Here is a 64674-nt window from a genome sequence, read left to right on the forward strand (position 1 = left end):
GCACCAGGAACTAGTTCCAGGGAGAGAGGTTTTTCCATGGACTGGAGGGGCCGTGGTTTCATGTTCTGCCTGCATCCTGCAGATGTAGCTTTGCTTTTTTGATGGCCCAGTTGCTGGCATGCCGCCTACTGGTGCAAATCCACAGCCTGGGGGTTGGGGACCCCTGCTGTATTTAGTATCTGTTCACAATTTTCCATTTTCTATCTTTCTACAGGTATTTAGTGTTGTTGTATTATTACTAAGCATATTCACTCTTCACTGAACTGTTTGGGACATCCTCCACCTTTGGGGTCCCTCTGACAGAGACACATACATACACAGCCACACAGAGACAGATACTCACAGAGACATTTTATACAGTTCTTGAGATTCAGCATGCTTCAGGCTGGGAATTTGAATTCTCTTCTATAAGAGGTTGAAGCTTCATTTTCAAGATAATTTCTTTCAGTAATGTGCATATTATTGCAACAAATAGTAGAACCAAGTTTATGATAAATGATATTATATAAAATATGCAAATAAAACAATATGCAAATATAATATTATATAGGATTTAGAGAAGGGCTGTAGAAAAGCAAATAATTTGCAAACTAAATAATTAAACATTATTAGGAAACTAAGAAAGTTGTCTTCTGTATATAGCATCAAGTCACTTTGCTTGCGAAATATATTATCCATTGCACCAATTCAGTGAGAAGCAGCATTTAAGAATTTCTCCGTGAGGACAGTCAATCATGATAGTGATGGAAATAGAAGAGGTGGCAGGCAATCCCTTCAATGCAAGAAAACATCCTCACACATGTAGATTTATTTGAATGTGAACTTAACCTGGCACTGGGATAAGCAGAAGGAAAAACTAAGATTTGCAGAGATGGCAAAAAAGCCAACTACTTTGAAAGTTTGGGAAATGATTTGCCCTCACACTGTATGATGACAATCAAGGCCACATATTATTCTAGATACATATAAAATTCAGCATCTGCTGGATCTCAATGTAGGAATTGGCTTTTTGGTTTTGTTTATTGCTCCTTTGATTATAAACTTCTTGAGAGGTTGGATTCACAGAAATTCTAAAAGACCCATTACATAAAAACAAATGCTGTACATCCTGCTTAAACACCGACACTGAAGCAAAGTCAATCTTCATTTTGCATTGCAGGCTTCACTTTTGGATAATTTCCTGTCTTACATTTTACGAACTGGAATAATTCCAGCAGCCAATTGTAAGCACAGCTTCATCTTTCTTTCTCTCAATTTCTCTTTCTTTAATGACTTTTGTTTCTAAGCCAGCTTCAAATATACTAAAGACTTTTAAACAGTCCTGTAAGTTCCAGCCAACATGTCCATAAATAAAGTTAAATAAAGTGGAGAGGCTAATAAAGAACTTCTAAGACTGGTGGTTAAAATGTATCAGTTGTATGCTTAGATTTTTATTCCTGCTTAATAGTTACTCAGATTTATATCCATTCATATGATCAGTATTATACTATCTATCACTACTATTGCCATGCTGTATTCACAATCAAAGTCAGTGGAATACGAATATAGCATAACAGCTGCAAAAAAAATGTGTATTTCAGTGCCTCCCTTTTCTATCTTTAAAGTGAGATATAATATCTTCTTTAAGATATTATAAACTACTTTCTGCTGAATAAAAAATAAAATGAATGTTAAAATGTTCATATCTGAGCAATAATATACAACACATTCAGCTTTTAGATTAAAGAATGCGTTTGCAAAAGCTATTCTAGTCATAGTTACTCTAAATCTTTTTCTTTCTCTCTTTTTTCCTGTTTTGTTAAGTTCAACTAAAGGATGGATTTCCTCTGCCTGTCTTGGACACAATTTTTCTTATGAAGCCCAGTATTAGAATTTATGAGGTAAGATTTGGTAATGTCTGTTCTTAGTTGATTAGGATGCTGTATTAAGATCAGATGATATTTGTTAGAAAATTGTCATGTGCTTCCAAACAGAGTCATTCTGTGAAGAAGATAGGTGGTCTCCAAATTTTAGATAGATAGATAGATAGATAGATAGATAGATAGATAGATAGATAGATAGATAGATAGATAGATAGATAGATAGATAGATAGTTTTCAGTATCTCCTATTCAGACCCCCTTTATGACCGAACGTACATGTGACACATATCCACAAATATTTGTTTCTGTAACTACAATATTTATATTATTTATTAAACAAATGTATATAGCTACCGAACCCATACACAGTGACTCCATAATACAATGACATGACAATTTTATTTTTTTGTCAATCATAAGCTACTTATTTCTAGAGTTCAATTCACAAAATAGCTGAAGTGAAATTTCTAATAATCAAGCTGTTATAAACCTGCAATAAAATATATTTTTGTATATGTTCTTAGGGTTTCTTGCTGATTTCCACTGATGTTCAAAGCCTACGATAATGAGGAAGACTTTGATCTCCAAGCAAACATTGACTATTTTTTTTTTACTATAGATGCATAAAATGCATAAGAGCCAATAGGCATTTGTGGGTGAGCAAATAGGTGAATGAAATTTTTAATAGTTCAACCAGAAGTTCACAAATGCATAACACATTGGTTTAAGATAGCAACAAACTGAAGCTGAAAATATTGGCCCAACATTGTCACAACTATATATCGGGAGTGGATAATGAATTTCCCCAGTGCCCAAAATGGAGCTGCTCAGCTTTGGAGGCAAAATTAGTGGATTTCACCAGTGTGGTTTTAGCAGAGAGTGGTATTAAGTGCATAGATAGTAGTCTCCTGTTTCTAAGTATATACCTTAACCTCCCCAATTTCCCCCCACCCAGGCCTTTCAGGGACATAACAGTATCACTTGATAGCCTCTTGTGGCCATGTGGAAGGTCAAGAAGCTGAGTTGTAATTCCCAGTCCTACTCCTATGTATTGCCTATCCCTGTTATATATGACCAAAAGATTTATAATTCTAGTATATTATATGAAATAACAATTTAATTAGGAAAGTTGAAGAATTTGAGAGTTTTGCACTGCTGTTAGAAACTTTGTATTAGAAATACCATTATTTATTCATGTTCCGTCCTTCCTGAATTGGAGAAGATCATGTAAGCATATGTAGTATTTTATTGAATTTGCTATCTGGGTTCAAACAAGCCATAGTTTTTTTTAATATGGTCACAACACACAAGATTAAAAAGAAATCACATTATAATTTTGTATGATCAGTGAATCTAATTTCTGTGTAAGAGAAATCTTTGATAACGGTAACTATACAGCTACCAGACCTGGCTGCAAAAATTTAGGTGTCAGCAAAGAGATACACAACTTTTTCTTTTCTTTTCTTTTCTTTGTTTTTTAGCCAAATCTAGAAGCTAGAGCAAAACTCAAATCTGAGTTTTTTGAGGCTAGAAACAAGAAGACTCTGAGTTCTAGTCCCACCTTAGGCAAGACAGCTGACTGGATGACTTTGTGCCAGTCACACTCTCAGCCCAACTCACCTCACAGGGTTGTTGTGTGGAAAAGAGGAGGAAAAATTATTAGATGTGTTCACTGCCTTAAGTTATTTATAAAAATATAAAAATAATATAGGCGGGATAAAAATATGTAAAAAAAATATTATAACCCATTTGGAGATTTGACAACCATTATGTATAACATTAGACCTGGTTCAAAACCAGATTCTGTAAATAGAGTCTACACTGGAGTCCTCTAGATCCCCTGGATATGATTCCCATAATTCCAAGTGAGTGCAATCTAGCTGGCTGTGGATTATGGGACAAAAATGGACCACTACAAACCTAAATAAGTGGCTTCAATTGTCTGCACTATCTATTTGGGATAAAACAATATATAACTGCAGAATGAATTTTGCTACTTATTTTTTCACTTACACTATGAGTGGATTCATGCAATTTAGTTTGTTTGGTTCCGGCTTACAATGCTACATCTAATTATTGTTGCATGTGTTGTATAAATCAACCTAATTGTAACTTATTGAATAAGCCATGGTTAAACAAATAATGGTTTAGCCCAATGTGTCCAACTTATACAGGAAAAAAACATTTCTCTAATTACTATTTTCATCATCATATTATTACTGCAATATTACAGATCTTGCCCAACTAAAAATTATTACATAAAAATAGACAACACTTTGCATATAAGACTCCTCATTCTTTGAAGAGCCACTGAACTTTCACAAAGATTCTGTCAATTCAATGTCAATTTTTCCTGGCAAGTCTTATTGTATTCAATGAACACTGTAATACAGGTAGTCCTTGACTTACAACTTAGCGATCAAAGTTACAACCTACCTGAAAAAGGGGACTTACAATCCAGATCTGAAGTTCTGACAATCACCCTCTTAACTCATGAGGCCGTACTTTGGGAACTTGGCAAGACAGCCATTTTTATATCCATTTGCAGTGTCTGGTAGTCACATGATTGGATTTTTATGAGTGTTGCTGAAAACCAGTTCTCACTTCCAGCAAAACTGTGCCATAGTGAACAATGGGTTCACTGCTTAATGACTGCTTAAAGGCAGTAATGTTCATTTAATAACCATCGTAAAAAATATTTTAAAATTGGATTGGTCATGTCTTACATGTAGCTTTTGGTAATGACATTTACCAAATGAGCAGAGAATTCTGGTTTTAAATTTGGGAGCTGCAATTTCAGATCAGCACCTCTATCCTGTCTTCCTTCATATGGATTCACAACAACATACAGAAGAGTCAAGATGGACGGTCATGAACCAGATGTGGACCAGAAACAGAACAGCCTAACATCAGCAAAGATTCTACTGCATATCTTCAAAATATGCCTTGGAATTAACACACAAACTTAATTACATGATTTAGTAAAACTGCTTAGTTTCTCTTGTTTTTCTTGAATTATGGCATGAAAATGGACACTTTACCTTAAGGAAAAGAGGACATGTTCCTTAAAAAAAAAAATCCCCAAAATTGAGCCAACTTTATCATGAAATAGTGATTTGTATTGCAGACCCAAACCACTCTTTAATTTTCAAATATCAAAGGAGAGCTAATGCGGGTATCTCATGTTTTCATTCACATTCACCCCAATATCTGGGAATGATAAGAGGTATAGTCCAGGGGGTATAAGAACACAGGCAAGCCGCATCTTCTAAAATAGTTTCCACTGCTGGACCTATGAGCGTCAACCAGAAAATCCTTGATTCTGAGGGGCTCCTTTATTTTGATAGAATTAATTACCACAAATTCAGCAAATATCTCGGTGGCTGATATTCATCCCCTATTAAAAATATTCAATTTGTACTACACTGCAGCAAAAACCTGGAGCATCGTGACACCTTAAAGACTAATAAATGTTTTATATGAATTCCTGGATTATCACGTTTATATATTCCATGAAATATTATATGGTTAAATGCCATTCTCCAGCAACTAATGTGTATCTCTAGATAGCCATCTCTTAGTGAAAGTACGCATAGAGTCGTGGCTTGGCTGTTTCTCCTTATTCAAAAGTGTATTCCCCCATTTGACTCTTGTGAGCGTGTCCGCCTTTGTTCCATTTGATATGAGACAGCACGCAAACACACCAACTTTTAGCTGTTTCTAAAGAGAGCGAGAAAGAGGCAGAAAAGAAGAATCTTAGCTGACTCCTGTTTCAAAACTAGTTTCAAAACTACAGACGACCACTACACGTAAGCGAAGACTCAGTATCCCTTTATTTCCGTCCAACAGTCGTCCGACTTTTTGCAGCGTTGCTCCACTAACCCTAAATTGAGCCTTTTCGGCTTCCGTAGTATCTCCTCTCGGTCTGATAGAGAATTGGGGCGGAGCCGTCTCGGCTTCCGTACTGGCGTAAGTGGACGTGGCCGCGCCTTGCCGGGAAGCACCTGAGAAAAACGTTCTTCTGTTAGTTACTTCGGAGCGTTTGCTGTGCTTTTCGCCATGAGCCGAAACTACAACGATGAATTGCAATATTTGGATAAACTGGATAAGCACTGCTGGCGCATCAAGAAAGGATTTGTGCCCAACATGAACGTGAGTTGGTTAGAGGCGACGGGGCGAGCAATGAATTCTTGCTGTTTTCATCGCTAGACTTCGTTCTGGACGCAATGTTTCTCAACCTTGACCATTTTAAGGCATGTGGACTTCAACTCCCAGAATTCCACAGCCAGCAATGCTGGCTGTGGAATTCTGGGAGTTGAAGTCCACATGCCTTAAAATGGTCAAGGTTGAGAAACACTGTAATCTGGAGCATGATAATTAATAGCTAAAAGCTCCCCCGAGTGCCTTTCATTCCTTTGGGCGATCATTCTGTCAGTGCGACGAACAGAAAATGTCCAGGGTTCACTTGCTTGGTTCTGCTCAATTTTTAACCTACTGCAGTGCCTACGATTGCATTTTATCATTTTGTATAATTGTCAAATGATATTGGCTCAAATGATAAAGGCGATTTATAATGATAAATAATGCATCTAGAATTGCCAGTTTCTTGGTGGAGAGAAATTTGATCTGTAAGTGTAGCTAATCAGAGTACCAATTGTGATATTGATAATTTCTCTTGCAAGTGGACTATTTGCTTCGTTCAAACTATTGGTTATTTAGGAAGCTACCTCTAAGTCAGCAGTCACTAAGCTCTTTGGCAACAGGGACAGGTTTTGTGGAAGACAGTTTTTCCACAGACATGGAGGGGGGGGAATGGTTCACATGCAACATAGATCCCATACATGCGCAGACAAAGCTTTTTCCCAACAGGCCTGGACAAATACTGCTCCACAGCCCAGAGGTTGGGGACCCCTGCTTTAAACTATTTACAAGAAATCTAAATCTTTACTGGAAGAATATATATTTAAAATAACTCTCATTATGGAAGCATTCTAGTTTTCAATTATTTGTTTGAATGGTGCGTCCTACTTTTGAATATGTGGTCCTTTTTTCTAATTTTCTTCTTTTTGTCTCTAGGTGGAGGGTGTGTTTTATGTGAATGATCCATTGGAGAAGTTGATGTTTGAAGAATTAAGAAATGCATGCCGAGGTGGAGGTATGTATGAGCTTTCAATTGTCTGTTTGAATCTCCTTGTTTCCTAATGCCTCCAATATTTTTTTCCTTTAAATCTGTCACATATTCAATAAATATATCTAGAAGTCCAATACAGCATCTTCTATGTTTAATTATCATAAATATGTTGTGGTTAATAGGCTGCTTGGATAAACACATTTTTAAAAAGGTCTTGATTTATGAAGAATTGTTGGTTGGGCATGAGAAAATAACCATTTGCTCTTTAGTTCTGCTTGCTTAAATGTAAAGACATGTACCCTTTAAATTCCAATTTTGAATTGATATGTTTTATACCCAATTTACCTCATGTTTCACAATATTTTCATTTTCTATAGGCCTAGCACAGGGGTGTCAAACTCGCAACATCACATGACGTGTCGCAATGTATCATGACTTTTTTGCCATTGCCAGTAATGGGGTGGGCGCGGTTTCACTATGATGCATCCGGCCCATGGGCCGGCAGTTTGACACCCCTGGCCTAGCATATGAAATATGCAAGTGGTTATAGTTATAGTCCTCTACATGCTTATCTAGGAATAAGCCTTATTTAATTCCATCATTTGTACTTCTGAGTAAATGTTAAGAGAATAGCACTGTTCTTTATCCTTAAAATGTTAATTCTGAGTTACATGTTCATAGGAAATAGGAAATTAATTCCTACCTTTTTTTAAGGTGCTGGTGGCTTTCTTCCAGCCATGAAACAAATTGGAAATGTAGCTGCATTACCTGGTATTGTTCATGTGAGTCCTTGTTATTTTAAATCCAGAATAAAATCATTATAGGAGGACTTTGCTATGGATTCTTCTATGTAGTAAAGTGTTAGAAGAATAGTAGAACTATTGCTTCAAATAGAAATAAGAATGCTTTCCAATAGAAAAGAATATGTATAGCTCAGAGTTGAACTGTGAAGTCCTTAGAGCTTCTGAAATTTGTGATTTGCTTGCAGATATTTTCTTACCCAAGTAGGTACTATTATCAGTGCAAGGATGGATGATGCTGCCTAGTTGGATAATGAAACATCTACAAGCAAACAACCAAGTTCAGAATTACCAAGAACTTCGCAATAAGAATACTGTCAGACTTTCTTATCCTAACAATTTCTTGAAGTAAATTCAGATATTCAAGGATATGATGGAAGTAGAGTATTTGCCGTTAATTTTTGAAATGAAATGATTTCTTTATTTCCAGTTGTCATTTTGAGTATGGTACACCCCTTGATATAAATGTTGAAACCTCTGCTTTTGGATGCTTTGCAATGGGAATATGACTGGGCTAGGACTACTATTTAGCATAGGAATATCATTCATAATTGTTATATTGATTGCCTTTCTTTTCTTTTTTTCTTTTTTTGTTTTTTTACAAAAAATGTATTTCAGCGATCTATTGGACTTCCTGATGTTCATTCAGGGTATGGCTTTGCTATTGGCAATATGGCAGCCTTTGATATGAATGACCCAGAAGCAGTAGTTTCACCAGGTATGGACAGCTATTGTCTGTGTGGAAAGAGAACTTAGGTACCTCCAGATATGTTTTAGATGTGTCAGGCTCCAATTCAGACAATTGTACAGAGATATTGTTAACCATTCTATGTAAGTAACAGTTGAATAATGATATGTTCTGTAGTATGTTACATTTTCAACTGTAAGGAAGTTTTTAGTTCTAAGGCCAAAAAGTCTTAATTATCCAAATAATTTATAGTACTGATGCCATATTTTTAATCTGGACTGATTTGAAGAAACAGGTGGATATTTTTCCAGTATATGTATGCTGGCCAAAGCAAAATGCTCTCATTGACCTTTTGAGGACAGTGTCTATTTATTAGATTTATCTTAAAATAACAAGTGCTTATACTGCAGAATTCAATGTTAAGCTGAAATAACTTTAATGAAGTGTGATTATGGAGGATAAATAAATAGATGATCTATGATAAAGTATGACATTTCAGTATGTTTACCCTTGAACTAGCACAGAATAGTTCTGTTCTTTCCATGTAATACAAATATATTTATTAGAATATCTAGCTATATAAAGTTTACTGAATGTAATTATAGCTGCGACAAAAATGCAGTTGATTGCAGTGATGAGTTCTGAGTTTTTTAAGTTCATATTCTGATAATTGAGTATTTTAAGTTCATAATAGCAATTGCATAAAGTGACTTGTTGAGCTGAGTTTTAAAAGGTATGTTCTGATTACTCATACAGGAGGTGTAGGGTTTGACATTAACTGTGGTGTTAGATTATTGCGGACCAACCTTGATGAGTGTGATGTCCAGCCAGTGAAGGAGCAGCTTGCACAATCCATGTTTGACCACATTCCTGTAGGGGTGGGATCCAAGGGTGTCATCCCCATGAATGCCAAGTAAGAACTATTTTTTTATTTTCTCAAATGTCTGTATTTTTGCTTCATTTCTGAAGAAGGTGGCAGAAAGAAAATGAAATGTAACATCACATGCATTGCAAATCTGTTGAGTAGCAAACAAGTAAAAATGTCAGAATATTGTACAGTTTTTGATACAGAGCTGTTTGAAAGCTTTGCATAGGTTAGTCATATATCTAGAGGACTTTTATTTCCAGAATTCCATTCTGACTGGGAATTGTGGCAGTTTATGTCTATGCATCTGGAGGGCATCCAGATAGGTAAAAGTTATCTTAGTGTAAACTCACTTGTAATTTGGTAGTAATAGTTGCTAAGAGGCTCTATGTTTTAACCAACCACTCATACTGATAATTGTACTTATTTAAGAACCATGTTTCTTAGTCCTCAAATATTTTGGGGTATCAAGAAAAGATTTGGGATTATAACAATTGCCACAATATATTTCTCTGCCTTCTTAATTGTCAAGAGTGACTCTGTAGTATGCATGCAATGGTCGGAACTCTCATAGGATGTCAGATCTATCATCTTCAACTTCTACACTTTGCTGGCATCCTGCCATAAAATGCAAGGAGGGAGGAGAGAAAAGACATGGGAATGTGGAGACAAACGATGGGAGGGAGAGACAGCCTTGACAGAAACCAGAGATGCCAAGCCAAAGTAAACCAGTTACCAAGAACACCTGGTCTGGGAACAGAATGTAAAACTGCATCAAGTGTCGCCAAACAACCAAGTGGTTCCCAAAACATCTAAACGGCATGCTATTGGACACTGATAGACTGGTCAAAGGGGAGAGGGCGATGCAAGGGGAAAAAGTAACCTTTCCATGGGACTATTCAGATCTACCCTTACTTTCGCTATAACCACTTAACTTTAGTAAAAGAATCTATCACTTCAACCAAATGGAGTCGGGGGTCTTTCTTTCCTAAAGATCTGAGTTTGGGCAGACCTGACATAGGTAAACATCAGGGAAACTTTTTTATAGGTGGGGACTGGGACCAATTAGAACAGCCTAGTCTAATGCCACCAAAACATGCCATCATGTTTAAATTGAGACATCCCTGTTGTTTTTTCTTGATGTTCATTATTTTCTCCTATGCTGGCCAAATCTTTAAACATTTTCTGCATTGAAGTTCTTTTGCCTCTATAAGGTGAGGAGAAAGGAAACTTTCCAACCTATCTAGCTGTATTTTATTTTGTTTGCAGTGTGAGAACAATAACTGGGTTTAGTCACTGTTTTCTTTATAGAGGAAAAGGAAAATGAACCTCACTTATTTGAAAGAGCATTTTACATAGTTGTCCATGTTCTAAGTGCAAATGTTTGCTAATAAATGCTTGATTTAAAAGATTTGCATGGCCACCCACCTTACAGAACACAATTATGGGTGGGTCACAATGATAAAACAAAAACAAAAAACAGAACATTAAGCACTTAATCCATCATATCAGTGCATCAAACTATGCATCCTCAGGCTCCAACTTTACCCTATCCCAGGGTCCGGGAGAAAAGCCAGCCTTTTTCAACTTTCGGGAAAGTTAAAAGTTGGGGATGAGGAGCTGCCAGATCCCAAGGGAAAGGTTCTTCCACAGGGCAGGATTTTTTATGGAAAAGGGACACTTTCTACTTCCCACTAGACAACACTTGAGCAATGAAGCAATGGAACTTGGAGAGTATTTATACTCGGAGTAATCTGATAATTGTGAACTAAGATGTAGGAGTGAGTCTGTGCTAACTTTCATTCTGTAATTGTCTGTGGTCTCCTAATTGGAGTGTCTTTCATACTCCAGGGACCTGGAGGAAGCTTTAGAGATGGGGGTAGACTGGTCCTTACGAGAGGGCTATGCCTGGGCTGAGGATAAAGAACATTGTGAAGAATATGGGAGGATGTTGCAGGCGGATCCAAATAAAGTGTCGGCAAGAGCTAAGAAAAGGGGTTTACCTCAGGTAATCAGACTGTAGATATAATTTTGGGTGGTCATTTAATGCTGATTTTAATTTATTTAATTTAATTTTAATTTAATCAGGTTGATTTTAATAGCATTATAGGACATCAGAACAATGACCAGAGATTTGATTAGCTGATGTCATGATTCAAAAGGTTACCCATTCACTTTTGGTTTTCATGTGTCATACTCTGGGTGACTCACTCAGTAAGTTTCCATGGCTGAGTGTGGAATTAGACTTGGCTCTCTGCGGCTGTAGTCTAGCAGTCTGTAACTATAGCACAGTGGTTCTCAACCTGTGGGTCGGGACCCCATTTGGGGTCGATCGACCATTTCATGGGGGTCGCCAAGCAAGGCTGTCCGCCATTTTTTTTGTCCGCCATTTTTTTCCCCCTTTTCCGGCGGGTGTCTTACCTCCCTTGGGCTGGGCCAGCTGGTGGTCGGCCTGCTCCGTCTCTGCAGCTTGCCAGCTATGCCTCGGCCGGCGCAGGGGGCGGAACCACGCATGCGCGGCGCTCGACTTACGACCGGTTTAGTCCTCGACTTACGACCGGTTTAGTCCTCGACTTACGACCGGTTGGGGTCGCGGCATTAAAAAGGTTGAGAACCACTGCTATAGCACCACACTGGCTCTTGCATTGATTAAGGAGGACTTCACTTTGTTGTAATGAAATTTCACCTTTTGATTGATTAGCCTTAAATATTATCTTTTATATATGTTTGATTTAGTGATTCAGTATTATTGATTTTTCAATTTACATCTTACCTAATGTTTTGATTTTAGTCTAATACTTTTTAGGAAACATGCAATTTAAAAGAAGCTTAACAGTTCAGAAAATAAAGAGAATCTTTTCCCTTAACATCTGGAATGTGGAAAAACTCAGTGTCCATCAATAAGACTAATGGATGTTAAATTGCATTAATTTTCCAGGGTTTCTAGTAAAAATCACAAATATTTCATTTTTCATGTTGGGAAAAGCTAAGTTCTCCTCTTTGGTTTAACAGCTGGGGACTCTGGGAGCAGGAAACCACTATGCTGAGATACAAGTTGTGGATGACATTTATAATGAATATGCAGCCCGAAAGATGGGTATAGACCATAAGGGACAAATATGTGTGATGATCCACAGTGGAAGCAGAGGCCTTGGCCACCAAGTAGCTACAGGTATTTGGCTAATGTTCTTTTTTGTTCTGGAAATGAAATGTGACTATCTAATATAATATTAGAGCTAGTTTCTACGGCACAGTCTTTATGTGGAAAAAATATACCATCTTTATGCAATTAGCTTATATGTATGGAATCTAAAACTATATTTTAAATTCTAGGCCTGCTGGTCCAGATCACAATTTCTGAATTTATTTGGTCCTATTTTTCAGATGCCTTAGTAGCTATGGAAAAAGCAATGAAACGGGACAAGATTATAGTGAATGACCGCCAGTTGGCATGTGCTAGGATAGCTTCTCAGGAGGGCCAAGATTATTTGAAAGGGATGGCAGCAGCTGGAAACTATGCATGGGTCAATCGTTCCTCCATGACTTTTCTTACTAGACAGGTAAGAGGGGACAGCAATAGCTCATCGCTTCTCACTCTTTAAAAATAATCAGGTATAACTGGCTAAGATGGGGAAATTGAGCTCTAGCTAAGATATTCTTCCCAATCTGGTGTTCTCCAGATATGTTTTGATGGTGAATGACATGGACTTCAGTCCCAGAATAACTGGAAAGCATGGATTCGTGAAGTTGGTCTGTGATATATCTATCTTGAAAGAAGTACAGGTAGTCCTTACTGACTGCCTTGTTTAGTGACCATTCAAAGTTATAATGGTGCCAAAAATAGTTTTGCAATCAATTCTTGCATTCACAACAATCACTGGCTTGTTCCAAGCAGAATACAGAAGGTAGAAGTAAAATCATAACTCACAGTTGATTCATTGCTTAGCAAACCATGTTGCTGATCCCAATTTGGGGCTGGTGCTACTTGTATATCAGTGTATACAAACTCAGTTGTATGAATACATTTGGCTTTCTTTTCTAAACATGAAGTGTCAACTGAGTTTTTATTTAATTATAGCCCTTTTCTCCAAAACTGACTTGCCCTAAATTTGGATCATACTGTCTAGATATTTAGGGTTGAAAGCCAATTCACTTTAGTTCATTAAGATTTTAGATTTAGATCATGCCTATTTTGTGCATGGATGGAACAATACTTCAAATGTTTGCTCACAGTGTATATGAATAGCTTTGCATAAATAATGGCCATTTTCTGTCTTGAAAAAAGCAGGCTTGGCCTGTTTTTCAAATTGAAGGAATTTACAATTTTGAGCAGCAGGGCAGCATTCAGAAAAGGTTTTGTTAATGATTCTGCTGAACTATATGTTCCATTCCAGCCATAGTCTGAAGTACATTTTACCAATATAATTATAATTGTCTTTACACATTCAATATCGGTCAGTTTAGAGAATGTCTCTCAAGTACGGTTACTCAAGAATTGCTGTTAAAATCTGTACTTAGAATGCAAGAAGCTTGAGATAAACTGATTGTTGGAGGAAGAATTTCAGATAATTATAACTAAAATGCCAGTTTCGTATATACCAATCCCCCAAAACATATTAGAACTATCTTGTGTACCTGTATTGTTTTCTAGGCATTTGCTAAAGTCTTCAACACCACTCCTGATGATCTGGACATGCATGTAATCTACGATGTGTCTCACAACATTGCAAAAGTAGAACAGCACGTGGTAGATGGCAAAGAACGGACCCTGTTGGTGCATAGGAAAGGATCAACCAGAGCATTCCCTCCTCACCACCCTCTTATAGCTGTCGATTACCAAGTAGGAACTTCTGAGATTTCTCTCTTATTAGCATTCATGAGCTTTCATTTCCCTTTGCATCCTTGGTGGAGTTTTTCACTTAATTGGCTGCACAGCCTAGTCTAATTTCTTCACAGATATATTGCATCCTCTTTTGCAAGTTAGTTTAGAGTAGACAGTGTAAATTAGCTGATTCTAATAAAAAATATATATCAACTGTATTTCATCAACATTTTTTTTATTGGTTGATAATAATTTGCAGCCATTTCAGCATAACTCTAACCCTGATTGTATGTGTGTCTCCAGCTGACCGGCCAGCCAGTGTTGATTGGTGGAACAATGGGAACTTGCAGTTACGTCCTTACTGGTACTGATCAAGGCATGACTGAAACCTTTGGAACCACCTGCCATGGAGCAGTGAGTAGGAAGCCACTTGCTTTATTCTAAATCATGGTGTTTTTGCTTCATATTTCTGTACATCTGGATAATTACTAGCCAAAATAAAGCTTCAGTTATTCTGGCAAGAGGAATGGGGTCAGCAATCCATGACTGCTGTGGGATCAAATGAAGATGCGGAGAGATTATAGTAACTTAGAAATGTAGGCAATATAGTATAGAATGTCCAGGATGATTTAGATAGTGTATGTATTTAACTTATTCAATCCCAACTCTAAACTGACTCTGGATAATGTACAATAAAACCAAAGGGAGGAACAATCTAACTACATCCACACTCTGCATAAAATCTAGCAGGGACCCCTGCCAGCCTAACCAAAGGCCTGGAAGAACAGCCAGATTTACAAGTGTTCCGGAATACTATCAGGGTGTGACCCACACAAATAGCAGGGGAGATCTCATGCCAGAAGGCAGGGGAAGGTATGCTTCCTGATCCCGATAAATGACATAATTTAATAAAGGAACCCTGAGCATGCTAATCCTCTTAGATCAAGCAAGCCAGTCTGATACCATAGAAAATAGCTGGTCCTTCACGTAACCAGGCTCTGTGCCCTATTAACATTGTATAGGTCAGAGTTACTATCTTCAGTTGCACCCAGAAAAATACTGGTAACAAATACAGACTTACAAGTATTAAATAGGCACACCAAGGCATGCCCATCACTGCCCGGACTGCTACATTTTTGACCAGTTAAATTCCAAGTGATCTTCAAAGTCAGCCCCATGTAGAGCACATTGCAGTATTGATCCATGAAGTGACTAGAGCATGAGTGAATCAATTACAAATTAATTTCCTGGCTGTTTTAATTAGAATTCAACAGTGAGGTGGCTGAAAGTAACCGCATTGAGAACCTGTCCACTTCCTCAAGATTTACTGACTCAAACTCATAATGCAATACAAGACTGAGTCCTCATCATCTTGGTTGAACCTGGCCAGTCAAAGTCCAAGATGGAGCATATCTAAGCAACTATCCTTATATGTGTGTATATTAGAAACCTTTAAAAAAATTAGGAATTTAAAAAGAGTCTGTTCTGTTAATTTTAATATATGGCCAAGGCCACATATAACTGCTTTCTTTATTCATGTTATTAATGTTTGCTTCAATTTGAAGACTGGTACTTAAAGAAATATATTATCCTACAGGGCCGTGCATTGTCCCGTGCCAAATCACGACGTAACTTGGATTTCCAGGATGTGTTGGACAAGTTGGCAGATATGGGGATTGCAATCCGTGTTGCATCTCCCAAACTAGTCATGGAAGAAGTGAGAGTTCTTTAATCTTTCTTTGGACAATTTTATTTCTGGGGTGGATTTCTTTTCACAGCAAAGTATTAGCATCTATTATCAGAAGAAAAAATAGAGTTTAGGAGAATCTACCAAATTAAATGCTCTAATTTCTGCTTGGAAAGGGCTCCCTTTTCCTTCTCTAATTTGGGATAAATTGTTTCTCTTAACACCTCAAAGTATATCATTTCCTTTTTTAATCTCTTTTTTTCCTAGGCACCTGAATCTTATAAGAATGTGACAGATGTGGTTAACACCTGCCATGCAGCTGGTATCAGCAAGAAAGCGATTAAACTGAGGCCCATTGCAGTAATCAAAGGGTAAAGAAGCCATTCACAGAATTTGACAGAACCTCTTCTTACTCAGACTACTCGTTAATTATGTTTCCATTCAGATGGAAACTCTGACAAACTGTTTGTTAGAACGCTTGGACTTAAAAAATATGGTACAAGAAAGGATAAATCAAGATGTGTTGCTGTTTTGATCTAATGGCAAGTTGTGTGAGGCTGACAGAGTTTCTTTGAGAGAAAGGAGTGAAACAGTTTTTCAGACGATTATTTGATCCTAATAAATGGTCTGTTCTGCCTATAATGAGATTCTGACCAGTGCTAATTTGCTAGCCACCTTTTTTCAAGAAGATTGTTTTTGGAGGAGGTTTTCCCCTCTAACTTCAGTCGTTTCTCTCTAATAAACACGTAGACTCTTGAGTAATAATACTGTATATAACATGGCAAACAGGTTTTTGTTTTGACCAATACATTAAGACTGACTAAGATAGTAATCTGTAGGATGTAGGAAAATTTGCAAATATTTTTACTGGAGAAGTCCATGACTCAGCAGTTTCTGTTGCATCCCCACTACATGACAGTGAATACTTTGGGAACAGATGATTCCGTGCACATCACATGCCAGTAGTATCCCTGATCTGAAGCTTTACTTGAACTTTAGTGGAGGAACACTACTACTTTCTTAAAAAGAAACCAGCTTTCCATTGAAGATCTATATAGCTTTCAGTAATGCTTTAAGCCATTCATGTCTAGAACAGACATAATAGCTATATTGATAAAGAGCCATGGTGGCACAGTGGTTAGAATGCAGTATTGCAGGCTAACTGCACACTGCAGGAGTTCAATTCTCATCGGCTCGAGGTTGACTTAGTTTTCTATCCTTCCGAGAGCAGTAAAATTGCCCCCAGATTGTTGGGGGCAATATGCTGACTCTGTAAACCTCTTAGACAGGGCTGAGAAGCAGTATATAAGTCTAAGTGCTATTGCTGTTGCTATCCTCCAAGCTGTCATTAAAAATACAAAAACATGGTGTTTTGTTGCATCTTCTTACTCCCACTGGCTAAACAGAATGTGTAGAGAGGGTTTACTTCTTAAAATGGCAAACTAGAAATCATATACATTTAAATGGCTGCTTATTTACACTTTTTTGAAATTCTCCAAATCATTTTCTTCAAGATCTTCCAGATCTTGAAACTTTCTAAATATTTAAAGCTGCAAGGAAGTAATTGCAAAAGTTACCTTTCATTTAAAGACAAATCAGATTTATTTGTAATAAAACAGATGTTCTGAAATTCTGTGATGCGATGATATTGCTGCTAGTCTGCAGTATAAGTAATTTAATTTGAACTTTACAAATAATCTCTAGTTGTTTGGTGCTGCAATTCTAAATTCTGTTTGTTTGGACTAATCTTTGTTGATTTTACAGAACTCATCATGAGTTCTTCTGCTTCAGTGTAAAATGTGTACAGTGTATATCAGATGCCATCAGTAGAGGGCAGCTTAATAAAGATAAACTGAAAGGAATGCCACTACTAGAGAAATTTTGAAAGAAACCCTGGATAAAGAGTGCAGCCTGGCCTTTATGTATTCTTTTGAAAAAGATTGGTAAATTGATACTCACTGATGTCACCAGTAGTTTGGAATTAACTTAACAAGCCTAATAAAATAAAGCTTAACCCTGGGATAAAAAGAAACAAAATAGTTTGTAAAAACTACATAAAATCTACCCTTTAGGCTAATAGCATGACTTATGTCTGTTGAATCTCTGTGTATCTTTTATGTTGTTTTGGCACTATTGCAAACAAGATCACATTGTCGTCATTAATACAAAAACAGAAAGCTAAAAAACTTGACATTCTAATTACTGACAAAAAAAAGCTCTCTCCTACATTTATGTGAACTCCTTTTGTTTATGTGTGCCATCAGGTATATCTAAAGACAAAATATTGATTTAGCCATCCAGCCTGCTTACCTAATACTGCATCAGAAAAGATGAATTACAGTATATGGCTTACAGTATATTAGGGGTATTTGTACCACTGAAGGAGAACTGAGTATGAATAAAGTGTGTTTTGTTAGTGAATTCACTTGGTTGTGTGTGTGTTTTACTAAAGACTATATATTCTTTCATCCTATGTTGAGAACTCATACATACTATATTCTTTAAAAAAAACTTTTTCTAATTGTAATAATATATGATTCTGGTTCCCACATCAAAGAAAACAAAATATCACTTATTAGCTAGTTAATACAGTTAGATAAGATAATCTTTATTGTCATTTTTTACTGGCACAAATTAAAATAAAATTCTGTTGGCTGCTCTCAAAAATATATATCTACCCATACACATAAATAACACACATACACATGCTATATACATATATATGTGTTCTGCTTCAGATACCACAAAGATACCACAAAGCCTCCTTCCAGAAGGCAACAAGGAAAACAGGCCGTGAAGAGGATGTGTAGTATCCCAGACAATACTGCAGACCCTGCTTAAGCATCGCTTATATGCTATGTTCTGAATAGAAGGGAGTGCACTGCCGATAATCTCTGCCATCCTCACCTCTCTGCACCTCCTTCATATCTGAAGCAGTAATGCTTCCAAACCAGACTGTAATGCAATATGACAGGATGCTCTCGATCGTCCTTCTATAGAAAGTGGTAAGGACGGGAAGGAAGATGTATTTTTCTCATGCGATGCAGAAAATGCAGGTGCTGCTGTTCCTGCTTCACCAGTGTCTCGCTGTTGAGTGACCAAGCTTGCCTATTAGTTAGCTGCACACTCAGAAACCTGATGTTAACCACCTTGACAGGTGAATCATTAATACGCAGAGGTGTGTGGCATTATCTCTCATTTTTCCAACATTTAAAACAAGGCTGTTTTAATTATACCAGTTCACCAAACCTCTGCCTTCTTGAGGTAAGCACCCTCATTGTCATCCTGAATAAGGACCACTATTGTTGTATCATCCGCAGACTTCAGAATATGGTTGATGGCAAACCTAGCACAACAGTCATGGGTCAACAGGGTGAACAACAGCAGACTTAGGACACAGCCCTGAGGAGAACCTGTGTTCAAGAAAATGGTGTTAGAAATATTAGTCCCAACTCGCACTTACTGGGGCCTATCAATAAGAAAATCAAGAATCCAGTTGCACAAAGATGTATTTAAAGCCTGAAAGGCCCAGTTTGTCTACTAGATATTGGAACAATTTTATCAAATGCCAAACTGAAGTTGACAAACATCAAGAGGATTTCTTTCATCTAAGTGCGCCAAGCTCAGATGGAGAAAAGAAGAAATAGCATCCTCTGTAGAAATAGCATTCACAATAATGTTTCACAGTTCATAATAATGGCTAAAACATTTTGTCTTAGCTAGCCTCTCTACTGCTACTTTTTTTCATTTTTGGTCAGTGGGCTCATTTTGGAATGTTGAGAGCTTGTTGCAAATATCATGGTAACCCTTGGGGAGAAGTGCTGCCTGACCCCAAAAGCAGTAAGGTCATCTGGGGCATGGACGTTAACAAGGAAGAGGTCCACGGATGCTGTGTTGAGGATCGGAGAGTAAGTTTGCTAACTTCCCTTTTTGCAATAAACTCAGATCATGAATAATGGGGGAAATGGAACAACTGAGAAATAAGTACCGTAATGAAGTTTTGCAGAAGTACTGAAGCTAATACTGTAATTCTAAAATTATTAATTAATGTAGAGCTGGAAATCATTGCTAATCTACGTGCAAACCCTCAAGCAAATCCAATTGAATGGGTTAACACAAGAAATTTCAGAAATTTGAGTTTTGTAGTATTCTCTGTATGCCTGCTACTTCTTGTTTTACCATAACTTTTGCTTGGAGAACTAAGAACTAGAATTAGTTCAAGAACGATACAGTCTCTTATAATATGGTATCTTCTAAGTCAGGGGTCTTCAAACATGGCCGTTTTATGACTTGTGGACTTCAACTCCCAGAATTCCTCAGCCAGCGTACCTGGCTGAGGAATTCTGGAAGTCCACAAGTTATAAAAGGGCCACGTTTGAAGACCCCTGTTCTAAGTGTTTCTTAACTGTAGTTCTCATAAATTCTACCCACTATACCCAAAGCGCATTTAGGCCATAACAGGCAAGAACTTCCGAATCCTATATTTTTATTTTCTATTCCTATATGACCTATCCCACAACTGGTGGTTTTGTTGTTCACTTGAGTGGCAGTGTATAGTCTCATACTCCATCTTGGCAAAGACAGCTGAGCTATTACCTTTGTTCTTTCTCATATAAACATGCATAACAAGCTCCCTGTTCTCTTCAAAGCAATACTCTTTGTCAAGCATGTGCTGGCATGTGCATTAAACTTCAGATGGGAGCCTTCTGTTGCAGAGAGAAAAAAAGAGACCAGTTTGTAGCTGGTACTTTGCTTTGTCTCTTTCCGGTAGGGGATTATTACATGGCATGAGCCCAAAGTTGCTGACATTATTTGAAGAAACCAAAAAGTGTATAAAACGGCGCTGATCAAAATTCAGCTTCAACATCAGTGCAGTATTAGACGATATGAATATGTATTGAAGACAACATTAAAAAAATGTTGAGTAATTGATTTAGAGGATAAATTAATTTAGAGAATAAACTCTTGAAAAGTTTAAAATAAAGGTGTACACTTTATTTTAAAATAAATACACTATTTTAATCTTACATGTTACTTCTAATATGTTTGTTATTTTAAAAAGTTTTTTTTGTGTGTAAAATATATAAATTGGTTGTAATATAATCATGTCTAAAACATAAAAAAGGATGGAAAGCGTTATTGCATTAAATGATAGTAAAAATAGTAATTGTGGATAATAAGCAAACCTTGTAAAGAAATATGCAAAAGTAACATTTAAACAATCCCATGAACAAAAAAACTGTTTATCTCTTCCTACTGAATCCATAAAACAGTTCTACAAATTACATTCTGTAATATAATCCAAAGGGATAAGAAAATTTATGATTGGGATGACTGACCTATTTTTTTATATCTGTCTGTTTATCTGTCTACTTCATGGGTTGAGTCTGAATTCATGCCCTTCACAGTAATCTCTTCAAGAGAATTGTGATTTTATATCCTCTTAAAATTGTGTGCTTAATAGAATGCTTTTAAGATTCCGAAGGCTTAGGAAAATCAGAATCTCAAAATTATATTGCAGACCTAAAATGGGACATTATGCGCTTTTTTCCTAGTACTATGTTGTCTAGTCTCTGAAACAATTTCCTACTTTGTTGGAGAAAAATGATGGATTGGAAAATTAATCGTAAAATAGATTTGCACAAATTCACACATCAAGCATGTGTCTGTTTCTTATTGAAATGTAAATCCTATTCATCTTTTTCAGCTGGCTTTCATCTCTGCTTTTTCCAACGAATTAAGGCCAAACTTCAACTGGCCACAGTTTTCTCTTACATATAAATTTGTTGTAAGCATCAGAAGGGTCCTACATTTCAATCATACATTACCAAGAAGTATCTTGATCTATGTACATAGAAATAAAAGAGTGCCATTATTTTTTCTCCCTTTGTTCCCCTGCAAAATAAAGTCAAATATAAGTTGCCTATATTTTTATTACAAGGTTTTGCCACCCACAAACAGTACATTTTGTCTCTTCCTTGAGAGGAACATAAAAGTAATAATTTTGAATGTTATAATTGTCATTTTGAAAGCAGCATGTTACCTGCCACTGATTATTATGAAGGATTAGTTAAAGCAGCCAAACAGTTGCTTTTGGTTTTTATTGTGCAGAAAAAATGTTTTGTGCTTTCCTAAAACTGAGAGGCTATAATAACATTCACAGAGAAGTCTTTTCATCCTAAAGAAATCCCTTTTCAGAAACAGGAACAGAAGGAACTCAGCTACCTTGTAATCAGTTGATCCAAAGACCCGTTCAGCACATTATGTGTCATTGCTGCTTATGATTCTTCCTACTCCAGACATGGCCCTGTTCCAACTTTCTTCCTAGGGTAGTCATTGCTAGAGCCCCCTGAGCTTATATTAGATTGTATTAGTTTCCAAGTCTAAATATCAGCATCTCCCAAGATAGTGACCTCCCATATACTGGATTAAAATTTTCAACACATATGTCAAGGATGTTGGGATACTCAGTTCATATCTGGAATGAATACATTTGGGAAGAACTTGTCAAAATGCATATTTTTTTTAAAAAGTAAAGGTTTCTCCTGTCCACTTGTTTCCGTCCCAGTGGAAGTGGTACCTATTTATCTACTCACATTTGTATGCTTTTCCACTGCTAGGTGGGGAGGAGCTGGGGTGAGTAATGGGAGCTCATCCCGTCATGCAGCACTCAGGTCTCAAACCAGGTATCTTTAACTGTTGAGCCATCACACTCCTATTTTTAAAATATTTAAAAATAACTACTGAAATACAACTAACTTTTTAAAATGACTAAGTTGTTGACCAGGTGCTAGATTTTTTTTATATCCCCGATCTTTAAACCAGATTTAAATTTGAAATTCTAGGAGCTGCGATCCTAATGCATTTGGAAATAGTTTGGGGAGATTCTATAAACTATATGCTACCCTCAATACTGTATAATCCGTTGGATGCATCACTCTTAGTCCTGCTCTATGACTATCATACACAATCTGGAGACTATTTATAAAATTCAGTTCATGCTAAAAGTAGCTGACTAATTTTAATTCTTACACCAGTAAAGCAGTAGAAAGGGAGGGGGGAATACAATTATTGATGATAAACAAAGGTAGATCAGGACCATAATGTTCACTGCAACTTGAGATTCAGATAAGTAAGTGTAGATCAAGGAAGTTGGAAGATTGAAGAGCTGAAAAGCCCTTGATCAGAGATCAGAGCAAAAATGACTCTGATCCCATTACAGCCTGAACTGGATTAGAATTATTTTCAATTGTTTTCTGGTTTCAGAAAACATCAAATAAAGTTAAGTCAGAAGTCAAAGCATTCATGTTTTGAAAACACACATCATTTTGTGAATCCTCAGGCTGGAGCCAAAGCTCTTCCACTAATGTTACCAGAGAAGAAAAAAGTCAGATCTTTATCAACAAGCACATGGCCTGCCTTCTCTGGAAAAAAACAACACAATACATACACGATCATCTAAGGCAAGCAAAGGACTATCTGATAACTCAGCAGCAACAAAAGTTGTAAAAAAAACACCTCTGTCTAGAAAGAAATTTTTTTTGATAGGAAAGCCTTATTAGTTCAGAGCTTAAATAAGTTTATTAAAAAACGTATTCTGAAAACATTTAACCAAAGCAGAAGGACTAAATTGGAAGCTGATTTCAGTGAAGTAAAACACATGGCCGGCCCATCCTAACTTTAAACGCTTAAAAGTTCATTTATTTGCAACCAAGAACTAAACTGGCATTGATTTTCAAATAAGATAAAGAGTCTATCATCTTAACTGCTAATGGCTGAAATTAGAGTAGCCTCACAACAATGAATCAGTAATCTATTGACTGCAGTCTGGCACCTTTTTACTAAATTTGTCTTGTCACTCAGTTTTTTATTTTATTTTATTTTTTCCAGAGGAACTTTTCATTTGAATTTGAAAACTTCTGTTTTCTGGGTGTGGTATGTGCTGGGCAAGTAAACTGTCTTTCCAATTTTAATCAGAGGAAAATTGATCTTTGCTGATTACAGATACAATTTATAGCGAAAAAGCGTATGAGGCACAGACATAGATCCCATTTAATTTTTTTTAAATTTTTAACTTGGAAATGAGGAACAGTTAATGAAACTATACAGTTACTGCAGTAGTCCTCAATTTACAACCACTTGTTTAACAATCATTCAAAGTTAAAATGGCACTTTTAAAAATGACTTCTGACCGATCCTCACCCTTACAACTGTCACAGCATCCCCACAGTTACATAATCAAAATTTGGGCATTCAGCAACTGGCATGTATTTATGAAAGTTGCCACACTTAATTAGAGTCAGATCTTATATAATAATAATAATAATAATAATAATAATAGTAATAATAATAATAATAATAATAATAATAATAATAATAATAATAATAATAATAATAATAATAATAATAATAATAATAAAGTTGGAAGGGACCTTGGAGGTCATCGAGTCCAACCCCCTGCTCAGGTAGGAACCCTACACCATTTCAGACAAATGGCCGTCCAGTCTCTTCTTAAAAACTTCCAGTGTTGGAGCATTCACCGCTTCTGGAGGCAGGTTGTTCCATTGGTTAATTGTTCTAACTGTCAGGAAGTTTCTCCTTAGTTCTAGGTTGCTTCTCTCCTTGATCAGTTTCCATCCGTTGCTTCTTGTCCTGCCTTCAGGCGCTTTGGAAAATAGCTTGACTCCCTCTTCTTTGTGGCAGCCCCTGAGATAATAGAACACTGCTATGATGTCCCCCCCCTCATCCTTCTCTTCATTAAACTAGACATACCCAATTCCAGCAACCGTTCCTTATATGTTTTAGCCTCCAGTCCCCTAATCATCTTTGTGGCTCTTCTCTGTACTCTTTCTTGTTCGTAATAAGGATAGAAAATTTGCCTCCTTAACAGGAGTCCTGTCCTTCTAGTCAGATTTCCAAATCAACAACCAGTCAGACTTTAACAATAAGCTTATACTTAAGAAACATCAAGATGCACTTCCTGGATTCCAGAAAATCACTCTTGTCCTCTTGAATAAAATTAATTTTTCATGTAAGAAGATGGAAATCTGAGGCCTTAGTAGTTGCACACACAAGATCTGGCATGATTTCAAGTGAGACTTGGAAAATTCCCAATTCTGCTGTAGGCAAGAGTTTCTTTCCAATCTGCAGTAGTGTGCACAAATTGGTTCCAGCAAACTGTATATATTTCAGTAAACCAGCACTCAGTAAGAGCATCTATCTACTTTTGAATTTGCAATTCTGTCAAAATTATTTGCCCACTTGCAGATTTTCTAAATGTTACCATATCTATGCCACATGAATTTGCCATGAACCAATTTGCACAAAGATTCTACTGATACATAAAGGAAATCTGAGTGCATCAATCCGAAAAAGTTTGAGGCTGGTTGTGTTTATTTTATAAATAAATAACCCTTCTCATTGTGCTTGTGTGAAAAAAGTAATCAATCCCCTAATTCAGTGAATTCAATTGAAAGATAACTAAGACCAGTTATTTAAGCATTTCTTTAAACAATCAGGGCTGATTTGGCTCAGCTCTGTTTGAGGCTCATAAACTTTGGCTTCTCAGATTCTAGAAGATACCGCATTCAAAATTAATTTCTAAAGAGCTCTGTAGAAAAGTAATTGATCCCAAGCAAGTTCAAAAAGGTCTGTAAACCTTTGGGGCCTCATAGATCTAGAGATACAGTTTTGAAGTGAAGATTTTGGACAAGGCTGAATTTTCTATAATGGGCTACTATAAAATTCAATCCGCCAACACAGCATAAAATCGTTCATGAAGTTACAAAGAACTGCAGAACCATCCCAGGAACCTTCAGGCTTCTCTTGCTTTGGCTGAAGTCAATATTCATGATCCCACCATTAGGAAAGCACTAGAGAAAATGTGCTTCATGGGAGAATAGCAAGGCAGAAGCCATGGCTTACTAAAAAATATGTCAACATTTATCTCAAGTTTGCCAAAAAGCACCTGGATGACTCTCCAGCTTCTCATGCCATATTCTGTGACAATGAGTCAAAAGTTTGTTTTTTTGAAGCTATCTGCAAATTGTTATGACTGGCTGAAATCAAACACTGCATTCCACAAGAAAACCTCTTAACAACTGTCAAGCACCAAGGTTGAAATACACAATTGGAGTTTGCTTTGGTGTTTTAGGATGAAGAGAATTCCAATCAAAGGAAGCCTGACTTCTGTTTCGTATCAATAAACTATGCAGGCTATTTGTTTGTCACCTAAAACTAAAGTGTGTCTGCATGGTGTAACAAGGCAATGATTTCAAACATGTCTACAAGAGACTGAATGATGAAGAAGAAATCCAATGTTTTGAATCAATCAAGCCAAGATCCAGATATCTAAAAATGTGGCAGGACCTGAAATCAGCAGTTTGTGCAAGAAATTGCTCCAACATTATTGAGCTGAAGCAGTTCACTGGAGGAATTGGCCAGAATTTCTCCACTGCAATATAAGAGAAATAATTACAAGAAGTCTTTAGCGGTATTAAAAGGCAATCGCATTTATACTATGGCATATTACATGTTAATGACTTTACATAACAAACTAAGCAAGCATCTTACTTGGTGATATTTGTTCATTCAATAGGATTCACTTGATGTGCTTACTATAATCAGTGTTAGCGATCAGCAAAAATTCAAGGAATACAAAAACAGACAAATATTTTATAAAATTCATATGTTTGGTCATCTCCTTCCTATTCAATAATACAAAATGGAGCACACTATAAACTCAGCTCCTGAAACCTACTCCCGCCATAATGGTTGAAATCAGTGATGTGGTTTCTCAGTTTTTCAAGTCAAGAAATACTGTGATAAATGTCCTAAAGAAGCCACGTCCATTCTGAACTGTGGCAGGATATAAATAAAATAGTAAAGCAAACCTATCGTTGTTTAAATATAGGAACAGGTAGTTTTCAGTAACCTATAGAAATACAGGGGATGGAGCAATAAAAACCCTAGACCAGCTATGTTTGTAACATGGGTCCATCATTTTGTATCATCACCCCATCCTGGGGTTTATTTTTGGTTCCCTTTTTGGCTGGTATCCATTGGTCCACAGCCCCAGGATAAATGTGGCTCTTGGCCTACTAAGATATGCCCTGGTTTACTTTCTCATTACAAATATTGTTCTTAACCATCTGAGAACTAGTTTTGTATAGTGGATAAGGCCCCAGGTGAGAAAGCAGGAAACGGTCAGTTCGAGTACCACCTTACAAAGTGACCTTTATTTAATCATTCTCTCTCAGCCCTAGAAAGCAAGCAAGGGCAAGCTGCTTCTGAAAATCTTGCCAAAAAAGGTCCAATTCTTTTTTTTTTTCTTAACATTTTTCCTTCATCACTTATGATTATAGATAAATACATTATACTACCAATGCAGTGGCTTTTATTATCTGAAAGTCATAAAAATGAAAACTCGGGGTGGGGGGTGGGGGGGATGATTTGATGTGCTTTGGGAGAAAGACCTGCTGCTGAGTAGGTACTTCACCTTAGTTTTGAGTTCTCAATAGATCAAATGGAAATTTTCTTTTTTGAAGTGAATTTTCTTTTTATCTTCCCCTTCAGAAAGAAGGGGGGGGGGAAATCCCAAGAACTAAGTTCACTTTCATTTGTGTGTAAATGATCTGTTACTGTTTACTGTCTGGAGTTGGCAGAGGTTGTTCTCCACTTCTTCAAATGGTATGTTTGTGGTAGGCCACCACTGTTTTTGAACTTTTAAAATGTTCTCATGATAGTTTCTAATCCAACTTAAATGCTATTTGCCTATGTTGGACTTTGCTCTTTCCCTTGCTCTCTCCTCATCATTAGTGTTTAAATTCTGTCAATGTACGCAGTTATTGGAAAAGACCCTGATGTTGAGAAAGATTGAAGGCAAAAGCAGAAGGGGACAGTAGAGGATGAGATGATTAGATAGTGTCATTGACGCAATGGACATGAGTTTCGGCAGTAGAGGACAGGGAGGCCTGATGTGCTATGGTCCTTGGGGTTGCAAAGAATCAGACACAACTTAGCAAATGAACAACAACAATAACACAGAATGCATACGTGTCTGTGTTAGCATCAGTTTTCAGATGGTTTTAATCAATTATGACTTAATATGCAAATTATCTCTATTATATTGTTATTTGTTCAACAGTTTGGACACGTTGTAGGTTAGAAAAGTGCAAAACACACCATTTCAAGAATAAACTTTTGATCTGGGATATTCTAGAATAATCTTTTTTTGAGTGTATCAATCTGGCTGTTCCATAATGGTCCCATAGTTATACGGAGATAATTTTTCCAGTACAGTGAATGGCTGTATTCCAAATGTATCTAAAGATGAGGTTGGGGGACCAAAGGACATAAGGGAAGTCTTTACAAGTAGATGCACTAAGGGTCCAGACTGGCCCAGACTGTCTTCGCTGATCATGTGTGTAAATCCCATATCATAATATTTGAGAATTCTGGTAGCTGCAAAGCCAAGAGATTTGGAGAGTGCGTCATTAGAAATGGCTGATATAAAATTAAGAGAAATAAGGAATAGTCTTCCACCATGCTCCCTGACACTGTGGAAAACCAATCCTGGTTCTGAGAAGACCATATTAAGGATCACCTTTTCTTTCTCCTTTTCCAGTTTAATGCTGCCTTAGTTCAGCAACCAGAAAGCTAAAAGGTTGCTAAGCTTTTGTCTGAAAATATGAAAGGTAGTTAATTTGTTTGAAAGCAGGGAGGCAGCAGACAAGAGAAGATCCTAAAATGGAGGGAATAGTAGCTATGTTTTAGCTTTTATTCTTGTTGATCATGAGATTGAAATGAACTTTAGATAGAAATGGTTTAATAGATTTTGAAAAATACTAATTTGCTGAAACAGAAAATGCAATGATTGAGCTGCTGTGGTGATCAACGCATCAGAATTCTTGTACTATTACCAGTTGTGTACATAAGGGAATTCCCAAAATGTTTTTTTGACCCGTGAGATGATCCTTTTCAAGAAATACAGAGAAGCCTCCCTTTTGATAAATGCAATATAAGAACTTTAATTGCTTTTGCATGGTTTCAGCAACCAATGCTAAGCAGATATTTTCTCTGAATCCTCAGCTCACATTGAAGAATTCAGGTCAGTGATCTCATGGTGTGTCCAGTGAGGAATGGCTGGCTGTTTGGAGCAGCTCAAACTCTATGATTGCCAAAGGCATGTTGCTAAAGCATGTGGTATACAGGAACCTTTGTTGAATAGCTGAAGGCTAGTTCCCAGTTTATGGAATTTCAAACGGATGTAATTATGACTTGGATGAGGTTCAGGTCTTAAGAGGAATTGCCAACTCTTTCATGAGGGAATAAATCCCTCCCAATGAGAAACTGTAGACAATGGGTTTGATTTTTCTCTTGTGGATGTTGCCTCAAAATTATCATGAGTAACACATCTCATAATGCATTATTTAGCATACATCGAACAACCATCTTACCTATTTTGTTCTCATTGATAATTTGGCTAAATCAGCATTCCATTCTTCCAAAACTTTCATTCCTCCATATATCCTAGACTATATACCTATTATTTCTGCCCATTGGCCTTATTGGTTAGGATTAATGTAAGTTATAATTCAAAACAACTAGAAAGATGTATTGGAAAAGCTCATGGTAAATAGAGAAGAACAGACTGTTACAAAAAAATAACACTGTGGGATAATTCTAGGCATGTTTCAAAGGTAATAATGGACCTGATCTGGCCAAATAAAGAAAGATTTAAACTCACGTTCCAGTGTTCTTGTTATACTATCTCACTTCAATCATTGTTCCTAGCTGTTCCTACTTTAGTTTTGAAGTTTATATTGGAAATACTTTTTAAACATTGGTTTGAGTTTGTGGTAAGCATATGAATATATGAGAATAATGTTATTATATAATAAAGTGTCTAAGTAGAGCTGGACTTGGTTATATCTGAATGAAGTTAGGGATTTGTTGATGCTATTCTGTTTTGCTTATGAAAGACAACATTTTTATTTTCTCTTGATTGTTGTGTAATCCATGTCACCATAGATATATTCTCTAAATTTCAATATAACCTCAACAAACATTTTGGTTTCATTTCTTAAAAATAGGGAAGTTATGGTCACCATGATACAAAAAAGATGCTGAGACCCTAAAAAGAGTGCAGAGAAAAGCAACAAAGATGAGAAGGGGTACAATGAATGGTTGAGAGAACCAGGTATCTCTTGTCTAACTAAGAAAAAGACTAGGGGTGACATGATACTAGTCTTCCAGTACTTGAGGAGCTCTCAGAAAGAAGAGGGGACCAACCTATTCTCCAAAGCACCTGAGGGAAGGACAAGAAGTAATGGGGTGAAAGATCATTAAATGTGATCCATCCTAGAACTAAGGAGAAATTTCCTGACAATGAGAACAATTAAAGAGTGAAAGGGCTTGCCTCCAGAAATTGTGAGTACTCCATCACTGGAGGTTTTCAAGAAGAGATTGGACAACCAGAATGCTATAAGGTATCATGCTGCATTAGGGGACTAGACTAAAAGACCTCCAGGGTCCTGTCCAGCCTTGTTATTCTATGTTCTATGTTCTAAATTGAATAAATTATATCATTTCTGTTTTCTAATAGTATTTTACTTTTTATGGCTGTCAAGCATACTATTGAGCATTGTGATGTTTTGTTTAATACATGATTTTTTTAAGATGGGATGTTGGTTCTAAATGTTTTGTAGTACAACATTTTCTGTAAATTGTGGCATTTGACAGTCTATGTTATACCTGCCCATTGCCCATGGCTGTTGGTTGTTTTGGCTGCATAGGAACCATATTTAGAAAACTGATTGTTCTCTGTATAAGTAAGAGGACACCATAATCTTTCCCCTAGGGAAGTATTAATGTACAGTATATATTATTAATCTGTTCTGGTTAAGGTAATTCATTTATTCTTTTTCTTGCTCTCCTGCTCAGAGTTCTGATTTAATCCTTAAATGTAAATAGGTACATTTTCTTTATACCTGGGAATTTGAAGTAGTTTGTTTTTATAATTAGCCACATATTTTAAATAGCATGTTCTCAGCTATAACCTGTTATCTTTTTGATGGAAAATTGTTGTTGGGAGAAAGTTGCTCTCATGAAATTCCTGAATAACAGGAATTATGATACTTCAGATATAATATTGTGACACATTATTGGAATTGTGATGCTTCAGGACTTGTAGTTATTCAGAGACAGATGTTCCTTCCATTTTCTTGTTCCAGCCCTTGTTCCTTAATTCTAAGGAGATATCAAGTTGTGTGCAGTGGTGGGATTCAGCCGGTTTGCACCAGTTCGGCAGGACCGGTAGCTAATTTTTTGTTGCCCAGGCCCAGAACGGACTTCTGGAAGCGGCATCCACACAGAGAACCGGTTGTTCACATATTTGAATCCCACCACTGGTTTTGTGTATTTTATTATGGCTCCTTCTGTTTTTCTTTGGCCATTTATTCACATGGATTACTTTAACTTGAAAGGAACATAGTGAAGCTATTACTGGAAGGCTGGGGAAAATTAACTAAATAAGCTATTTGGAATTTCCAAACAATCATATGACTTGGATTATATATTTTAAGAGTAGTGATAGTATCAAAGTGTTTATAGATTTGCAATTTAATGGAAATTTTTCTTTGCCAATGTTTGATAAGATTAAAGCATGCAGCAAACTGATAAAATTGTTGAGCATGTATGAAAAGATATCTGTGAAGTATTTTTATGACAATCAGTAATCATGTCTTATGGGGAGACATCTCCTGGTCTTGTATTTATTCAAACATTAATTAAAAATATGTAAGGTTGGATCATTATCTGTGCCAAAGTTTAATAATAATATACTTCACACTAAGTTGAAATAAACATTTGTCTAGACAAAAGAGAACATAGGCAAAGACTCAGTATATATTGCTTTATTTGAAACTTGCTAACTTTGTCAGCAAACAGTCACATGGTCTCGGTATCTTCTGTCATTGAAATTTTAAGTTTTTATTCAGGTTTAGTATTTCAAATAACAAAAAATAGACATATGACACAAATTAGCAATAACTAGTCAACAAACATCTGTTTGAAAATAATAGGATGGGATTTTGCCATGATTAAGTTGTAGCTGTGTTCAGTAAGATTAAGTGATGACTCCGAATGCTACAGCAGATTCCCAAATTAGATGTGCTCCACATGTGTGGAATTCCCAGAATTTCCTAGCCAGGTTGGACCTAGCAGAGAATTCTGGCATCCAGATATAAGGGGGATAACAATGTTTGGAAAATTTGTAATATTGTATGTTAAATTTTAGTTCCAGAAAATATTAAAATGAATCCAGAATCTCAGAATCCAGAACAAAACTTGTCCCATCTTATCTTACCTTACCCACTTAAAAATTTCATTCATCTTGCCTGAATTACATAGTTTTCCATTAAGTAAGCTACAGAAGATATATTTGGGAAACATACACATTTGCCTGATATCTGTCTTTGGTTCTATTGTTATCTTCTTGCTAGATGTAAATGCCTAAAAGAAAACTGAATTTCATCAACCGCGGCACGGCGGGTTTGACACCCATGTGTTAGAGGTTTCATGGTGATGGGAAAAGCACTGTGAGAGACTACAACCAAAAGTGTGTAATAATTCCATTTTTTTCGTATCTTCTCTCTTTCTACCACCCTCTTTCTCTTCCAAGCGGTGGGCTGGAGGAAAATAACTAATAATTGGAGGAGGGAGGTTGAAAGTAGCCCTAAGGCAAAGTGCTGGTTCCACCAAACTTTAATTATTGTGTTTTAAGTTTATAGAAGGGCCAAAGAGTTAGCTTCATATGTTCAAGTACAAGTAATATAGACTGAACTATGTGTGATATTTCCTCTTAAACTGATTTTAAAGAACCTTCACAGCCATTAAAATGGATTCAATATAAAGAAGTTATATATTCTCATGGTAGCTTCACTCTGCCTCCTCTCCAGAGAATATGCCAAAGAGTCAGAGGTTCTGCAAATGGACTACATTATTAAATGTAAGCAAAGGGAGATCCCAGTAATTAGGTGGCTATATTATTCATTTAGCAAAGCTCTGGACTGAACAAATGCCTACACTTGTTTCAGAAAAATTCAGCTTCTGCCAAAACAATAGTCCATTCTTAATAGAATCTTTAAAATACAATGTTGGGGGAAAGGATCAAACTAATCTGCTCTAGCTTGCTCAGTTTCACATACATAAATCTGGATCCATCTAATTATATTTAGCAGTTTGCTCTAGTTTCTTTTACTGTTAATAGTAATATATATTATAATTATACTTGTTTAAAGCTTTTCATCTTCATGGTACTTTACTACCAATTTCATTTCACAGCACTCCTGTTATGTTTCTGTATTTATGTACATTAGTCAAAGATAATATTTTTTGAACACTGCTTTTAAATGAAAAAGCAACTCATATTACACACACAAGCTTCCTGCCATGTAGACCATATTACTCTTAATAGCAACTATGTAATCATGAACATAAATTAGAATCCATCTTTGAGATATAACACATGTGGATAATGATCAACATTTATTGCTAATTAATTACTGATAAAATTGAGCATGTATCTAAGGGTATCTGTGAAGTATTTTTGTGGCAAACGGTAATCACATCATATAGGGAGACATCTTCTGGTCTTGTTTTTAATTCAAACATTAATTCAAAGAGTGTAAATTTGGATCATTATTTGTTTTCTGTAACAAGAACCTTAATCACTTGCTACTCATTATAAGGATTAAAAATAATTCCAGCATGAAGCCTGCTGGAAATGAAGTTGGGGATTTTGCTGCAATCATTTTATGGCCGGACAGGACCAACATTAGCCGGAATAATATTCATCCTTACATGTAAAGAATCTGTGGTGGGAGTGACTGGGGGTGAAGTTGTTTTCAAAACTACTACTACTACATATGTGTCAGAAACACCTACCAAGGCGAAACATTACAATGTTACTGAAATCTACGTTTTTTTAAACTAAAAACAAAAGAGCATTTTTGCTACCACGTGGAACTCTTTCAAAGATACTAACTATTTCAGGACTGGACAAATCACTGGAAAATATTACACAATCAGCTTAAAATGTATCAAGAGTGTAAAAGTATTTTGTTCTCTTCCAAAAGCCCAAGATCAATATAAGCTGAGTTTCTGAAAATTTGAAAACCCACACATACCATAGAATGTATACTCTGTATACAAAGAACAAACTTCCAAACCACTTCACAAAATTTAGAAGGTAAATGCAACCACTTGATTTGATTTAATTTGGCACTCTTTTCTCAAAGTTCCACATCACTGGAGTTAAAATTTATTGGATCAGAATATTTTCCCTGAAAGCAAATCCATCCCTTTGAGTCATGGGTAGACAAGGAGCTGTAGCTTCATGCTCTTGGCTCCATCCCTTAGACCACACCCCTTGATAAGTCCTATTTTCAGCATGTATATAGAACGCAAGGATTTCAAAAGTTATACCTATGTGCAAGGTCTATGGAGATTCTCAGTCATCAGGTCATGGTTGTCCCAAAGGTGCTTTTTCCAAAGTCCAGTTGCTTTTTGAAAAGCACATTTGGTAGATTTGTGTGCAACAGACTGTTGTTCTCATGTTCATGTTTTCTTTACCAGCAGTTTGGTGGAGTATGATCCGCCCAAAGATGTGATATTAGGGCTACTCTTCCTTTAGTGTCACATAGTGTTCTATAAGCAAAGTAAGACATGAATGGGGATGAGGGAATTATCATGATAAATACATAGACTTGATAGACTAATACTTTGGCTTATTTTAAATTAGCTTCCTTTATTATGATGCCATTTGGCTAGGTTTGCAAAATAATTAATTCACAGTAACGGGAATCCTCCCTCCCTTTTTAAGACACACCCAGATTCTTCTCGCTTAGTAAGTACAACTAAGTTTTCTGCCTGTTCGCCAAATCAAATCAAACATGCTGTTTGAAATCTGGGCATAAGTGTAAACATTACCATCCAAATCTTGGTTTTTAGATTTCATTCCCTTCCTCATCACACTGAAACCATGTATCAGTAGCTTTTTTTATCCATATTTTTCATCATTTTGGCATTTTGAAGATTATCCATTATTATGTGCCTGTATTCATTTTGTTCCTTCCATTTTGACACATTAGTATGTATACACATGAAACCTACATATATACAGGTCATCACCCAAATGCATAGTAATTGAGTTTATATGCACATATAAGTTGGTTATTAATACGCAAGAAAAAATGTATTTCATTCTTATATTAGAACTATCTAAAGTAAAATTACAGCTAAACACATTTTATTAATTTTAATCTTTATCTGACACATTAAAATCACATATTGACAAAAAAAAAGTTCTGTTCACATTTTTAATCCTAGCACATCCTAAATGCAAACCTTAAAATATGAAGACAGTAATCCCATTGTAAGCAGTTAAACGATTTCAGCACAATTTAGTTTAAACCCCATTAAAGTCAAGATAATGGTGACTTAATCCTGTTTCAAAACTTTCCCTGGGGTGTAAATATAATTCACTTTATTTAGAGATAATCCTCTGCTAATTATTATTCATAATTACAGCATTATTGTCCAGTGTCCACTAAACCTGAGCAGAGTGTCTTAATAAGCAGAGTGTTATTACAAGAGAGGTGGAAAAACACATCTGGCTTTATTGTTGTCTTTAACTAAACCAAAACAAAACAAAGATCACAAATCAATAATGTTTCCAATTTTAGAAAAGATAGTTCAGTCATAAAATATTCAATAATATAAATAAGGAAATATTAGGAACAATGTTATATTTTTCTTACATAAACACCTGAAGATTGCCAAGAATGAATTATACTGGAAACAGTCTTCTCAATATCTTTTTCCACCCTTTGAATTTTTGTCCTCTAGGTGATCCACCACAAATTGAAAATTCTTTGGCTTTTTTTATTTTTTGAAAGAGATTGATGGTCTTGAGGTCATTTCTTTCTATAGACTGTTTTCCTAACTACAAACTTCCTCAAATTCACTGTAAGGAGATGAAGCTAATGAAGTTTTAGATTCTCCATCACTGTTGCATTCTCTTCTTAAACCAGGACCAGAAACTCCTGGTGCATCTGTAGCTGGAATGGCTACCTTATTATTTGTTCCTAGAGGATGATATTCCAGCAAATTCTGAAGGTGTTTGATGTAAGTGATGGCAGCTCTCAAAGTCTCCACTTTGCTGAGACGCTTCTCAGCAAGCTCTTTGGGAAGATGGTCTCTGAGGCGTGCATAGCCTTCATTTACACAACGAACCCTCTGCCTTTCCCTCTCATTCCTTTTCCGAATGAAAGCAGGCTCAAACGAGTAGTCATAAACTCCCACATACCCAGAAAAGGGTAAATAAGAGAATCTTCCTGAATACGCATTGTAAGGTTGATGGTCCCAGTACGTTTGTCCAAAAGGAAGAGGGATGCCAAATGGTTCTCTGAGTGGTAAACCATGAGAACCGGTAACATGGCTGCTTCCAAGGGATGCCGGTCCTGAACATGAGATCCTGTTCAAGAGCCCATCATCTTTCTTACTTCCCATCTTGAAGCAATTCAGAGGTCAAATTCCGGAATAGGCTTTTTGGAATTTATCCATTGAAGGAAAGGTTAAATACGCCAGATGTTCTGCTCCACAATTTGTGATCAGAGAAGTAGGCATTGGCTTAAGGTCCATGGCAGTAAAAATGACCCTGAAATTCTGCTCTTCTATCCAAGTATCAGTTCTGTTCCTTAGTCTGTTATTAGTGAATCAGGATGCCTTCTAATTTATATGCAGGCTTCTAGGAGCATCACTCCACACTCTAAACCCAGGTTTTCCTCTGATCTTCATATTTCAAAAGATAATGAGAGGGTTCCTGTGTTTCTTTTCTTCAAGCTTGGATGTGTGACTATAGAGATAAAACCAAACATAAATAATCTTCTAGGCTGTAAACACTCCTCACATATTGTAATCCACAGTGCCCTTTGATATTACCTGTCTCTAAAAGGATGGATAACTTGAAAAGTTTGCAGGCATTTGCCAAGAGTTGCCAAAGCTCCACCTCTTTCTCCTCAAGAATCGAGGATCTCCTGTCAGTTGAAAAAATTAGCCAAGGGCTTTCTTTGTTGAAATCCAAAACACAGGGGCAGATTTGCATCTTCCGCTGTTTTAAAATAATGGCATCAGTCAGTTCATAGAAGTTTGCAGATTTAAACTGCATCTGACAAGTTGTGATGTGATGTGTATGTCCCTATGTGTGTGAATGTGTGCAGAAATGTGATATATAGAGTATTAAAGGAAAGAGTGCTCCCTTGTGGTTGAGAGTTTGACAGATGAGGCATATTTGCAAACATGGTTGGTAGGAATTGTCTAGCATTCTTTAAAATGTGTGCAGCAGCAAAAGAAGGTATTTGCTAAATTCAATACATGCAACTGCAATAAGGGCATCTGATTCTTCTTCCATTTACCCATTTCACAACCCTTTTTCCCTTGTTCTCTCTGGTGAATTATAGATGTAATGAGTTTTGGAGCAATCATCTGTACTTCAAAATATACTATATAAATTATGTGCATCATTGTCACTATTAAATCAATCATTTTGGTTCCACTATAATTATTCCTTGTTTTATATGCATCTCTTAATGCAGAGTTCTAGGCCACATTTAAAAATACATTTTTCCTATTTTTTTAAGCAATTTCATTTTTTTCAGGAAAAGAAATGAATTGTATTGTTAAATTTGTATTGTTTGTATTTGTATTAAATTTGTATTGTTATTTATGTATTTTAATTGATTGTCAGCCGCCCTGAGTCCTACGAGGAGAAGGGCGGGATATAAATCCAAATAATAAATAAATAAATAAATAAATAAATAAATTGTTTGAAAATGTTGTAATTTGGGAGACTTTAAAATGGTATTGTTCATGAAACAAAAGGAAATATAAACATTTTCCACTTCAAAACAAATGTATATCACAGAATAACATATCCTATTGAGCATGAAAATCAGGCTTGTCAGATGCTATATTTTTTCTATCCTGCTCTATGGAGTAGAGAGTTGGTCTCTGACAGGCCACCTGAAGAGACTGGAAGCATTTGAAATGTGGATTTATAGGCGGCTGTTACGTATAAGCTGGGTTGACAAGAGAAATGAGGAGGTGATAAGCCGCCTGGGAAAGCCCAGGGAAATCATCAAAACAATGAAAAAAAACAAAAATTAGAATATTTTGGACATGTGATGCGACACCCAGAAAAATTTGGCATACTCCATTTAATCCTCCAGGGAAAGATTGAAGGCAAACGAGGTCCAGGCAGAAGAACATTGTGGCTTCAAAATCTAAGGGACTGGTTTGGACAAAACTCAGCAGCACTTTTTCGTGCGGCTGTTGATAAAAACAGGATCGCCAACATGATTACCAATGTCCGATAACGGATATGGCACAAGAAGAAGAAGAAGAATTGAGCATGTCCTGTCTTGCTTATCAAAAAGGGATAGGAATTGTTCTTCAAACTGTAATATAAAAAATATGATAAATGTAATTGTGTTAGATACTAATCTAAGCAAGTTAACTCAGTTTCTAGGTAAGTATTTTTCCCTTTTTAAAGATATCCTTAGCTCTTTAGGTTCCCCCCAAGCCATTCCTATTTTCCTTTTCTCCACATGGAAATAATATAGAACTGCAAAAAGAAATTTTTTTATTTGCTTGTTTCAATGCAGCCAACACTGACTCTTGGCTCTTCACTCAATTTTTTTAATGGAACATTCTATTTTTTTTCTTTTTTGATGAAATCTTTGTAGCGTTTAACCAAAAAAAAAGAGTGTCTTTTTATGAACCAAAGTGAAATTTCTGCTACTTGAATCTACAGAAGAGGCATGGTGGCCACTGAAGGTAATGGTTAAATTATCATGAAAACAGGATCTGAATAAAACATCACTGTATATGCCATCATTTTGGTGTCATCATTTTATGCAGATGCTGCTAACTACAAAGTTAATAATACTGAGTATATTTAATGTACCTTGTGGTTTCTTCTTCTCCATGTAGAAGATTATCACTTGTCCTTTGGAATATTTGGGGTACAGCTTTATTTGCCACAAGAAAACATTTATTTAAAAAGTTCTTTACAATAGCATTGTTTCTCCATTTTATGCTCATGGATACCATTATATTATTTACCTATTTTTCATAGTGTTTAGATATTGTCCTTTATATAAGAAGGAAGCAGTAGAGCTGACCATGTTTGAAATTTGTAAACAAGTGTTGATTTCCTGAACTATCTGCTATTCAGCAGTACAGTAAAATATTTTTTTTTACATTTTTACACTGGGCAGTTTACAATGAAGAACTCATGCACTTCAAAAGAAACTGATCATTTCGGAATGAAAAAAACATTGAATTTTTAAGATGAATCTCTTTGAAGGAATTGGTACCAGAAGTCAATGCTTGCTGGTCTCTTCCTGCAAACACATTTTTCTCTGGCATTTGCCTTTGAAACTTCGACGACAAGCAGGACCAGATTACAATAGGACAAAACCACGTTTAGGGAGAAACTGCTGTTTGATTCTGAATGAAATGTGCAGATTTTTTAAAATAAAGCATACAGCTTGTATGCATGTGAGATAATTGATCATAATACATACAAACTTAACTCCAGGAAGGCTGACTGCCTAGTTATACATTGCTATGAGAAATCCACTATTCTTTCAGCTGTCAGAGGAGAGAGATACAGCTGTTATATTTTGTCATGCCCTCTTGTAGTGGGTTTCCTGAAACCACACTCTTCTTGAAGGAAGAAGGGAACTGTTTTTCTTATCCTATGTGGTGATTTCAGTTCAGTGGTCAAAGTAGGTAAATATACTATTGTAATCTTTGGAAAATATTTCTGCAAGAAACCATTGGGTCATGGCTTTCTGATCTGACCTTTTAGTTTGGCTGCATTCTGGATCTAAAAAGCACATTCAGCACCTGATTTTCCCAGTTCTATGTCAGAACACTGTAGCATAATAATACTATCCAATATGAATATTTTTCTGAAATGCATTAGGAATGTATTTGCCTAAATGTCTTGTAAAATGCAAAAAAATGGTTTTATAAAAAAATTCAATTCGTTTTAAGTTGAAGCCATCCTTTGTTACTATAAAAATGGTAGAAAAACAACAGCAAAATTTTAAAAAGGACTTTTTAATTGCAATCAGCCTTTGCTCTAACAACTAACATCGCATGTAAATAAACTAAACGAAATTTAGCTAAGGTGTCTTGGGGTCTTATGTCAGAAAAATCATTCTCATTACATTATCTGTCATATAGCTAAGCCTTTCTTGTCTTTAAAACAGCGTATAACTTCGATGTGTACTCTAGTATTTCTCAACTTCTGAAACTTTTAAGATGCGTGGACTCCAACTCCCAGAATTCCCTAGCCAGCAAAGCTGGCTGGAGAATTCTGGGAGTTGAAGTCCACGCATCTTAAAGCGGCCAAGGTTGAGAAACACTGCTCTAAAGTACACACCAGACTGCCGGTTTAAATCCCAGTAAACTTCAGTGGAATTTAAACCATAGTACTACATTGCACAAATTGCATCAGAAAACGTTTTCCGTATTCTAGGAAGCGCCGAGCACGTTGAGCGGAGGAGAAAACCCTGCAGAAAGCAGCCGGTCAGACGTTTACACAGAGTTCGCGCGCGCGGCGGGCGGAACGTAAGGTCTGCGTTCAGACTAGCAAAGGGAGGATAGGCTACTGGCGGAAAGAGCGGGAGGGGGGCTTTTCCAGGGTATGGCACAAACCGGAAGTAATCTCCGCACCGCTTTTGGCCCTGCCCCCCTTCCTCTCAGAGGAGGAGCTCGTCCACTGCTGCACAACCGCCCTTTCCGGAGGGGGGCGCTCTGCACGGTTGGTGCGCCAATTCTTTCTGCTCTCCTTTTTCCGAGGTCCGACGGGCAGTTCGTTAGGCGGTTGTGGTTGCGGCGATGGGCGGTGGCGTGTCCGGGGCCTGGGTTCAGGTGCTGCGGGAGGTGCCTGGGTCCGCCTTAGACTGATGCTGGCTTTCTTGGAGCGCGGCGGTGGAAGGTGCTGGAGGACAAAAGCTGGAAAAGGAGAACCAGATGTGCAGGAAAAGAAGGCTGTCGCCACTGGGGTCCTCGTAGGGCCGGTCTCGACGGCAGATGCATCCCAGGTGGGATCATTGCATGTGTGTATGGCTTCTTATAAATGACGAAACAATTCTGGGGCTTAACCCAGGAATCTCGTTCTGATGCCTGAGTTTTGGTGAGTGTCTCTGAACATGTCTAGAGTTCTGTCAGGAATGACTACAGTTTGAGGGGAAACGAGAATTTAGGCAGATCACAAATTATTCTGTATAGCAGAGGTTTTAAAGATAACATTGGGTAATGAAGATTAATCATGTCATTGTGGCATATGTTTTGATGAACCAGTTTTCTTCAAAGATTAAGCAGCTGCTGTTATTTTGTGAATAAATCAGAAATGCTTCTGTTAAATTTTAGTAAAGTGAAAGAAGATTCCCAAGTGACATGTTATTTCAGGCTGTGGGACTTAACACTATGGCTGTTAGCATCTACTTAATTGCAAGTCAAAGTATATATATAAGCCAAAGTATATGTAAATTGAAAAGATCTGAAGCCAGTAGAAATACAGTCAGGTTTTATTGAACTGCCATACAAAATGTGATTGATTAATCCTTTTTTATTGTTGATATTAATGTATAAATATCTCATGAGGATATTGATAAAGACAGTGTAGAGTAGCGATCCTATTCAGCGTATTAACTCTTTCATTTCACTGTAAGTGAAGTGTTCAGTCTAACTTATTCCTATACTAGCAATGCTAAAAATGTTGTAAAAAGGCATAGTTGAGATTGAGAAATATAACATCTTCATATTCTATCTGCAAGTATTACTTTTGCAAATTTACATTTAAAGCTGTAGTTGAAAGAAGATTTAGTCACAAACTCAGGTCTAAGTGAGTTGATAAATTGGCATCTTTTCCTCAATTACATTTCTTATAGCAAAGAACTCCTTCATGTGTGGGTGGACCAAGATAGTGCCTAGTTGTCAAGTCTCTTTATGACTGTGATATAGTTGCCACAAACTCTAGTTGACTGAATTTTGACATGAAGTATAGCCATCAAGTTTCTCCCTGGTAGGAAAGGGCCTGGGATAATTGGGATTTCTCTATCATTATGGTACACAATAAGGGGCTCTTATTCATATCCGGTACACAAGTGATGGCAACATGTGTCCATTTCACAGCTTAGGCCTGGGCAGAGGCTTTTTCTAAACCATACCTCTTGGGGCCTATGCTTCTCTGAAAGAACAGGTCCTTTTTCAGAAAAAGAAAGGAAGGGAAGGAAGGAAGGAGGGATGGAAGGAAGGAGGAAGGGATGGAAGGAGGGAAGGAAGGAGAGAAAGAAAAAGAAAGAAAATAATCTGTCCTGAGAGATGTGGTTAATCTTGGGGACATTACGAGTGGGATCCTGCCTCTGAGAAAATTTTTGAGTACATCTCTATTGGCTTATTGTTTGTGAGCTTTGACTGGATGAATCTACATTGCTGTATTTAATGTGGTCAAATTATACTGATTCACATTTGTTGCATAGAATTATCTGTCTTTGGAAGACATTGGCCGTTTTGCCTCTGGGAATCACTGCTGTTAATTTGCTTTCTTTCAAATAGGAGGTATGCTCAAAAAAGGGACTGATTCAGAGCCTAGTTCTTGTGTGTCTGTTGTGTGAATCCAGGCAATGTTGATCAGAGTGTCAATTACAAAGCCTAAATGAATTAAATATTCATTAAATGAACAAAGACAGGGAAGAAGAAACATATTCTGTATGTTTAATTCTAATTAGATAATTATCAGGGTTACAAATGTTTTGCTGACAACTAATTTGCAGTGGGTTCTAAAGTGTGGCAGTAATAAGGATGAAATCCATGAATATCGTTTCTTTCTAAAACAGTTATAGTTCCAATCAGTCTAAAAAGATTGTGATTTTTATTTGTGCTTAGTAGCTTTTTAAATAATCAAGCAACATTTTAAAGATGGCAGTTAACATGTAAGAATTATAAGCATGAAACTGCTTTTGGAACTGCTGTGATCTCAATATATGCCTGCAACATTTTAAAAATTGCAGATTTAATAGATCATTCAGAGGTGGAGTGTTAATTCCCAAATATCTGTTTAACTTGAACAATGTTTAATCACAGTGGTGTACAGTATTTGTATGATAATATGACATGAATTATGTAAACTATCACAATGTACGTAATGTAGATTTAAGTATGTGATCTAAACTGCTTGGATTAATGAACTTGTCTATTATGTTGAGGGATGCCCCGATAGAAATGTCCATTGCATCCAGTGCCCAATAAATGGTTTTTCTTTAAATTGATTTATATTTAATATTGAATTTATTACTGGTACCACTATTACTGGTACTGAATTTATTACAGTTTAGTTTTGGTAACCTTTAAGAAACACACAGAAGTATGGGAAATTAAAACATTAGCAAACTCTTAAATATTTTAACTTACAGGAACTTCCATACTTATCCTGATTTGGAATTCCAGATTGCTTTTATACAGTGTCAGGATATTTTAAAATCTGAGTCAGTTTTATCTTGTCCCATTGCACTTTATTTGAAATTGGAATTAAGCTATTTTTTTTCTTTGCGGCGTTGTAATGCTACGGCATTTGTGTGGCAGTCTGGTTTCCCTTTGGCAAACAATCTTGAAATACCCTGCTTCTCAGTTCTTTGACTGTTTCTTTGGAGTCTTTTATTAAATGGCTGGAGGAATAGAAAAGATAAAGGGAGTGGAGGAAGAAAAGCAAAACAGCATGATCTATTTTTCTCTAGCAGATGTGCATTCCCTAAAACCTCTCCAGAAATTTCCAGTGAATTTTAATTTTTAATATGATACAAAGAGATATTAAAATAATGAAATTGATATTCACTTATAGTATTGAAATAACTTATTTAAATAAATTTAGTTTTTGCCTTGATTTTCCGGTTTAGAGTGCAGCCCCTTGTTATCATTCAAAAGAAAGTGTAGTTCTCAACCTAAAGCTGTAAAACCCTGTTTTGTACCATGTTCTATATGTTTGTTAAATGCCAAAGTCATGTATTGTGTACATTTTAAATATCCCTTTTTTGTCTAGGATGAATGAAATGAGTCTGAGCCCTGTGGGGATGGAACAGCTGGCAGCTTCTTCTGTGAGCAATGCCCTAGCTGTCGCAGGAAATCACATAGCTTTGACCTCTTCACCCACCCATAATGCTATACCAGCACCAGGTAATGTATCAAGTCAGGATGAAGAGAAATTTTGTTGATGTTTTTTTATTTCTGTGCTTTTCAAATTGGGAGATGATGTGACATGTCTAAAACCAGTTTTAGGAAAGTTGATTTTGCTTTAATACTTTTTCTTCAGTATTTTGCTATTGGTTCTTAGATGCAGTTTTCAAGAATTGAGCATCTTTCCATTATTACAAAAAAAAAGTCAGTGTCAACTTGCAATAGAAATGTGACACAATTAGAATATTGTGAACAAAAGTAAATGTATATTTTAAGTCAGGTTTACTCCATTTGAGTTGAAATAAAAATCTCTAATGACCTTTCCAGTCTTAATCTCTGTGCATCCAATCTCCCCAAATGTTTTATCAGTTGTAGACTAATTATTTTGTTTTTTATTAGGATTACCAGTTGCAATTCCAAATTTGGGGCCCTCATTACCATCTGCTTTGTCTCTGATGCTTCCAATGGGCATTGGAGATCGAGGAGTGATGTGTGGTATACCAGAGAGAAATTATACCCTACCTCCACCACCTTACCCTCATCTAGAAAGCAGCTACTTTAGACACATTCTACCTGGTATGTAGTGTGATACAATAGATTTTGTATAGAATCTTAGCATCAGTTATATGGGGCAATGGTTAACACTTTACTGTAAGTTGAAAGCCTCAATTGAATTGGCAACAGGATATACATTTTACAGGTGAATAGGGATGTGTTGAACATTCTTTTCCTGATTTATAATTCTGTTTTATTTATTTGACAATTATTACAATAATAGATATGATCTGGAATTGTGGAAGTGAACTTGTGTGTTTCTTTTTCTCATGCCTTAATAATTCTTTAAATTACATGGACTCTTTATTTGCAAGTCATGAGAGGTGTAAATACTGAACCTTAAGCTTATTGGGTGCATTAGTGCAAACTGATTTTCCTTATGTTCAGCAATTTAAAACTTGACTTGTTAGTATGAAACAATGTGTTTATTTTTGCCTTTCTTTCATTTCTCTTCTTCAGGTCTCATATCTTACTTAGCTGACAGACCTCCACCTCAATGTATTCACCCCAACAATATCAATGTTGATAGTAACTCAGCTTTATCTGTCTCCAATAATCCTTCAGACTTAGATCCCTACCAGCCCAATGGATCTGTGGGTCTTGAAGCAGGCATTGTCTCCATGGATTCTCGTTCAGTGAATGCACATAACACTCAAAGTTTGCATCCCAGTGATGGCCACGATGTAGCTCTGGATACAACAATCACCATAGAAAGTGTTTCAAGAGTTACCAGTCCAATCTCTAGCGACAGAATGGCTGAAGAACTTAGGATGAGTGATGTAGGTGGAGATCATTCACAGATTGCAAATGGCAGCCGTAATCATGAGCCTCTAGCAGTGGATGGCAGTTTAGCCTCAGAAACTGTAGGGCATAATGGTGTCATCCCTATCCATGGTAACAGTTTGGAACTTCCTGTTGTTATGGAGACTGACCACATTTCAGGCCGTGTCAATGGGATGCCTGACCGAACACTTGGGGATTCTATTCATACAGTGGCCATGAGCAGCAATTCTGTCAGTGTTGCGCTTTCTACCTCACATAATCTCACTTCCCTGGAATCTGTCTCATTACACGAAGTGGGTCTCAGCTTGGAGCCTGTAACAGTATCCTCCATTAACCAGGAAGTAGGCATGGGACAAAATCATGTGGATGTCTCCTCAGACAATCTTGCTTTTGTGCCATCATCATTGCAAATGGAAGATTCCAATTCCAATAAGGAGAATATGGCTACATTGTTTACAATATGTGAGTATGTGTCAGTATGTCTTAAACAGTATTTTCCAGCTACTTCAAAAAAATTAACTTATCCTGCTTTTAAATGTATGTACTTGAGACAAAATCCAATGGAGTTATAGAAGAAGTTTACAGAAGATGCAGAAAACTGGGACTAAACATTTAACCAATGGTTGAATTTACATAGGACTGTAAGCCATTATTTAACTCTGGTTAATGCATCCCACTTGGCATAGCTCGTTAAGCAAAAAACCAACTAACTATAATTTGGCTTAGTACACAATGAAAATCCATTGTGGACGCAAGGGGAAGGCAACGCTTCTGAATGGATGGATACAGATATAAAAAAACTAAAGAGGCTGTGGATTGTTTTGCAGGGTTTCAGTCATTGAACAGATCAACTTTCACTTCTTTCTCCTCTCAGTTCAGAGAAATTGGCATGTGTATAAGCATCTGTTTTTCATATGTCTTGAATGCTTTTACATTTAATGTTTAATTACAATTATTCAAAATACATGAACCAATTTTCATTTGTTTACTTGTAAATCTTCCAGATGACTTTCTCTTGAGTTATGCACATCTTTCATTAGCCAGTACTGCAAGTAAATGAGAGAAAAACTCAACTTCCTAAGTTCTATGGTTGTAATAGGTGGACTGCCGTAGTGGATTTTCCTTACTTACTTGCAAGTTGAATGTGAAGAAGAATATATTTAATAATAATAATAATAATTAATAATAATAAAGTTGGAAGGGACCTTGGAGGTCATCTAGTCCAACCCCCTGCTCAGGCAGGAAACCCTATACCATTTCAAACAAATGGCTGTCCAGTCCCTTTTTAAAAACTTCCAGTGTTGGAGCATTCACAGCTTCTGGAGGCAGGTTGTTCCACTGGTTAATTGTTCTAACTGTCAGGAAGTTTCTCCTTAGTTCTAGGTTGCTTCTCTCCTTGATTAGTTTCCATCCGTTGCTTCTTGTCCTGCCTTCAGGCGCTTTGGAGAATAGCTTGACTCCCTCTTCTTTGTGGCAGCCCCTGAGATAGTGGAACACTGCTATCATGTCCCCCCTCGTCTTTCTCTTCATTAAACTAGAATTTGTAGAAGAAAATTCACCTGCAATTACATGACCTGTTTTCCTCATGAAGGAATCCATATCTCAATTTTGCAAATAAATTTGCTTCTCATGCTCAATATATGGACTAATGGACTATACTCAATATAGTCTATAAAAATATTTAACCAGTATTATATTATGTCTCTAACCTTGTTCCCCATCAAAAGCTAATGTTTGTAAATTTTCTGTATCACTTCAAGGTAAGTTTTATTTGACCCTGGCATCAAGGAAAGAAACATTTTATAAGCATAGGTCTAATAAATACTATTGTGTGGGGGTTTTTTGTACCCTCATCTTGCCTGTCTCTTATAGCAGCATTCCCCAACCTTTCCAGCTTGGTGGACCAGCGGAGATGGTGGTGGCAGGGGAGGAGAGAGGATGGTTTCGCGCACATGCATGTGCCACTTTCACAAATGCAGCTGTGCACACATGCACACTTACCTACCACTTCTGCAGCCCAGTTCGAAATGAGTTAAGGCCAGGCAAAGGGTTGCAGACAAAGGGTTGGGAACCCCTGTGTTACAGTAACTGACAGGAGCAATTCTCTCATTCTGTGTGCTTTTTTCTTATCCACAGGGTGCACCCTGTGTGACAAGGCTTACCCATCAGATTGCCCAGATCATGGGCCAGTGACTTTTGTTTCTGACACTCCAATAGAGAGCAGGGCCAGACTTTCTCTCCCAAAACAGCTTAATATCCGCCATGCTGTCATGGGACCTGAAGATGGTAAGAAGTTGTTTATTGTTTATTGTATATTCTCATTTTGAAACATAATTTGATACGGTAGCTGGACAATAAAAGCCACTATTGTACTGGGGAAAGAATGTGAATCTGGACAGAGCTTTATTATTAAGCATACAATACAATGCAATCTCTATGTGGTAAAAGTTAAACACATATTTTTGCAAATTTGTATGAAATTACTGTTTCTTTGCAATTGTTTACACCAGGGGTCTGCAACCTTAAACACTCAAAGAGCCACTTGGACCCGTTTCCCAGAGAAAAGAAAACACTGGGAGCCGCAAAACTTGCACGCGTGCACGTGAGGGGGGGGGAGCTTGATTAAAGAGTTTAAAAAGAAATAGAGGCTGCTGTGCATGAGTTCTTTCTCTCTCTCTCTCTCTCTTCCCCCTCTCTCTTTCCTCTCCCTCTTTCCTCTCTCTTTCTTCTCTCTCTCTCTTTCCTCTCCTTTTTCTTTTTCCTTTCTCTTTTTCCTCTCTCCCTCTTTCTTTCTCTTTCTCCCCCCTCTCCCTTTCTGTCTCTCCCTTTTTCTCTCCCTTTCTCTTTCTCTCTCTTTCCTCTCTCCTCTCCCTCTCTCTTTCTCTCCCTCTTTCTCTCCCTCTTTCCTCTCCCCCCTCTTTCTTTCTCTCTCTCTCTCTCTCTCCCTCCCTCCCTCCCTCCCTCCCTCTCCCTCTCTGCGATCTTCTGCTCACCTGGCAAGCTGGCTTCAAGCTGTTCTCCAACGAACTGACACACTTTCTATTATGGACTGGGTTTCTCCTGCCGTTCCTGCTTCCTGCAGAGACGCAGCAAAGGAAGAAGCCCCGCCCAATAAGCTTGTCAGCTCGTCGGAGAACACCGTGAGGCCACTCTCTTTTACACACACACACACACACACACACACACACACACACACACACAGAGAGAGAGAGAGAGAGAGGGAAGGGAAGCGCAAGTGCCTCTCTCTGTCTCCTCTGCAAATGGTAGAGGAAGCTGGGAGCCGGAGAAGGCTCAAAGAGCCACGTGCGATTCTGCCGATCCGTGGTTTACACATTCAAACTAAAATAGTGAATATTGCAGATGCAGACATTTTTTTTATTCAGTACTTTGTAATACCTCTTTTGGTGGGAATAACACTTTCCAAACATTTTCTGTAGCCAAGTTTCCAGCTCCAAAATAATTCTTAGGTCTCTTTGCATGCACTTCAGGCTTCAGCTTATTCATACAGATTTTCAGTAATATTCAAGCTTGAGGATTGTGGCTATTCCAGAATTGGTACCTTCTCTGTTAAGTACTTCATGATCTGTTTGAATATCCAATCTTTTTACAGTACTAACTCTTCACTGACTTTAGTTTCTAGATGTGCTGATATGTAGTTAAATGCATTCTTCCTTCCACACAGTATTTCTGTGCCACTTACTGCTATACAGCACTAAAGCATAATAGACCTACCTTCTCCTCAACGGTTGGCAGGTGTCTTTTTTTTTTCTTCCAAAAGTTGCACTCTTGTTTTTCAAATGAATCTTGAATGGCTGTGACCAGAGAGCACAGTTTTTACTTCTTCAGTCCAAAGGACTGTATTCCAAAACATTCAGGATTTTCTTTTTTAATACTTTAAACAATGAATTTTATGATGAGTTTGGAGAAAAAGGGACTTTCAGATAATTCTCTCATTCAGATGATTATTGTATTACCAATGCTGTACTGTGAGCTGATAGATAACTACTTCACAATCTTTTTAGCAGATTGCAGTGGTTTTCAAGTTCTGTTTTGCAGATCTGAATAGTTTTTAGGCAATTGTAGATAAGATTTATCTTGGTGTTTGCCTTGATCAGTTCAAACACTCAGACAGTTATTTAGATGATCTCATGGTTGTTGAAAATAGGCGTTTGCAGAGTTCTTGTTCATACGTGGAATTGTTTTACTCTGATTAATTATAGGGTACAAAGATTTTACAAATGATTTTATAATAAAAAATAGTACTAAATTAACTGAGACTTCAAAGTTTTGCCTGTTATACCCACTGTGTTCTTATTTAAAGGTGTAAGCAACTGGACATAAATCATAAATATGCATTCAGATTTCCAGAAATATATTGTACTTAACTCTGTACCATGTTGAAGTTGTGGCTTTTGTTCACTTGGGAATTCATTCAAACATAATGCTTTAATAGGAATGTCTAATCTTTGCAGGTAAATGTATATTCTTATGAAAACAGTTATTAGAGGCATAGCAGTTATGTTAAATATCCTCATAAAATTAAAAAATCTAACTGTTCCGGAAAAAGATATGTTTTGAAGAAGAAGGTTGAACATCTAACACTATTATATCTCCCAATCTAATAACAAAATTTCATATGTGCAAATTGATGGTAATGAAGAATTATTGCTTTCTTTTAGGTGGGCAGTATTGTCAATTATCAACTTGTCTTGGATCTCCTTCTTTAGGTATGACTATTACCTTTACTTTGGCAATGGGTCTCAGGTTAGCAGTGAATGGAAATAGGTATTCATAGAAAATAATATAGTTGTACTTGAGTTTTTATATATGCTTAATATATTATTATTATATATTATTTATATTCTATTACATTTTACTTTACTAGTCTGATTTTCAAAAATGCCCTTTCCCTTTAGCTGCTCTTATTTAATTATGTTTTGGCTTTATTTCTATTTTTAGATGAAATTTAAATATAATGTGATTTCATTAATGCTTAATCAAACATTGTTGCTGAAGCAATATTCATAAGAAGTTTGAAACCTTTGTTTTAGTTATATATTAATTTTAAGCACTGCCCATCTCACTGTCATTTATTGAGTTTCTTGGAGCACTACTTTCTGAAGATGGGAATGTTATAACAATATTATGGAGTTCTTATTTAAAACAACTAGTAGAATTACAGACATTCATATACGCTTGCTATATTACAGTCTATTTCTACAGCTGAATTATGAATTTTCTGTTTTTGCCGAAAGCAGCATGAAATTTTTAATGAGTGCAAGAATTCCAACTCTCACTTTCACAGGTCATTTTAAAGTCACCTCAAATGAATTAATATTAGAATAAAGTGGATCAATGCATTATCATAAGTTTACTTACAAAAAAATAATTTCTGTGATTTCCATTTTGTAGAAGCTTTCATAGATTTTTGCTTAACAGTGAAACTTACAGCATTATATTGCTTGTTGTTACTAGATTTTTCTCGGTGTAATTAGAGGACTATGATTTTTCTCCCAACTACTCATAGGTGTGTGGGCTCGGGAAACTATTCCTGTCCGTACCTGCTTTGGACCACTCATTGGTCAACAGAGTCACTCAGTAGAAGTAGCTGACTGGACAGATAAAGCAGCTAATCACATTTGGAAGGTCAGTTTGTATAATATTCTTTTTAAATAATTCCCAAGCAAAACTACTTGATTGCATTAGGCTCTTCTGCACATACAAAATTAGAACACTGCATTCATTACAATAAGCGATAAAAGTATTTTAATGAATAAAATTATTAATTGCCATATATAGATTTACTCTCCTGTTCCTATATTCCAAAGACACTTATCTGTTTTTTTCCAATAAATAGTGCTTGGGAAAGGAATGTTATCTTAAGCATTGCAGTCCAAAATCGGATTCACCACTATGGTCTTTGCTGTTGATGTCCTCCTTCCATCAACTCATTATCAAGTACCAGGGTTCAGATGATGCATTTTGGAAATTGGGGCAGAAGAGAATGTATCCTGTTACGAAAGAGATAATCCCCTGGCACAGAAGTTCATCCAAATGTCTATATGTATTGCTTTGATTTTTTAAGTCATAGTGAGTGGAGACTGTTATCATATGTTTTGTGCTTATGTTATTTGCCTAGCCCTAAAGGAAGTGATGACTAACTTCATGCAGCTGCTAAGGTGTTCTCTTCACTTTGTAGGGAGATTTTTAACCATCTGAGATGGCTCTAATCTTCTTTCAGATGTATCACAATAATGTTCTGGAATTCTACATCATCACAACAGATGAAAATGAATGTAACTGGATGATGTTTGTGCGGAAGGCCAGGTGAGAAAAGGATAAAACTACAACAACAAAAACCAACAACAAAGATTTCTAAGTAATTACATGATAATCCTATTATATCTCACTAGATATTTTATAACATAATACTGTCATTTTTCTAAAAAAAAAAATAAGATTAAATATTTATTGCTCAATATTCTGGACTTGGAATAAGTGGTGTGGTGGCCTAGTGGTGAAGATGCTGGCCTCCACTTGGAAGGTTGAAAATTCAATCATAGATAGCAGCAGATGTCTCTCTCTTAGGGCGCAAAATAAAAATATCTGGTGCAAACTCCATGTAGGCATCAGGAAGGTCATCTGGCCAATAAATACTCAGCTCCATCCAGTCGCCCCCAACTTTATCCTGAATTAAGGGATTACAGGGTCATAAAAAGAAAAAAAATCTGGACTTGGAATAGGATTGAGGATTTTTTGTTTTTTGATGCGTTCAAGTCAGCATTGACTCCTATTGACTTCCTGGACAGCTTTCTTGTACTTGGACTGTGGTATGATAAAATAGTGTTAACAGTCTGTGCCTTCAATTGAAAATAAATTGTTTCTGATAAGTAGATTAATGAACCTCATTGTTCATTCGTTTAGCCCTTTTTGATTCTTTGCAACATAATGTCAGGATTCTCTTCCAGTTACCGCTGTGAATTACAACCTTGTGCTTGTGTAACCAGGGATAGCCACCTTGTCTTCTTTGGGCTTCTTTTTCAGAGTCTTCTCCAATGACTCTTGCTGTCACATTATATGCCCAGAATATATTTGTTTCCGTGTTATCAGTCTGCAATATGGTTTTACTTCATCTGGTTGGTTCTTATGGTTCAAATGTTCTCGGCAGTTTTCTCCAGCACCACAGTACAAAAGTATCAGTTTAGATTTGTTCAGTGGTGTTGCTGCAAACTGGCTTCAGTTAAGAATATTAAATAATTGAGGGATATTTGTGATAAAAATCATATTTACATTTTAAGGTTTCCCTCTCTGTGAAATAGGAACCGGGAAGAACAGAATCTGGTAGCCTACCCTCATGATGGAAAGATTTACTTCTGCACTTCACGTGACATCCCTCCAGACCATGAGCTCCTTTTTTACTATAGTCGTGACTATGCCCGGCAGATTGGTAAGCATTTCCAAATATGGCATTTTCCAAATGTTTTAGATTTAGACTGTAGCTAAATCTAGGCCTGGAGCATTGACCATACTGAAAATTATTTCTGGAAGTATGATCCAAGTGGGGAGCTTAAATATGATATGTATAAAATTTTAGCTTATGATTTATATATTCCTCTATCAGATCTGATTGGATTTAGTAATAAGCTATTCCCTTTCTTCATATTTCAACAAAATATAAGATTGAAGCTTATGCATTTTCAATTTATAATGCCTTTTGTTATATTCCTGTTATTTTGGGGGTTTGTACTTTCTGCTGCATCATACACAATTACCTCTCTTAAAGGTGTTCCTGAGCATCCTGATGTGCACACTTGTCACTGCGGAAAAGAATGTGCCTCCTATGCAGAGTTTAAGGTCCATCTGAGTAGTCATCTCCACAGCCACTTCCCCAGTCAAGAACACAGCAGTACCCACGGATCAGGACACAGTAAGGAAAGGAAATGGAAATGCTCTATGTGCCCTCAAGCTTTTATATCACCTTCTAAGCTTCATGTTCACTTCATGGGACATATAGGCATGAAGCCACACAAGTGTGATTTCTGTAGCAAGGCCTTTAGTGACCCCAGCAATCTGCGTACTCATCTTAAAATCCATACAGGTAAGTGGGGAAGAACAAATTTAAAGTTCTTTTTCCAAACAAGTATTTAGAACCTCTGTTGAACTATATTGTCACAGTGAAGACTAGGCTTATTTGTTCTTTCTTAGAATGGAAAATTGTGTTGCCTTGTTATTAAGATTTGATCATGTGTGACATACAGTATTTTAGAGACCAATTGGATTTTGATTTTGGATGCGACCTCCCAAATTTGTAAGTGACTATCTTTAGGAAACTATTTTTCTTTTGTCCTTTTGCTAGAGATAGACAGTTGAAGAAGCATAAAACTAAAAGAACCTAACAAAGAGCAGAATATCTAACAATTTTCGAAAAGCAACTTTGAAATCTTTGAATTGGAGAGTTATGTGTAGTTTGTTCCCTATAGCACAACATAAGATTCATGCATATTACATGCTGTTAGTTACTTATACACCACTATAATCTATTGTATAGCCCTATTGTAATATTAAACATATTGATAACTTGGAATTTCAATTATATTTACTGTTCTGTGAATGGGATGGGATGAAATGATCTTATGTCTCTTCAGGTCAAAAAAACTATCGCTGTGCACTCTGTGAAAAATCTTTTACTCAGAAGGCACACCTAGAAACACATATGGTTATCCACACTGGAGAAAAAAATCTGAAATGTGATTATTGCGATAAACTATTTATGCGGCGTCAAGATCTCAAGCAGCATGTGCTCACCCATACACAGTGAGTCATTCAGGAGACATTCCAAATTATTTGTGTGTGTTTATTTTATTGCCTACAAACTAAAGAGGTTTTTTTTAAAAAAGACTCATGATAGTAATAGGAGTAACAGTTCTCAGAAGAAACCCAGATTTATCAGAAGAAAAAAGTATTATGGTAAATAGTGTCAAAATGAAGGCTGATAAGCTGGTATTTAATTCCCTTATCAAAAAAGCATATGAAAACCCATGATGAGTGGCAGAGATCAATGATGACCATTGCATATACAGTATAAGACTGTTATTTGGGACAGAAGAGGAGTAAATGGTAAAGGGCATGAATTAATTTGTGACACAAAATTAAAGATACATTGTGCACCTGTGAAACAGAAATATAAATCTCATTGGAAAATGTAGTTTTGTGGAAATAACTCATGCAAGTACTTGAAAGTGTAGGTTTAATTATGAATGAAAACCTAAAACCAAGTGTATTGTAAATGCACATGAAAGTAAGAATTCATAGATTCTTTGCATGTTACACTTCATTTAATGGTGAAAATAGAAGAACTAACAATGAGTTTTATGAAAATGTATGCAATTGGGAAAAATGTATTTTGCTAGATAACACAAATGAGGGAATGAATACAGAAAAATGCTTGGGCTATTCAGACATGAAATGGTGGTTTGATGAGTATCTGTTTAAGTAAAAGTCTATTTTGATTATAAAATTAAGCATAAGGCTATTCATATACACATTAAAAGGAATTAATATAAATCTTAAAACTATTAAGTTTGATTATAAAGAAATGAGAGATCTTACAATGATAAAGAGATTCTGAATGTGACACAGACCATTTTTGCTAGTATCAAAAGAGGATTTTAGTTGAAAATGGATATGTAAGAAACAGAAACTGACTAATCTATGTCCCATAAACCTTCAAATTCAAAAGAACTATCAAATATAAAAAAATGTCTTCATGTTCTCATGACTAAAATGTTGTATCTCTTTTCCATACCCATTCCTGTTTAGAGAGCGTCAAATCAAATGTCCACAATGTGAGAAGCTATTTTTAAGGACAAATCACCTAAAGAAACATTTAAACTCTCACGAAGGAAAAAGGGATTATGTGTGTGAAAAGTGCTCCAAGGCTTACTTAACAAAATACCACCTTACTCGCCATCTAAAAATTTGTAAAGGACCAACCTCTAGTCTCTCAGCCCAAGAAGAAGAGGAGGAAGGTTCTTCGGAGGAGGAAGAATTGATAAATTCTACAACAAATGAAAATTGCCAACTCGGAACCACCATGTATGTGACGGCTGATACACTTTCTTGTCATAAATAAAACAATTTCTAAAATTATTGTTTATTTAAACTTCCACTCATTGGCCATATTCTCATCTATAATGAAAACGGCTTATCTGTTTTCAGAGTGATTGCCAAGAACATTAAAATAATATAATTACCATGTTCATCTATTAAAATGGTATCAGTGGTGACTTGGTGGATGCATGATGGATACAGCTGAAACAGCATCAGCTGTCTCTGCTAAAGATATCTTTAATGTGAAAATATGCACAAACCAAACTTTTTTCATTAAAGTGCTTTTTTTATTGAAAAAAAGCTCGTAATTTAACTTAGTTCATTAAATTGATACCGTATTTTTCACTCTATAAGACGCACCTGACCATAAGACGCACATATCTCCTTGATTAGTTTCCACCCATTGTTTCTTGTCTCGCCTTCTGGGGCTTTGGAAAATAAATTGATCCCCTCCTCTTTGTGGCAGCCCCTCAAATACTGGAATATTGCTATCATGTCAACCCTAATCCTTTTCTCTTGACTGGCCATACNAGGTAGCAGTTTTAAATCATGCAGCATAAGGATAATAACATTTGGAAAGAGAAAGAATATGCTGCAGCAGCCGACATGTTCCAGCCTTGTCCCTTCGCTTCCTCCAGGCTTCTCCCCCAACCTGCCTTCCACTCACCTTCCATTTGCTGTTTCGAGCCTGGGAAGAACACTCCTCCATCCTCCTATGGGTGAGAAGGAACAGGAAGATCCTCAGCCCTTCTCCTCTCCGCGACTTCCTTTCTAGCAATACTCGATGGTGTTGTGTTAGAGCGCCACCTAGTGACATAAGGCTTCCCTGCCAGTATATGCTCTCCTCCCCTGCACTCAGGCTTCAGCTCCAGCCAGCATTCGCTCCATAAGACGCACAGACATTTTCCCCCACCTTTTGGGGGAGAAAAAGTGCATCTTATAGAGCGAAAAATACGGTATTTGTTGTATATCAGTGAATTTTTTGCTCATTTGTTGACAACTGAGCATTCACAGAGAATTAGAAAACAAAAATACAGTAAGGGAATCAGTAAGGCATGCTAATGCTTGTGTTTGAAATGCAAGCTTAGTTTTAGCATGAATTTTACATACAAGGGTTATTCATATAGCTTTGTCTATACTGCAACTGATAACCACTTATTTTAAAAGGGAAATTATGCTGCTATTATATTTATGGAATGAAGCTATCGTTAAGATTTGTTTTCTTATAGAAAATTAAAAAACTGCTTTTTAATGTGTGTACTCGTTAGTTTTTTCCCCTCCTTTCATTTTTTTCCAGTATATTAGAAATTGTTTTTTCATCATAGCATTTTTGCTTTATTAAACCATTTATTTATCTATACATGATGAACTTCAGTCAATGTTAAGTATACTGACATTGATGGTTTTCCTAGAAGTATGTTTAAATTAATGGTCTGAATCAAAGAGATGAGAGCCATGGTATAGTAATTAAGGCATCAGATACTGGAAGACCATGAATTCTAGTCCCACTTTGGGCACAAAGCCAGATGGGTGACCTTGAGCCAGTCACTTTCTCTGAGCCCTAGGAAGGAAGCAATGGCAAACTACTTCTGAAAAAACACAGTCTCCAAGAATTGAATACAAATGGAAGGGAAGGGGGAGAGAAAATCTCAATATTGTTAATCTTAGCCATTTTATTTATGTCAGACTGGATGTTATTAATTAGCATATGCCTATACTATAAATATAGTATATTTATATAAGATCAGAGAATCATGCTCTCACAAGGTATCCAGTCCTAGTTAATAATAATGCATTTAAAATCTTCCACAATGTAGAGAGCTTCCTTTAAATTATCAGAAAACTGGCCTTTAAATAATAGCTTTTAAACCACAGACAGTGTCAAAGGAGTTAAGTAGCTGTTACATACATCAGAATGCCTAAGTAATCTTAATACAAATGAATATGTTCAGAAAATTAATTTATTATATTATTGCTAGTGTTTTTGTGTTTTACATATTCCAATTTCTAGCTGGTTAACACGTCAGAAATTTTTAAAGTAACATGACCTTAAAAGCAGGTAAAAAAGTGATTTACTTATATCTTCATAAAAAAAATAATATGCTTATTTCATGATTCCATTGTAGCTTCCCCATAGCTGCTACTGCTATTAGCAGACTTACTTCCTTCAGAACCTGATGTGGTAACTGTTAGCCTCTGTCGAGTTCCAAAAACATCATTCACTGTAATGCCAAAGAGAGAGAGAGAGAGAGAAAGGTTAAAAATTCTAATTTTAAAGAAGAAATTGACCTATTTCTTAGGATTACAAAACTAGAAAATGAGCCAGAACAGTCACCTGTGGAAATTGTACTTATGTCCCAGAGTTGTAGTCCCTGCCTTTCTCCTCCAAACGCGTAGACAAATGGTAGATCTGGACAGCAAGCTGCACAAAACAGAGCACCCTGTGGGCAGAAGACACATTCTCTTCTGATTTTCTGCTGACTCAACATATTAGCTATCTTTTAACAAACGCATTTCTAATTTAAATCAGTGAACTAAAATCAAAATTAGCAGAGGTTGCACATATCCAAAGTCTTTAGACTTTATGTATTAGAACAGGTGTCAAACTGCCGGCCCGTGGGCCTGTTACATCATACGAAGGCCGCGCCTACTTTATTTCACATAAATATTATACACACTATTAGGTTAGTAAATTACAATATTAATAGACCACTTTGATTCTTCACTCACTCCAAAAACTTAGGCTTTATAGGTATAACTGCAGAAAAACTGAAATTACCATTTTCATATCTCTGGAATAAACTAAAGATGGCTTGTTTCCTAGGATGTCCCAAATTTTCACACATTTATCAGATGATGTTGTTACAAGACATCCTTTGATTTGGCTACTTAAGTGTAGTCCTGGAAAACATAAGCAGGTGCTTTTAGTATTAAGTCAGGAAGAAAACAGAACACTCTTGCCTATAGGCCTCATTCTTTTAAGTTAAGGGATCTATGATTTAAAGGCACCCCACATTTATGGTGCAGCAATACCAACTGAAACATAACTTGTTCTATTGCCATTAGAAAAGACAAAGATACTTAAAAAATTGACAAATATATCAAAAGCTAGAATAATTCATTTCATTTAAGTTATTACAGGTAGATATATATAGCCACCCAGCTCATGAAATATAATTCTGGGTACCAACATATTAAGAATTAAAACCAAATAACACACACACACCCCAAAAATTACAAAACCAAGAATGTGGAAGAAAGCAATCAGTTGACATTACATAACCATCTTGCAGGCTCATTATGGGATCCCAAAGTCCCTGGAAAGCTTTAAGGGCCTTCTAGAAAGTAGACAGGGATGGGGCCAACCTCATCTCAGAGAGAATGATGTTTCAGAGCAGGGGCCACAGTAGAAAAGGCACACCATCTGGGTCTTGCCAGATGGAATTTCTTTGGTGATAACACCCAACGCATACCCATCCTGCCTGACATGATGGGATTGGTGGCTATAATCAAAAGAGAGGCGGTCCATCAAATAACATGGTCCTGTGCAATGTAGGGCTTTAAAGATCAAAAGCAACACCTAGAATTGGACCCCAAGCAAACTGGCAAGAGAGCAAGGACAGATGTACTTCTCCTGTCCTGCTGTCACTTAGAGAGAATTCAAAAGTGTGGCTAATGTCAAATCTAGGCAATGGCCAAAATCTGAATCCTGACTGTAAAGAGTCAGATAATCAGCTTTATCCAGCTGATAGAAGCTGCTGCTTCTACCTTCTCTAGAAAAGGGAAGTTAAATACTGGATGAAAATAGTCCAGTATAGTGGGCTCCAGGAATGGCTTTGTGATGACCCAGGGCACAGCACAGAGGCAACATAGTCAGCTGGCAGTTCAAACTGCCCTTTAATTGCTCCGAATTTCCCCCAAATGCTCCCACGTTTTTGGCAAGCCCCAGAACAAAGTAACACACACACACTTTCAGCAACCTCTGGCTGCAAGTAGTTTCACAAGTTTTTAACTCTTCAGGCAGTTCCCTCCTCTCCACTCTCTGTGCTCTAGAATCAGGAGGGGGTGGCTGTTGCTCATCACCTGAGCTCTGTCTCTCATGTTCATCCTGTCCCAATCCTGAAAGGCCCTGGCCTGCCTCAGCCTGCTCTTCCCCACATTCCTCTGAAGCCACAGACACCTCTCTCTCGACCTCCATAGGGTCCTGTTCCAACTCATTTTCCTCAGCAGATTCAGGCTCCGACGGGGGCATGACAGGCTTCTTGAGGAGACGGCAAGACAATGTCTCCTTAAAGGGCAGCAGAACAACCAATCTCTCAGAGAGTTAATTATTACTAGGATCCAACCAAATAATGCATGTTCTTTAGACAGTGTAGAATGGCAAATACAAATTTGCCTCAAAAATATGATATAACTATATATCTGACTAGAATGGGATTTCCTTAGGAAATGGGGAAAAGAAAGGCTTACCAGATACTTCTTCATCATGAGCTTTCATTGTGAAGACTGGTTTATGGGAACGAGCATCAAGATAGTACACAAATCCATCTTCTNTTCTCTTGACTGGCCATACCCATTTCCTGCAACCGTTCTTCGTATGTTTTAGTCTCCAGGCCTTGACATTTTAGTCTCTCCCATCTCCCAGCAGAAAATTACAGGTAGCAGTTTTAAATCATGCAGCATAAGGATAATAACATTTGGAAAGAGAAAGAATATGCTGCAGCAGCCGACATGTTCCAGCCTTGTCCCTTCGTTTCCTCCAGGCTTCTCCCCCAACCTGCCTTCCACTCACCTTCCATTTGCTGTTTCGAGCCTGGGAAGAACACTCCTCCATCCTCCTATGGGTGAGAAGGAACAGGAAGATCCTCAGCCCTTCTCCTCTCCGTGACTTCCTTTCTAGCAATACTCGATGGTGTTGTGTTAGAGCGCCACCTAGTGACGTAAGGCTTCCCTGCCAGTATATGCTCTCCTCCCCTGCACTCAGGCTTCAGCTCCAGCCAGCATTCGCTCCATAAGATGCACAGACATTTTCCCCCACCTTTTGGGGGAGAAAAAGTGCATCTTATAGAGCGAAAAATACGGTATTTGTTGTATATCAGTGAATTTTTTGCTCATTTGTTGACAACTGAGCATTCACAGAGAATTAGAAAACAAAAATACAGTAAGGGAATCAGGCATGCTAATGCTTGTGTTTGAAATGCAAGCTTAGTTTTAGCATGAATTTTACATACAAGGGTTATTCATATAGCTTTGTCTATACTGCAACTGATAACCACTTATTTTAAAAGGGAAATTATGCTGCTATTATATTTATGGAATGAAGCTATCGTTAAGATTTGTTTTCTTATAGAAAATTAAAAAACTGCTTTTTAATGTGTGTACTCGTTAGTTTTTCCCCCTCCTTTCATTTTTTTCCAGTATATTAGAAATTGTTTTTTCATCATAGCATTTTTGCTTTATTAAACCATTTATTTATCTATACATGATGAACTTCAGTCAATGTTAAGTATACTGACATTGATGGTTTTCCTAGAAGTATATGTTTAAATTAATGGTCTGAATCAAAGAGATGAGAGCCATGGTATAGTAATTAAGGCATCAGATACTGGAAGACCATGAATTCTAGTCCCACTTTGGGCACAAAGCCAGATGGGTGACCTTGAGCCAGTCACTTTCTCTGAGCCCTAGGAAGGAAGCAATGGCAAACTACTTCTGAAAAAAAAACAGATAGTCTCCAAGAATTGACTACAAATGGAAGGGAAGGGGGAGAGAAAATCTCAATATTGTTAATCTTAGCCATTTTATTTATGTCAGACTGGATGGTATTAATTAGCATATGCCTATACTATAAATATAGTATATTTATATAAGATCAGAGAATCATGCTCTCACAAGGTATCCAGTCCTGGTTAATAATAATGCATTTAAAATCTTCCACAATGTAGAGAGCTTCCTTTAAATTCTCAGAAAACTGGCCTTTAAATAATAGCTTTTAAAACACAGACAGTGTCAAAGGAGTTAAGTAGCTGTTACATACATCAGAATGCCTAAGTAATCTTAATACAAATGAGTATGTTCAGAAAATTAATTTATTATATTATTGCTAGTGTTTTTGTGTTTTACATATTCCAATTTCTAGCTGGTTAACACGTCAGAAATTTTTAAAGTAACATGACCTTAAAAGCAGGTAAAAAAGTGGTTTACTTATATCTTCATAAAAAAAATAATATGCTTATTTCATGATTCCATTGTAGCTTCCCCATAGCTGCTACTGCTATTAGCAGACTTACTTCCTTCAGAACCTGATGTGGTAACTGTTAGCCTCTGTCGAGTTCCAAAAACATCATTCACTGTAATGCCAAAAAGAGAGAGAGAGAAAGGTTAAAAATTCTAATTTTAAAGAAGAAATTGACCTGTTTCTTAGGATTACAAAACTAGAAAATGAGCCAGAACAGTCACCTGTGGAAATTGTACTTATGTCCCAGAGTTGTAGTCCCTGCCTTTCTCCTCCAAACGCATAGACAAATGGTAGATCTGGACAGCAAGCTGCACAAAACAGAGCACCCTGTGGGCAGAAGACACATTCTCTTCTGATTTTCTGCTGACTCAACATATTAGCTATCTTTTAACAAACACATTTCTAATTCAAATCAGTGAACTAAAATCAAAATTAGCAGAGGTTGCACATATCCAAAGTCTTTAGACTTTATGTATTAGAACAGGTGTCAAACTGCCGGCCCGTGGGCCTGTTACATCATACGAAGGCCGCGCCTACTTTATTTCACATAAATATACACACTATTAGGTTAGTAAATTACAATATTAATAGACCACTTTGATTCTTCACTCACTCCAAAAACTTAGGCTTTATAGGTATAACTGCAGAAAAACTGAAATTACCATTTTCATATCTCTGGAATAAACTAAGGATGGCTTGTTTCCTAGGATGTCCCAAATTTTCACACATTTATCAGATGATGTTGTTACAAGACATCCTTTGATTTGGCTACTTAAGTGTAGTCCTGGAAAACATAAGCAGGTGCTTTTAGTATTAAGTCAGGAAGAAAACAGAACACTCTTGCCTATAGGCCTCATTCTTTTAAGTTAAGGCAGTGGTTCTCAACCTTTTTAATGCCATGACCCCAACCGGTTGTAAGTCGAGGACTAAACCGGTCGTAAGTCGAGGACTAAACCGGTCGTAAGTCGAGGACTAAACCGGTCGTAAGTCGAGGACTACCCAACCGGTTGAAAGTTGAGGACTTTCCCTGCCCGGGAGCGCCGCACATGTGTGGTTCCACCCCCTGTGCCGGCTGAGGCATAGCTGGCAAGCGGCAGAGACCGAGCAGGCCGACCACCAGCTGGCCCAGCCCAAGGGAGGTAAGGCACCCGCCGGAAAAGGGAAAAAAAAATGGCGGACAACCTTGCTTGGCGACCCCCATGAAATGGTCGATCGACCCCAAATGGGGTCCCGACCCACAGGTTGAGAACCACTGAGTTAAGGGATCTATGATTTAAAGGCACCCCACATTTATGGTGCAGCAATACCAACTGAAACGTAACTTGTTCTATTGCCATTAGAAAAGACAAAGATACTTAAAAAATTGACAAATATATCAAAAGCTAGAATAATTCATTTCATTTAAGTTATTACTGGTAGATATATATAGCCACCCAGCTCATGAAATATAATTCTGGGTACCAACATATTAAGAATTAAAACCATATAACACACACACCCCAAAAAAATTACAAAACCAAGAATGTGGAAGAAAACAATCAGTTGACATTACATAACCATCTTGCAGGCTCATTATGGGATCCCAAAGTCCCTGGAAAGCTTTAAGGGCCTTCTAGAAAGTAGACAGGGATGGGGCCAACCTCATCTCAGAGAGAATGATGTTTCAGAGCAGGGGCCACAGTAGAAAAGGCACACCATCTGGGTCTTGCCAGATGGAATTTCTTTGGTGATAACACCCAACGCATACCCCTCCTGCCTGACATGATGGGATTGGTGGCTATAATCAAAAGAGAGGCGGTCCATCAAATAACATGGTCCTGTGCAATGTAGGGCCTTAAAGATCAAAAGCAACACCTAGAATTAGACCCCAAACAAACTGGCAAGAGAGCAAGGACAGATGTACTTCTCCTGTCCTGCTGTCACTTAGAATTCAAAAGTGTGGCTAATGTCAAATCTAGGCAATGACCAAAATCTGAATCCTGACTGTAAAGAGTCAGATAATCAGCTTTATCCAGCTGATAGAAGCTGCTGCACAACCTTCTCTAGAAAAGGGAAGTTAAATACTGGATGAAAATAGTCCAGTATGGTGGGCTCCAGGAATGGCTTTGTGATGACCCAGGGCATGGCACAGAGGCAACACAGTCAGCTGGCAATTCAAACCGCCCTTTAATTGCTCCAAATTTCTCCCAAATGGTCCCACATTTTTGGCAAGCCCCAGAACAAAGTAAGACAAACACACTTTCAGCAGCCTCTGGCTGCAAGTAGTTTCACAAGTTTTTAACTCTTCAGGCAGTTCCCTCCTTCTCTCCACTCTCTGTGCTCTAGGATCAGGAGGGGGTGGCCGTTGCTCATCACCTGAGCTCTTGTCTCTCATGTTCATCCTGTCCCAATCCTGAAAGGCCCTGGCCTGCCTCAGCCTGCTCTTCCCCACATTCCTCTGAAGCCATAGACACCTCTCCCTCGACCTCCATAGGGTCCTGTTCCAGCTCATTTTCCTCAGCAGATTCAGGCTCCCACGGGGGCATGACAGGCTTCTTGAGCAGACGGTAAGACAATGTCTCCTTAAAGGGCAGCAGAACAACCAATCTCTCAGAGAGTTAATTATTACTAGGATCCAACCAAATAACGCATGTTCTTTAGACAGTGTAGAATGGCAAATACAAATTTGCCTCAAAAATATGATATAACTATATATCTGACTAGAATGGGATTTCCTTAGGAAATGGGGAAAAGAAAGGCTTACCAGATACTTCTTCATCATGAGCTTTCATTGTGAAGACTGGTTTATGGGAACGAGCATCAAGATAGTACACAAATCCATCTTCT

At 36.9% G+C, this 64674-nt stretch overlaps 6 protein-coding genes across 6 annotated transcripts in view; 3 read left to right on the plus strand and 3 right to left on the minus strand.

Moving 5' to 3' along the window:
- Positions 1–2427, plus strand: part of BPIFC (BPI fold containing family C) — a 15887-nt gene extending 13460 nt beyond the window's left edge. The window contains exons 13-15 of the mRNA XM_029283506.1: positions 1160–1223; positions 1804–1880; positions 2386–2427. Coding sequence (XP_029139339.1) covers positions 1160–1223; positions 1804–1880; positions 2386–2427 — 183 coding nt within the window. The remainder of the gene's footprint in view (positions 1–1159; positions 1224–1803; positions 1881–2385) is intronic.
- Positions 2428–5822: 3395 nt separating this feature from the next.
- RTCB (RNA 2',3'-cyclic phosphate and 5'-OH ligase) lies at positions 5823–18279 on the plus strand. Its single transcript, XM_015812832.1, has 12 exons — positions 5823–6013; positions 6938–7016; positions 7707–7774; positions 8411–8510; positions 9237–9393; positions 11197–11353; positions 12358–12517; positions 12730–12905; positions 13997–14185; positions 14471–14581; positions 15765–15884; positions 16122–18279. Exons 1-12 carry the CDS (start codon positions 5921–5923, stop codon positions 16227–16229), a joined length of 1518 nt encoding a protein of 505 aa, XP_015668318.1. The 5' UTR covers positions 5823–5920; the 3' UTR covers positions 16230–18279.
- A 16549-nt stretch (positions 18280–34828) lies between these two features.
- On the minus strand, positions 34829–36622 carry ASCL4 (achaete-scute family bHLH transcription factor 4). The gene has a single exon (XM_015812844.1). The coding sequence runs from the start codon at positions 36423–36425 to the stop codon at positions 35856–35858; it is 570 nt and encodes a 189-aa protein (XP_015668330.1). The 5' UTR covers positions 36426–36622; the 3' UTR covers positions 34829–35855.
- A 4212-nt stretch (positions 36623–40834) lies between these two features.
- On the plus strand, positions 40835–55743 carry PRDM4 (PR/SET domain 4). The gene is made up of 12 exons (XM_015812833.1): positions 40835–41032; positions 44029–44162; positions 44562–44738; positions 45177–45962; positions 47637–47786; positions 50180–50227; positions 51028–51146; positions 51742–51827; positions 52820–52947; positions 53284–53598; positions 54146–54314; positions 55320–55743. Exons 1-12 carry the CDS (start codon positions 41022–41024, stop codon positions 55630–55632), a joined length of 2436 nt encoding a protein of 811 aa, XP_015668319.1. The 5' UTR covers positions 40835–41021; the 3' UTR covers positions 55633–55743.
- Positions 55744–57263: 1520 nt separating this feature from the next.
- On the minus strand, positions 57264–60162 carry LOC107284728 (periodic tryptophan protein 1 homolog). The gene is made up of 4 exons (XM_015812834.1): positions 60081–60162; positions 58390–58511; positions 57946–58051; positions 57264–57832 (listed from the first exon to the last, which is right to left on the minus strand). Exons 1-4 carry the CDS (start codon positions 60106–60108, stop codon positions 57720–57722), a joined length of 369 nt encoding a protein of 122 aa, XP_015668320.1. The 5' UTR covers positions 60109–60162; the 3' UTR covers positions 57264–57719.
- Positions 60163–61673: 1511 nt separating this feature from the next.
- Positions 61674–64674, minus strand: part of LOC107284729 (periodic tryptophan protein 1 homolog) — a 17493-nt gene continuing 14492 nt past the window's right edge. The window contains exons 13-15 of the mRNA XM_015812835.1: positions 62511–62632; positions 62070–62175; positions 61674–61960 (exon numbers count right to left, since the gene is read on the minus strand). Of these exons, the coding sequence (XP_015668321.1) occupies positions 61848–61960; positions 62070–62175; positions 62511–62632 (341 nt within the window). The 3' untranslated portion in view covers positions 61674–61847. The remainder of the gene's footprint in view (positions 61961–62069; positions 62176–62510; positions 62633–64674) is intronic.

The sequence above is a fragment of the Protobothrops mucrosquamatus genome, unplaced genomic scaffold (assembly GCF_001527695.2).
Source record: "Protobothrops mucrosquamatus isolate PMUCROS unplaced genomic scaffold, P.Mucros_1.0 scaffold113, whole genome shotgun sequence".
Lineage (NCBI taxonomy): Eukaryota > Metazoa > Chordata > Lepidosauria > Squamata > Viperidae > Protobothrops > Protobothrops mucrosquamatus.

What these genes read in the sequence shown, in the direction of transcription:
- PRDM4 (XM_015812833.1), top strand. An exon ending in GGCTACATTGTTTACAATAT is followed by an intron (nt 45,963 to 47,636) that starts GTGAGTATGTGT and finishes TCTTATCCACAG; the next exon opens with GGTGCACCCTGTGTGACAAG. An exon ending in CAGCTAATCACATTTGGAAG is followed by an intron (nt 51,147 to 51,741) that starts GTCAGTTTGTAT and finishes ATCTTCTTTCAG; the next exon opens with ATGTATCACAATAATGTTCT.
- RTCB (XM_015812832.1), top strand. Translation starts at nt 5,921, where the DNA reads ATGAGCCGAAACTACAACGATGAATTGCAATATTTGGATAAACTGGAT. An exon ending in GATTTGTGCCCAACATGAAC is followed by an intron (nt 6,014 to 6,937) that starts GTGAGTTGGTTA and finishes TTTTGTCTCTAG; the next exon opens with GTGGAGGGTGTGTTTTATGT. An exon ending in TTATAGCTGTCGATTACCAA is followed by an intron (nt 14,186 to 14,470) that starts GTAGGAACTTCT and finishes GTGTGTCTCCAG; the next exon opens with CTGACCGGCCAGCCAGTGTT.
- LOC107284728 (XM_015812834.1), bottom strand. Translation starts at nt 60,108, where the DNA reads ATGAAAGCTCATGATGAAGAAGTATCTG. An exon ending in TCATGATGAAGAAGTATCTG is followed by an intron (nt 58,512 to 60,080) that starts GTAAGCCTTTCT and finishes TATGTTTTCCAG; the next exon opens with GACTACACTTAAGTAGCCAA. An exon ending in ATTCCAGAGATATGAAAATG is followed by an intron (nt 58,052 to 58,389) that starts GTAATTTCAGTT and finishes TTCTGCCCACAG; the next exon opens with GGTGCTCTGTTTTGTGCAGC.
- ASCL4 (XM_015812844.1), bottom strand. Translation starts at nt 36,425, where the DNA reads ATGGGAAGTAAGAAAGATGATGGGCTCTTGAACAGGATCTCATGTTCA.